Source organism: Halyomorpha halys, unplaced genomic scaffold (assembly GCF_000696795.3).
Source record: "Halyomorpha halys isolate HHAL.00 unplaced genomic scaffold, Hhal_1.1 Scaffold269.1, whole genome shotgun sequence".
In the NCBI taxonomy this organism is placed as follows: domain Eukaryota; kingdom Metazoa; phylum Arthropoda; class Insecta; order Hemiptera; family Pentatomidae; genus Halyomorpha; species Halyomorpha halys.
The window spans coordinates 562,162-624,742 of NW_027112099.1; the positions used below are offsets into that span (position 1 = coordinate 562,162).

Consider the following 62,581-nt stretch of genomic DNA (forward strand, 5'->3'; position numbering starts at 1 on the left):
GTTGTGTCAGACAGAAGGATGTTAATTTTGTCAACGTACTCAGATTTGTTCATAACCATAGTCGAGTTACCTTTGTCAGCTTTAGTGATTACAAGTTGGTCGTTAGATTTGATAAAGGAGCGGGTGTAAGAAAGGGCTTTGAAAAATAAGGGAGAAAGAATGGAAGAACGGGGTGGAGGGTGTTGGAGGTGATTGGAAATAATGTTACAAGTGCGCATACGAGAAAGCTCCCTGTCTTCTTCAGAAATACTAAAAAGATCGTCTCGATAAATAAATTCTAAATCGGTAATGAGAGCAGGTATAAGGTGAGAAATATTTGAAGGAGGTGTAGTGAAATTAGGGCCTAAACTTAAAATATTTACGACATTGGGGGAAATAGTGGTGGAAGATATATTATGGACCCATTCTTCACTACCTTTAGGGTAGATTTTATTATTTAAAGACGATTGGTAAACATTATCAAATTTGGAAATTAAAGTATGTTTTTTATGTAATTTGAATTTGACTTGTTTTATTAGATTCATAACAATCGTAAAACAGAAACATTAAAGGTGAAGTGGTAACAGGTTTTTTTTAAAAAAGCAGAAAATAAAAAGACATACAAACATCATCATTACACAAAGACAATTATCTTACATTAGAAGAAAACAATGGACATCACTAATGACCATTGAGCAATTTAGTCCGGAAAGTCAACTGTCAACATCTTCAGTTCTCGGTGGAAGATGACTTCAAGATATCTTTGCCGTGCATTCAAAAATATGGAACTAAATTCTGACATGAAAATAAATTAGAAAATTATAACACGACAAATTTCTTTGAAAATAATTAAAATTTTATTTACTTGAAAACTATTATAAAATTTTATTCTAGTTCTATTTTAAAAACGAAACATACAAGGTTATTAAGTTCAAACATATCAAGGTGATTAAATAACTTTATAAAGATTAGAACAGTTAATAATGATTGCTATTATTTTTATGTTAAAAGTTTTTTTTTTATTTAAATAAGATAATAATAAAACCGAGTGAGATTAATTTGACTATATTCAAAACTTTTTTTTTATATAAAAGTGTAAAATTATAGTTTGATTATTTTACGACGTTAATTAATTGAATACTTTTATTACACTAAGCTTATATAATTTCCCTACGCATGTTTATTCTACTTATTTATAATTATTATTAATATTATTAATAAATAAAATAAAAAATTTATTTCATTCAAATAAAATGTTGGCCGTGGGTAACTAAGTTACGGCCCGCTTGACATAAAATGTGCTAGCAAACACTTGCAATTGACAACAGTTTTACAAAGAATACTGTTCGATGTGTTTCAATAATATCATATAAATTGTCTCTGTGATGCCTCGTAAGTCCGTAGAAATAACCAATACGTTTTCATAAGATTTATATTTTTAAAACTCAACTTATCATTCTGGAAACATATCCTCACAATAATGTGATACCTATGCTGTTTTTAAATGCATTCATGCAAATATCTTGGAAAGTGAAAATGCGCTATAAAGTAGTTTATAACGATTATTGTCATAGGATCACAATTAATCAATTACATAAATTGAAACTAGTTAAGTCGTCTTATTAATTATTAGTATTGTAAATTATCTATAAGGTCATAATTGATTGAAATAAATTTAACTTTGTGTAAAATAAGTCACATTTTTCTACACTACCTCCCATACTAGAAGTAGATCAACTTATCTGGAAGAAAATATAAAATGTATCTGACCAACCAATTCACTTGGTCAGAAACTAAAACGGTAAGTTAACTCTATCATATCGCCTTTCATGGCCAGACTTACATTCTGAAGATTTGTCATTGGTCACAGATCGTACTGTTCTTAGCAAGACTGTGACCAATCTCACTAAATCGTGTTTAGGAAGAACTTTTCGATCAAAATCAGTTTCGCTTTCCTCTGAGAAAATAAAGATGAGGATATGGAAAGGAATAGTTATCTTCCGAAAGAGAGGTATATTCCCAGGTTTTAAATCGAAAATAGCATGAATCCTGTTCAAAGAAATGAAAACTTCCCACGTCTAATTCTGTGTTTATCCTCTCCCTACGATTATTTGTATGATATCTTTATCGTAGAATCGTTTTATTTTAGGTGAATAAATGTGAAGAATAGTTAACATTTAAGCTCATATCGAGCTTTAACATCCATAAGAATAATGTAAATATGTTTAAAGTATATTAGTATATTTATATTTATAAAATATTTATTAATTGGTTGTTAATAAATTTGAGTTGCCAGCAACGCAACGTTATATGTCAGGACCATGAAGGTTTAAATTTTGAATTTTAAAATTGTTAGCAGGAACTTGCTTCATAATGTTCAACGGAACAATATCTTGAACGTATTTTAAAAAATATAATAAAAGTCGATCAACTCAAATTTTTCAAGTTCTAATTTCCGAAGTAGCCTATTAATTTGGGGGCACTGGAATTGATTGTGTGATATGTAGTGATATGAAATCAAGTGTATAGGTCAAGAGAGAGAGATAAATGCTTTATTCATCCATGCTGCCCAAATACATCGGGTTGCTACATTACACACCATACTAATCAATCCGTGATCGGACATATATAAATTACATATTTTTACATGATATAATAAACAAGAAAGAAAATGTTTTTTTGTTTTTTACTTCCACAGTTTACTATTACAATCAATTCCATTCTACACACTAAATACAAATATTTCAATTTATTCCTTTTTCCTTTTCCCTTCCATTTCACAATTTTCATTTCATTTGATCAACAAATTCACTCTCCCGAATTCCCCCTCTCAGATCCTCCCCAGTGACTCGCTAAGATTGGTTAAAAGAAATACTTGATTGGATAAATAATTAAAAAAATAAATAAATAAAAATAATAGTAATAATAAAATAAACTAATGAATAAATAAGTTAAAACACACAAATCGATAGGTCCACCTACTAAAATAAATAAATAAAACAATGAATAATCTAGAGCTATAATTTCCATGCAGGTGATGATGTATGATCCCCAGGGAGTCCAAAATAATATTTTCCGCCAAGATCGCAATATCCCCAATGCTAACACCTAGGCCTTCTAAGAAGCTCCTTGTTCTATCTGGTTCCAGAGGCCTCTCACGGTGAACTCTCTCTCTCTCCGAAGGTACTGATTCAGAATTCAAAAATCATCCTGTCTCAAGCCTAAAGTTTATAGTTCTTATGATCCACCTATTCATTGATGCCCTTATCTAGTTTAGGGAGATTATTACCACTAAATAAACGATTGTTAAGTAATGGTTACACTACACTATTCAAAGGATCTATTCAGTTTCAACTTGAGCATAAAATAAAAAGGATTTTTTTATTTAAAGTTGTAGGAACCAACTGTTTTCTATTTAATATCATTATTTATTTAATAACATAAATTTGAATTTTCTTATTGAATGAAAATTTATATTCAACCTATTATCATTATACAACTTTTCCGATAGATTTAAGAATTTCGGAATTGTTTTAATTTCTATTTAAGAAACTATTTTTAGTAAAACATTTTTTTATTTTACTTAATAATAACGTAATACATAATATGAAATAAATCGGCTACTCTATAATTTGATCACTATATTGTGGAGAATTATTAACTGACTAAAAATAAAATCCTGGAATATGCGGTAATTATCTGAAGTTTATTCAAATTTTAATTACGTCACTTAGGAAATGAACACTATTTAAATGTTATTAAATCTCAGTATCATGACTAAATTACTTTAAGTCATTAAAATCGTTTCTAAATACTACCGTTTGCCCTTTAATGTTAAAAGTAATATTCAAGCAAGTTATGATGACCTAATCTTGTAGATTAGAATTTTAATAGACTACCATATCTTGAGAACAACACATTTACATTAATTAAGAGATGATATACAGTGACTAAAACCTTTTATGAGACGCTCCTTAATACAAAAGAAACAACCAACTATTTCATAATGACGTAATGTACATAGGCAATGTTTGTAGACTTAAAAAAAAGTTTAAAGTTGAACTTTGTTATTTATAAAGTATTCATTAATATAAATTAATCAAAGTAGTTCATTGATCCTATAAAATATGCTTGCTGATTCAAAGCACAATGAATTAAAAGCTTTGCGCAGCTAGTTACAACCAACAGTTTGAATTAACAGTGTTATATCATTCCGAAAACTCACAGCCATTAGAGCGTCCAATATAACTAATCGATTTCTATTTTTAAATGGTCTGCTTTTGATCAGGAACAATTGGCATGGTAATGATGAGGCAGCTTTATTACGATTAATATTAACTTTGTGCGTTCTCAATCCGAAAGTGTCAATCGTTGTTTAAAAAACATTTTATGTAATAAGAAAAGGACATGTTAGTTCAAAGGTAAAGTCATGAGATAAATCATTCTTATCCCTCAGCATAGTGTTTGGGTCAAAGGAAATCATTTGTCCCATCTTATGTGATGCTCCTTTGTGTATCCTCTTTAGCAAGGTTCCAAAAATTCCCATTAGCAATATAAACAGCTGTTGCTAATTTCATCACAAATAGTAGTTCGAAGAAATTACTAAATGTATTTCCAATGAATTGACATAGCTGAAAGTAACCGGAACCTGGTTTTCTCGGACTTGTTCACTACATATGTGATTTTGATATTAATATTGTAGTAATATAAATTTTATTTAAATTAAGGAAGCTTTGACCGAATTTATACAGTATAGTAGTGTATGCACTTTGAAGCAAATGGATCGTTCTATCTTTTTCTCTCATTTTTTCAAATATCCCTTACAATTATCAATTATGCATTATAGCTTACATGATCCTTTTCAATTGTAGTATGTCATTTACATGTTATTTAACGAAAAGTTCAATATCAGTGCATCCAATACCATATAGTTCAGAAATGTATATATATATATATATATATGATAAATGGTATAATGCTTTAATGTATGCATACAGAGCAGTCAAGAAACAATAACGTACAAAATGCTAAATTTATTTAAGAAAATATTATCTTGTCACTTGATATTTTCAAATTTAGTATGTTCAAAGTAACCCTTGAACATTATTACACAATGGAATATTATTTGAATTAATTATGCAATAAATAATATTAATAATACAATAGTAAATAACAACAGTTAAATATTTGGTGTACTTTGTCAGTTTCCATCCAATTTTGTTGAAAGCATAATATAAAAATTAATTGCTGTCATATTACTCCCAAAGAAGGTTCTATTTTTCCATACAATTAACTATGTTTCAAATGAGCATATAGCATGTTAAGGGGTATATAGTCCTCAAGTTACTAAACAAACTAAGAGAATCTCCTCACATTCCACAAAACAAAACTTTAATAAATGTGGGTATAATGTTGAATATGTCATAGCTATAAACAGCACTTATGTGTCATGGAATGAAGTGGACCTAATTAAATAAATCAGAAATAAGGCTTGGAATTTTTTCTTTCCTACTTTTCAAAAATAAACAAATCGATTCATATGCAATATTTTTGAAAAACAAAATTATTGAATAAATTTGATATCCATCTTTAGCACCACAAGAAACTCTTGAATGGAATTTTCCCAAAAATCGAAAATAAAAACATTTCAAAAAATGTAATGATTACACAAGCCTTTGAATTTTTTAAAATAAAAAAAAATACAATGATTTGAACACTAATCAACTAATTTAAATGATACTTAGGAGTGGTTTAGATCTCTATAAAATCCACCAAATATCATAAAATGGAAGTAATTAGGTAATTAAAACCGGAGACATAAAACGTTGGAAAAGATTTTCTTTATTTCTTCCTTACAAGGGTATTAAGTCTGAGTGATGTTAATATAGCTGAAAGTGCAGCACTCAGATTTCTAAAGGTTGTACATAAGATTTGGATAAAATACATAGAAGTTATGATCGATTATATGAACAATGGATATAGTGATAGAAAAAAAAATTTACAAATAAATCACGTTCAAAAATTTTTAATTTATTTGATGAATGATTGTTAAGAGTTTCCTATGAAGCTAAAAAAGAATATAAATTGCTTTTTCCTTAAAAAAAATATTTTGTTGAAGCCTTATTAGATATTTTAAAAATATTTTTTGAATGTTAAATCATTATTTGGATTTAGAAATATTTTTTACTATTTTTAAAAAAGAAACAAATGGGTTGGTATGTAACATCCTAAAAAATATGTACTTTCTGAGCTATGCACCATTAAATTTTAATTTTGTTCATAATTGTTTTTGTACTGGATAAATTTGATTTAAATAGCCAAGAACCTTCCCAAAAATAATTTTTTTTTCTTTTAATTATTTATTTAATGTAATTTACAACTGTACAAAATAATACAATAGGTAAATATGTAGTATATTTCATATACACTTGAAAATCTTGGGAAGGAACCACCCATTTGTGGTACTTCAAACATTAATTTAAATTAGAAGGTCCCGTGGCCACCTTCTTTTCAGACGCCTCGGAGGATTATCAGGGATTGTTAAGGATGAAAGATTAAGAATTAATGGGTTAGGATGGTTAAGGAGTTTGGAATAAAAAGACGCATATCTGTTTTGGGTCAAATCTGCAACGAATGGGATGTTAAGGTCATCAAAAATAAATTAAAATAAAAAAAAAAAAAGAGTAAATTGGTTAAGAACTTTCAGAGATCTTAGATAAGTTACAAACGAACATTTTTATTTAATATAAATTATAATTTTCTTTACCTAAACTGTTTATTTACTTTGATGTCATTTAACTTATATGCATATATAAGTTTACTCATTTTATCTTTTTTATTATCCATTTTGTTTTATATTTAACTACATTAATTTTATTATTTATTTACGTTTCGTTTTTATTTATTATGAGCATATGCTATGCTATACCATATGGTATGCATGTTATTATTATTATTGTATGGGCGACAGACCATGGAGGTCTAAGTCCTCGGAAATATATCGCGTCTTTCTTGACGTGTTTTTTTTTGTAGGGTGAGTTCGTCACTCCAACCCCTAATTTTTGTGAGTGCCACCCATTGGCTAACGGGCCTCACAAATACTCGGGGGGAGGCTGTGAGTGGATTTTGTATAATTTTATGCTTATAAAAATTCCGGATGGGGCCGGGCTCAAACTCGCAACCTCGGTTGGTAGAAAGGTGCGTTCTCACGTTACATGGTATATATATAGTATAGCCATAATACTCTTTGTTCATGAGTAAGGCAGGGTGTATTATATCCATAAAAGGTTTGATTTTAAAATTATGACATATAGTTTTATATAAGTTAAGTAAGTAAGTAAGCCCTGAAATTTTAAATTACTTAATTTCGTTGGAGCATATTAATAGGTTCCTTATACGATGTACAACGACCCGTGTTAGCTACATGTAAAGATATATAAGAATGAACCAGCTACCCTAACTGTTGGAGGCAATATAATTCATTTAAACCAATTCCGAAAAGCACTGACCGTGTTGAATGAGGGACCTATTCACAAACTGACACGTTACGAAATGCAAAAGCTATTCATGAGTTGCCCCTTGGTTTTTCACACTCATTCTGTCATCCTTCGACCGTATCAGTGAAATTTTACAGTTATCGCGGGCATATCGATTATCAAGGACGAGAAATGGATTCCTTTAAGGGACATTACTTATCGAACCGTTAAGCCGAGAGGTCCGATATCTGTTTACTTACACAAAGTAGGCACTATAGAAAAGACTAGTTCCGGTTGTCTGTTTGTCTTGCTGCGTAGAGAAATTCTAGTTTAGCAATATCCTTTACACGGCTAACGTTCAACAATGAACGTATTTAAATAAATTTATAGGAAAAATAAAGAGGAAATATGCTATATTTATCAAGTAATTCTGCCTATCTTTATTGAGTTGCTACATCAAGAAAATAAATCAAATTAAACAAAGAAATCAAAGAACAAGAAAGAATTTTTTTGTTTTCTTTCCCCTTTCTTTATTTTACTCTTACCCCTTATTTTCTCCACTTTCATCCATTTTCCTTACCCGCGTTATAAGTTGTGTTCACTATATTATTATTGGTGTTTTCAGAATTATTTTTTTCTATTCATTTCTTGGTATAATTTACTTATATTTTGCCTCTTTATCATCTATTATTGTTACATATATTTTCTTCCTCTCAATATTCATTTTCTTTTCATATTTCAATTTTTAAATTAATAATAACTAATACGTTCATACTTCTTTGCATTATATAACTTCATTTTTATTTCATTTCCTTAATTTATACATTTTATTTCCCGCTTCTCTCATCACTTCATTTTATTAATTCTATTTTGTGAAATTATTCATTTTATGTGTAAAATTATTCTGTTTATACTTTCATTTTTATTTTTTTATTTTTCTATACTTACTGTGGTTGTTATCTTGTTCTGTTTTTAGCCCTGAAGAAGGCTAGAAACTCTAGCCGAAACTTTGGCACATTAAAAATAGGTTAATCCAACTTATTTGTGTTTATCATTGACCCCACCCCAACCATCTTCTCTTCGTTCATCATCCACGGTAAACTATCTCTCATAATTATAAACAAAGAAATATTACATAAAACATTAATAAATATACTTACTTCTAACTATAAATCTTATTTTATCCTATTCCCTAGTACAAGCTATTTATCTCTGAATGCAAAATATATCTAGAAATTACGCTAAAGTATTTACTTATGGATCTCTAAAATCGATTAATGCAACCCTTTGTCAGGAACACTCTTATTTAATAAAAAAAAATCAAGTCGATAAAAAAAAAAAGTAAATGAAAAAGATGTAATTTATTTTTATTACAAGAATTAAAATAGTTTTATTCTTTTTTCCTTGACTGTTATTCTTATTTCCCATATTTTCCGTCTTTTTATGTTTACTGTATTTTTATATTTCTTTTTTATCTATTAAATATTATTTCCGTATTCATTAATTGTCTAATACCTTTATGTAATTCTTGGTTATTTATGAAAGCTGTAAATCTTAATTTAGTTGTTTGTATCTTGTTTCAGCCCTGAGAGAGCCTTGTAGCTTGGGGCCAAACGTTTGCTCTCATTAAATATCTAACTACTATTGAAGTTTTTTTTAACCGCACCCGGACTATATGCCTTTTATATGTTAAACACGGCCAATCAACAACCTCCAAATAATTAAAGTTTATTTCAATCAAATCTCATTCAAAAATACTTTGGACCACAGAAGCTATTTCCAGCTTGTGATGGAACGGCACTGGAGGTTTGTTTCTATGATTTGACAAACTGCCCGATGTATCATGAGAACCGAATCTGATTCATGCCGAAACCTAGCAATATTGGCCAAAATCAGTTGAATTAATTCCTGTCTGTACCCTCAGGATTGGATCGTAAACTTCTTTTTAAATATAAAAACATTTTTCTTAGAGATTGGATACCTATCGTCACAACAGAATGTATAATTTTTTTTTCTTTATATTATTAAATTTGAAGTGACGTTTTTGTTTTATTGTGACGAATGTAGATAACCCAGCTTGGGTATATTGTTTATTATTAGTTTATATCAATCTTTTACTCACCATATTTTTATGAAATACTACAATTGATTATTTATTTTATGTATTTTACAGGCTACTCTATTTCTACGCAGGTTGCCCCAAATAAATAAATTGTTATTGTTATCTCATTCAAAGAATATGCAGTTTTAAGTAACCAATGTTCTTCTCCTTTTTATAGTTATTGGTTGAAATAAAGAGACAATAAAATCAACTTATGAACTACAGTTATCACATAATACATGCTACGTTAAAGTAGACAGGTCGACAGAGTGACAGATACGGCACCTAATTTGTAACTTGATTTTTAAAACTTAAAATTCAAGTTACAAATATATATGAATTTTCCACTTTCTGCATGGTTACAAAGCTTTCCTACCTTTGATAGCGAGGAAGCAAAAATTTGGACCTTAGAAATTGTTTTTCACAACAATAAAAATATATATGAGATAAAGAAATTAAAAGGAAGGACTTTCCGTAAAACTACTTAATAAAAATATTGGACCATAAATAAAACAGATGGCCTAAGAGAACATTCATTACTACGACAATAGGGATATTCATGATCTTTAGTTTAACATGTTAAATGGAGAAATATCTCTTTCTTTCACCATGTTAAAACGATATAACATATAACATGGTTGAGAGTCTGTTAAAGGGAAAATACGCCACGCAACAGACCAGCTGAGGTCGTTAACGTTTTGTTTGTTGTCGTGTTAGGTTTCTTGCTCGTGGTTTGTGTATTAATATTGTTTTGGATGTTTTTAAATTTAAAAAAAACAATGGGTGACAATTATAATAATATTATGACAGTTGACAATTAGCTAATCTTGATTCTCTTCCTCACAAGTCAGAAGATCAACAAGGCACTCAGTAACCAAACTTTCACACAACTTCCACTTTAAGGATGTTATAAGAAATTACTTTAATCAAAACTTAGAAGTAAACAATAACATGAAGTTTTGGAAAGAAAAGTTATAAAACAAGTTCAAAAAATCCGGTAGGAGTTCTTATAAATTTAAGACTTAACATAACTTTAAACGGGGCTGCTCACAATCCTATATTTATAACTTTTAAGATGGTAAAACATTTTACATTTAACAGAACATTATGAATACCCGTAATATATATTAATTGTGCTCTGTACTATTCTTTGATTTGCGAAGGAAAAACTCCATAAAGATTCTGAACTTGCAAATATAATTGGTTTCACCTTCTGAAAAAAAAAATATACTAAGCTATTTTCTTCTGCGCAGTATTTTAGTTCAATTATATTATTTAAAAAAATCTACGGAGTATAAAATTAGTAAGTGTTTCATTGAATGACTTTTTATGTTCTGATTATGAGTAATTAGACAGATGAGATAAGCTGTTTCCGTGGCAATTAATGTAGTATGATATATATGGAAATTACATGCTTGCCAAAAATGATTGTGCCAATCAGCAATAGGTATGTACTACAACAAAGAGCAACGGTGATTTTGTGGTATAGGGTCTCAGAGTAATTTGTAAATAACTTAAGTATTTTAACGAGAAACATATCAGATTTGTTGAATTGATCTCAGTGTTTTTAATAAACGCTGTTCATATCACATATAACATGTTATATATATATATATATATATATATCAGCAATATATATATATATATATAAGTGGATTCATCCCGTAAAGGTAAATTAATTATTTGGAAAAGATAGACTTGCATTAGTTGAAAAATATACTTTTTCCTATTGCCATTTAACAATCTGATACTGGTAAATATCTGTCACGACATTTTGTTCTTGGCTGAAAGGTACCTGAACTTTACTAAGTATATTTATGTATGGTCCGTGAAATGCCTACACAGTTCTGAGATCACGAACAGCTAGCCATAGATCATTCAGAATGTCAGAGCACACACTTTGGACCTATTACTAATGTAATCTTTGTTAAAATTATGGATTATTAATACTGTAGTATTTATTGAAAATCATACCTTTGTGGTTGTTTCTAGGTAATCTCATGAAAATTTTACTAAAGAATATTCAATTAAAAAACAAAAAAAAAAAAGCAAGAGAAAAATTCTGAACGTCGTTCGTTTATTTGTCAATTTACTTAATAATACGACTAAATAATTATGATTTTAAAAAGCCTGAATTTTATATTTAATATAATTTATTTATGAATATGTAAATAAAATGAATGACAAAGAAATAGGTATACATTTAGGAATTGTTTAATAGATGACGATGAAACCCCCTAACGTTGATATAAAAATTGCGTAGAAACTATATTTGCCCAAAAGAAAATAGATGCTTGTAAGTCCAGTTCTATTATATTTGTACTTTTACTTGCAATGTTTTGAAGAAGTTCTGAAAATTTGTTATTTAGTTTTTTCCTTTTTTTTTTTTTCCTGATTATGAATTCAAGTGAAGTATTTTTTATTAACTTTCTTTTCTTACAATTAAGGAGAGCACAACATAAACTAGACAGAAAATGTTATTCCTTTCATGCTCTTTACCTTGGTTGTTTGGACCAATATCTATAAAAACCCAAAGAGTTTTACATGACCCTCTATAAAATGCAGAATAGGCTGACGCTAATAAAAATAGGCGTTATAAAAAATTAATTGATACATGTTTCCAATCCTACAAGTATAGTATGCAGTATAAATATAAGTAAAAAAAAAATGTGAGCAACCATCATTCGTTGAAATGGTATGGATTGATCTATTAGAATTAAAGTAAATATGGGGGGGACCTATGAACTAGAAGAAGAAAGTAACACTGTATAATCGGGTTACACTGGGGCAGGATAGTAAATAGAAGGTTGAGGAAGGTTTCAATGTTTGATTGTTGAGTACTGCAGTATTTTTTTGATATGAAGTTGCAAATTTATTAATTCAACTAGCAGAGGTGAAATGGGATATTGACCGTTTGAAATTTTGAAATGAAGTGGTTTTGATTATTCTATGTCTTCTCATAACAGACTTTCTTCCAAAGGTAGTTACTTAAATGATTTGTAAACTAACAACAAAATTTTCGCTTATCAAATTTATCCAAATGTAAATGCTTATTAACTAATATGATACCTAATCAATTTTGTGTATATTCATTAATTATATGTTGATGTTTATTTCATTATTAACTAATAGCCTGTAAACGTATATTTTCTCCTTTTACATCTATCTTTTGGTTACTTAGTATTGTTTTGATATTTCCAATGGAATATATATATATGAACAGGGATAGTTTTATGAATAAAATTCAAAACATAAATCACATTTTTTAATAACTTATAGAATTGTGTTATTCACAATTTATTCTTCCTAATTGTTGTTTCTGACTAGACTATTTTTCTAAAGTAAATATCATATTATAATTATGAATTAAAGGTAATTCGATTAAGAAATTATTTATGATTAAAATATATGTTCTTATAATATCATGAGAACAACTTTTCCAGGTCTAAACCCATTTTCGTGTAATACATTCTAAAAATAAATAGTACACTCTAATAAATCAATAATATAAACATTATTTTGAATTTTATCTCTGATATAAATTATTTTTATTGTCAACACTATATTTTAATAATTCAACAATTTGTTCCTATCATTGTTAACATTTGTGTTCTATATCTTATGAGAATGAGCAAAAATATTAATTTAAATTATTTAAAAACATTTTACATGCTTTTAAGATTCATATGTATTATAATGAACATGAAATAACGAAAGGACACCGAATAAAGGACATAAATTATAATTATTACCAATTGAAATGGTGAATAAGATTAATCCAGCACGTTAAAAATTCAGATATAAAGATTTATTATTTCGAGTTTACAACTATAATAAATCAATTAAAAAAAAAAGAAAAAACATAAATGAAAGAGACAATTGAGGATAAAAATATACAAAAGTTTGTTTATCAAATAGATTCTAAAGATAGTTGCTATATTCTTGTGATGTCACAAAATTAAATTATTAGAATAAAGCAGCATAAAATTCCAAACATGTACCTTCATTACTTAAGTATTATCAGCACAAATTAGCAATATCACAGTATTATTAGCAATTATAAATTCGGTTATAATTAAAACTGTAAGTATTCCAAAATATTATAGAACAAGAAAAACTTTTACATATACATGCATTACTAAAAAAAAAATACATAACTATTTATTTTATAAGATGCACAAAAAATATTTATCAACATTGCTAAGTATCGAAACTGAAGTGAAAGAATATAGTGGAAGGTTACATTGCTCTGCTTGTTGTTATAGATTGTCCTAAGGTGGTGAAGCATATTGTTTACATTCTAACTTTATGATCTGTTGTATTTTAAATCTGATCATTGAACTATTGTTTTGTGTTGTATGTAAAGATTATATTTTGTTACAATTCAAGCATTTGACTTGAACTTTTGCGCGGTTTATTTAATAACTTTTGGAGGTATCTATAAATTGTCTAAATTTATAGGATTCCTGACAAATATTGTGCTCACATAACAAATAAAATATAAATTGTAATATTAAAATTGCAGACAAATAAACATTAAGACAATAAAAAAAAAAATCATAATCAAAACAGAAATATATATCATAACGATTTAAACTAATAGAAATAGACACACAATAGGAAATTCCTTCAACAATTGAACTATGGATAAGGACTAGGTTTAGAAATGTTTCAAAATATAAGTAATCGATGGTGTGATATGTAAATGCAGAATATATGCTACAAATACAGACACCCTAAAATACTTAAATGAAATAATTACTTAGAGAATAAGAATGACATAATGGCATATATCAATGTTACCAGTTGCTGTAGGATTTTTAAACCATGTTTGGCTTAGTTGATGTTACACACTTACTTTAAAAACAGTTAAAATGTTTTTAGGAAATTTCTATTATAATTTTAACTCTTTCACATAAAATAGCATATATATAACTTCTTATATTATTCTGAATAAAATATTAAATCGTTGAAATATTTGACAATTCAAACAATTTTTACCAAGTATAAAATAAATCTTAGTGAATAGTGATAATGTATTAATATATTATGGTATATTACTTGAAAATGTGCATAAAGTTGAAAAAAAAAAATTGTTCTTATGATAGCACAAAAATAAATATTTTAGTTTAACAGAGTTTATCAATCAATTTTCCTGCAGTGAAAAAATATTGTGTTATTCGTAGTGCAATTATTAAACCAAATAAGTTTAGTAATATTTTCTCTAGTAATAAAAAAATCATATATAGTGTAATATTTCAGATTTATTTAAAGCTCTTTTGCATTTTGAATGTGACCTTCGGAATAATTTGTGAAACAAAAAAATGCAGAGATCATTTAAGGATCAAGAAACCACTAAAACTACATCATTTCTGTTCAATGAAATGTTTGCTATACATAGTTATGAATCAGACTTGGGAGTTTCAAGCAAAGTATGCTTGTATGTATATATCTGTTTGATGAATATCCGCTTACTGTGTATAACAAAGTTTTATGTAATCTTTTAAACACAAATTATCTATGACACTAAGCTAACAATATAAGTCAGGTTTTTAATGTTCTTTTACCAACTTTTTATGATTTGACAATTCTGATATATTAAAAATAATTTAAGGAATTGAGTTTAGAGAAACACTTGACAATTTAAACTTTTAGAACTACAGTAAGCTAGCAATGTTTTCTCCAATTACAATTATCTCTTGGAATCAAAAAAGACTCGCTTGAACACTTAATCGCAGTTTTGATTATTCAAAAATTAATGATATTAATCTTGTTATTGTTCAGTATAGTTTAACCATACTAAACAATAATAAAATTAATAATCAATAATAAAAAGGATAGCAATAATTATTTATATTGATACTTTTTATTTAACAACAGTGTTACATAACAATTTAACTTTTTAGTTTATTTGTTACATCTTAACATTATTTTACTAATATTGACCTATTTTTAAGATAAATATATAAATTACAACTTTGGTACTAGAGTATTTTTAACTGTACTCTAGCCTGTACAAACAGCTCTCAGAAGATGTTTTGAAATTTTTAATCCACCCTAATCCACACATAGAAATGGTTCAAGTTGTCAAATTAAAAATGAGCTTATAATGGTTGATAATTTCACAATAATACTGAAGTGAAAATTTTGTTTTGACATTTTGCTGGAGTGGATTGTGGATTGCAAGAAAACTCATCTTTGCTAAGATTTTACTCGATCACTTTTATCCTGATTGGTCACCTATGACGTGACGTATTCATTCCTATGTTAAACCCTAAAATTCTGTTAAATATGAATAGTACTGATATGATGTCCACTGGTGTACAATACATTGTATTTACCTGACATATATCTTTAAAATGGCTGATATGCATTTTTATCTATCTGCGAGAGATCCAAAAGGAGAGTATTGTGTTAAGGGTTGTTTCATAGTATGCTCATTTTCTGGTTTGTAACAATTTTTTTAGTGAACAACCCAAGTTGATTGTTTCAAATTATTTAGTGAGATCCCATAAATGTTTTGAATCAATTTGGGCCCATAATACTGCAAAATTATACAATATTAAATGAGATAAGTATTTCTGTCTGTAACTTTGTTACCATTTTTTGAGTGAACTGCTTGAAGTTGGTTGTCTCAAATTACTCGATACTATTTTTTACATGTTTTGAAACTATAAAATTAAAACTATCCCTAAATTAAACCCTCCTTCAATGACAGCTCCTTTGATTGCTGCCACTGGCTGTCGTAAGAAACAACTGAATTATATGTTGGAAAGTGTAGGTTGAGGTTACATAACTCATGTTGGTATAATGTACTTAGTGACTCATATAAAATTTATTTCATTAACATATTGGCTTTCTTCACAGTTATGCTAAGTGCATTTCCACTTGCTTTACTAACAATATAAGGAAGATACTCTCTTTTAGGAAGATTACAATGTTTCTATTAATTTTCCTAAAACAAAGAACCTTTAATTGTATTTTTCGTAAAGATAGTGGAAATGTACTTAGCAACACTGTGAAGTAAGCCACCCATTTTAGGTTGCTAATTATGGACTATTGTGTGATAAGCCCTGTTTCATTGTTATTATTTTCAATCTTGAAAATGGCTCTGATATAAATTGGACATTAATGTTTGAGGAACCTGTTTATTTTTAAAGAGGGAATTCTTAAGGTTTAGACATTGTACATATATATTTATTGATAAACCAACAATTTATAAATGCACACAATTAGTTTGTGATATCTAGCATCAGGGTGTTAAATGTTTAAGTTAGGTGACAAGAAATTCACTATTACAGTAAATTTAATGGTCTCTTTACATTCAGTCAAGATACTTTAGTTTAATTACTATTACTAGCGGATTAAGGGGCAGAATTTTTTTCACAAGAAAATTTGTATTCAGCCATTGTTGCTAAAATGCAATGTTGAATTTAGAATTTTCCAAAGAATTAACTTTCACATACTGTTACATATAATTTCCTTGAAGTGTTAAAAAATGCATCAGAAATTCCAGAGTTTCATTAGAATAAAAAGTACAGTAATGAAATTCCAAAAAAAAAAAACACTAATAATAAATGGGACACTGTGTGTAGAGAATGAGGTAGTAAGTGGAACCTATAGACTAATTAAATGATCTGGTGGATGGAAGTGAAAAATCTGACAACACAGATTCAACCATGTATGTTGAAAAGACAGGTATTTCAATCTCTGTTTTTGTGTACATTTCTGTGCATTGCGTTTTCACAACTCTGGTTATTAATTGGTTAAAATAAAAATAATATATTATATGGTAAAGCTTATAGGCTCCCTTCACAAGAAAAAAAAGACAGAATAACCTCTTGTTCCAAGATATGGAATGTTATTTAGGCAAATCAAAACATAATGCTATGGAGATGCTTTATTTTTCTTTAGTATGTATTTTAGAAAATTATATTTTAAATCTATGGAAATTTAAAACCTTTGTAAAGTATGTTCTTGACTGATTACCCTTTTTATCTATTTGTCTCTGAGGAAATGAATTTCAAACATGAAGAGCATTGATGAACTATGGTATCAATGTATGAGCATCATAAATTAAAAGTTATACAAAGAAAATTAAACATTTCAGATCCGTGGAAATATTTCGGTGATTAAATCAATAACTGTACTAAAAAAAATAGCTTAAAACCAATGGTGATTTATTAATATTATAATAAAAGGGGGGCGAAACGTCGGAAAATAAATAGTTGTAAACTATTTTTGTTTCTCTTTTGACCGCAACCCTGACCATCCTCTTACATATAAAAAGTTAATGTTAAAAATGACTGATTTGGGTTTCCTTATGGTTAGCGATTCACACCCTTACATTTTTGAAGATGTATTTCGAACAATCCAGATCAAGGCCTTAGGTCTTCTAAATACTTGTAAATTAACATATTGCTTATATTTATCGTGTTTTATCAAGAAAATGCATTATTTCCGTTTGTTTACATTAAATCTAATCTTGTCACAGTCAACGATAAGAGTTTGGAGTATGAATAAATATTTTTTCCGGTCACTTTGGTTACAACGGTTAGTAGAATCTAGTATCGCTGTATTATTACTTTGCAGTAAGTAGTTACTTAAATAATTTGGATCTGTATTGCTGGATATAACATAATAAAAGACATGTCTCATTCTGTTCTGTCGATAATACTTTTTGAACCTTACTGCTTGATTTCTCGAGTAAAAACTACTTCTCAAACGATTCCTTCCTTTTATTTAATATTATTATATATTGTTATTGGGAATAATAATTAATATTAGCCAGTTTATATTATATTTTAACAAATGATTTGTCGTGGTATTTATTACTTTCCTTTTAATATTTCAACTGTGTACGGTAAAACTTCATGTTATTGTTTACTTCTAAGTTGTTATTACAACATGTTGTATAATAAGTGAAAAGTAGAAGTGTAAAAGTTTGGCTACTGATTGTATTTTTTAAAAAGTCCAAAACATAAAACAAAAGAAAAAAAACACAAACTACGAGCAAGTAACCTAACACGACAACAATTAAAACGGGTGACAAGCTCAGCTGGTCTGTTTCGTGACGTCACTCTCCATTTAACAGACCTAGTAACAGACTCAGCCATGTTACATGTATCGTTTTAATATGGTAAAAGATGGAAATATTTCTCCATTTAGCATACGTTTTTTCATTTAACACACTTTAACATGTTAAATTAAATATCATGAAGACCCCTACTGTAGGTAATGTGTTCTGTTATACTGTATTTCAAGGACCCCTAGTTTTTGTAGATTGGTCAAAATCATTACGACAAAGAAACTTTCTGTGGTGGTGTAAAACCAATAACACCAATATAGCTAGAACTTTGCCTAAATAATTACGACGTGAATGAAGTGATAATTACTAAATTTTAACTAAACAATAAAACCATAATACTTAACTTTGAAATGAAATTTAAATAAAAAGAATATTGGTTTTGGCAATTTAATGAAGTCAAATAAAATAAGAAATATAATTCGTTTATAATTAATTAGTTTAAAGAAATATAATTCAAAATGATTTATCATGATATTTAATAAGTATTTTAACTACTCATGTTTATATAATTTGGAAAAGTAGGATAGAGTTTTAAATGTAAGTTTAGGGCATATTTCACTAATTAATAGAATTATACATTCTATTCTGAGGACGAAATAATATCAATTCCAATCATTTTAAAGATTAATTAAATAATGGTGGGACAATTTTTAGAACAATATTAAATTTAAGTAATTAAAAACAATATTAAGTTTTTTAAATTATTCGTTTTATACTTTATATTTTTATTAGATCTTTGATATCAAAGTTTTGATTGATAAACTATAAAAGGCTACCACGTTGTAAAATATTACAAATTATTCATATTTGATCAATGATATAGAACTCATTTTATGTATTTATTTTTTTAACTTTATGATTTGGCTACTTTCAGGTCCTTTATTATGACAGGAATGATAGATACCGGAGCCGTGGTGGCTATAAAAGGCGAAGACCAGTGGACCTTGCATCGTGCAGCTGAGAATGGGCAAACTGCAATGCTGAACGCTCTTCTCGTTGCTGGGGCGGCCGTGGACATGAAAGATGAGACCCACAGGACTGCCTTACACTTAGCAGCGATGAGAGGAAACATTGCAATAGTAACAGCGTTGCTCGATGCCGGGGCAGCAGTGCATATCGAAGATAAGGCCCAGAGGACTGCCTTACACCATGCGGCTGAGAGGGGTCACACTGCAGTTGCAATATCTCTGATTCATTCCGGGGCGAAGATTGACTCCAAAGACGTTAGACAGAGGACTGCTTTAATTTGTGCAGCTGAGGGAGGACACAATGAAGTCGTAAAAGTACTACTAGTAGCAGGGGCGGCCGTGGACATGAAAGATGAGAGCCAAAGGACTGCTTTGCACTTTGCATCTCTGAGAGGAAACATTGCAATGGTAAGAGCGTTACTCGGTGTCGGGGCGGCGGTGAATATTGAAGATGAGGCCCAGAGGACTGCCTTACAGCGTGCAGCTGAACGGGGACACAGTGGAGTTGTGTCAACGCTGCTTCGTGCCGGAGCGACGGTAGACTCCAAAGATATAAGGCAAATTACTGCCTTACATCGTGCAGCTAGGGGAGGACACACTGAAGTCATAGCAGCACTACTAGTTGCAGGGGCGACCGTGGATCTGAAAGATGAAGGCCAGAGGACTGCCTTACACTGTGCAGTGGTGAAAGGACATTGTCCAATCGCAACAGCGTTGCTTGATGCTGGAGGAGCGGTGGATGTGAAAGGTCCGGTCGGGAAGACTGCACTACATTGGGCAGCAGAAAGAGGACACACTGAAGTTGTAAAAATGCTATTGGAACACGGGGCAGACCCAACATTATGTTCAGTTGGTGGCTTCACACCGTTAATGTTGGCATCACAATGGGGCCACATGGCCGTGGTGCGCTTGCTAGTTGAGCATGGCGCTCCACTTGATACTAGGGCTGATAATGGGTGGACTGCTTTACACTTTGCTAATAGGGAAAAAGTTGTGTCAGACTTTCTGAGGTCTAAAGGAGGCGTTTAACTGGCTGGTTGCTTACTGATGCAGTTTGCATGAGTAGAACTCAGCAGAACTTATTGTTATTTGTATTATGATTAATAAATAATTTGCTGAACATTTGGTAACTCCATCTGCGAACTCCATTTGGTGTTTAATTTACCATTATAAACACTTTTATAAGTTTTTTTTGTCTTAGTCACATAATTGAGTAAGACAAAAAAAATTAGCCTTTCCCCCTTTAAATATTCGAATTTTTATGTGTAAAGACAACAGTTTGTACTTTTTTACGCTACGGCAAAATAAATTCACAAATGTTAATTTCAAGTTGTATATAATTTTTGAAAATATCAATAAAACTACTATCTCTACGAAAATAAACGTCATGGACTACTTCATAGTAAATTAAACTAGCTTTAATTAGAGTGCTGGCAGTTCTTTATATTTTATTGAATATTGTTTCTAATGACTGGGTTCACTATTCATTGAAGAGGTGCTAATCCATTTTTGATACTGCAAACAGGATACCACAACCTTGAAGCTGATTAAGATGCAAATGTAGAACTTGCTGCAATGATGCAGTGAGATGAGATTTTTAGATCTCGCTCTGCAGGGGAGGCTGCAATGGTTCACACACACCTATTCAGAGTGTCGTCATTGAGCTCTTGGGATACTTGCAAGAGTGGTCACGCCACTAATCATCCTCCTCCCTTTGGTAACGACGCCGTTCTCGATGCGGGGCTGCTTATTCGATATATTCACAGCTGACCTGTCGAGCTGGCAGGCCGTCCCGCTCGGTAGCATGATCACCAGAAACCAGCAAAGTAAAGAATATAATCTCTATATGCAAAGTGATGCTAAAGCCCAAAGGTTTATTGTAACCACTGTAAATCAGAGAGCATTGACTCATATTTTTATTTGTATTACTGCAAGTCAAACGTATACCAGAATATGTAACATATGAGAAAAATATTTCTCAGCAAAAGTTTGAACTTTTGCAAGAATTCTTTGATTTTATATTTAAGACTGGGATAGACTTGGCAAGCCAATATAAGCTCAATCGAAAATATAGCTTTCATATTAAAATCATTGGGCAATGATATACCAGATGATATGATCATTTCAAATGTAATAACTGTTGAACGGAACTACCTTACAGACTGTTACAAAACCGTTAGCAACGGTTTAGCTCAACAACCGATAAAAATGAATTTTTACATTACACTTTAACACAGTCTCTTGAATATTTATATTTTTTATCAAATTCAGTTTTATATAATTTTTCTAACAAAAAACAGCATTAGCAGAATTTTTATTTTACGTACATTAACAAAATAATCTTTAAATTACAATATTATTTTTGTGCACAGAAAAAACTTTAAAGTTATAATTTTTTTTATTTTGTTTTATAATCACTTCACTGAGTCCTAGATTCAAACATCTCCAACTGGTCTTCTGTCCTTTTGTAGATGATTTGGATTTCTCGTCTTTCCACTGCATCCAAACTCTTCATAGTCAGATTTTTTGAAGTTATTTTAAACATTTGGATCAACACAAAGTTTAACTGTATTTGTTGAAACACTGAATCCCTTTTTCTTTCTTGGTTTCTTCTTCTTAGTACCTGTATATTTCGTACTTTTTTCTAAATTATCTGCTTCGGAATCCACTTTCTTACTTTTTCCTTCTAAATTATCTGTGTTTTGCTCTTCTCTAGACTTATCTGTACATCTTAATGAACCAACTCAAGTCTCAAATTGTTTTGGTCTCCTGTATCAGCTTGTTCTTCCAGTTCTCTTTCACCTTTAGATAAATTTTCATTATCCTCTTCTATAGGCTTTCCATTTCCTACTTTTATTTCCATTGTTGTCTAGTCTTAGGCGGTTCTCCAGCCTGATATCCACTTTACAGAACGGTCTCGACAAGGCGTATTCAGTAAGTAATTTAGGAACGGCCGTGCCAGAGGATGAGCCCTGGACACTGACGCAGGTAGAGGAGGTCAAGGTAAGAGAGTCTGAGGTTCTCCTAGTTGCCGAAATGAAGCGGATGGACTAGAACTGTCAAGATAGGAGCCAGCTTGCTAGTTGCCGAGATGAAACGGACGGACTAGTAAGCTGATAAGGCTAGGTGCAGCTCTAGTTGCCGAGATGAAGCGGACGGACAAGTAAGCTAATAAGGCTAGGTGCAGCTCTAGTTGCCGAGATGAAGCGGACGGACTAGAGCTGTGGAGAGACGGGATCAACTACACTGGTTGCCGAACGGATGAAGCGAACGGACAAGTGTAACTGCTAAGGATTAGGTTACAATCTTAGTTGCCGAGATGAAGCGGACGGTCTAAGATTGCTGGAGAGGAGAGGAGAGGAGATAGACCATCGTCTAGGGTGTGCGTACTAAAAAACAACTCTTGTGAGAATCCGATTGGTAATGAACCTTTCTATCTCAAGTAGAGTATAAGCAACAAGTGCTACGACTAGACCTGGGTAAGGCTGTGGATCAAAGATCGTAGAGGGGATTAGCCCCTTATTTATATGCCTAGTCCATGTGGCTGTGACCGGTCGGTTCGTTGATAGTTTCGTGCATTGTTTTGGTATCGTTTATTAATCATTTTATCGACTTCGTTAAGTGTTATATACAGAAATTATTAATATATAAAAATGATAATGTGTTTTTTACAAAATAAAGTAATATGTAAATTTAAGAGCTTCGGTGAGGCTCGAGGTGCTGCTCTCTGGTGAGTTGTGGCCGAACCGCCCCTCTCGCTACACCATCAATGCGTCACCACTTTCATCATCAGAACCTGAATCAAGACTCAACTCGTTTTTAAATGTTCTTTTAGTAACTTCATGTTCTTCAACATAAACTAATGGTTCAAACGGTTTGTATTCACCAAAGGGTTCTTCACTAACTCCAACTATACAGTCTTTAACAAATACAGGTTTGTGATGTTTTATTTTCTTCTCTTATTCCTTTTATGGCTGCAGGTATCTACCTACCTGCTCATCTGAGTAGCAACATTCACAAATTCTGACTATGAAAAGTCTGGATACAGTGGAAAGATGAGAAGTCCAAATCATCTACAAAAGGCCAGAAGACCAGTTGAAGATGTTTAAACCTAGGACTCAGTGAAGTGATTGTGAAACCTAAAATCAAAAAATTGTAACATAAAAGTTTTTTCTGTGCACAAAAATAATATTGTAATTTAAAAATTATTTTGTTGATATATGTAAAATGAAAATTCTATTAACCCTGTTTTTGTAAGAAAATTATATAAAACTAAATTTGATAAAAAATCAATATTTAAGAGGGTGTGTTAAAGTGAGATGTAAAAATTCATTTTTTATTGTATACATGTTGCTCTCTGGCAAACTGTGAATATATCGATTGTCAAGTTGCAACCAAGGCTTAGTTGTATGTATTTTGTTGTTTGTTCCCACTACAGTAAGAACGTTTTATGTTATTTAACTGTAACTAATAAAACAGTAAGAACATTTAAAAACATTTTATTTGTGTCCACCACCCCCAGCGTCCAATACTGAGTAATAAATAAATTATAAAACAAAAACAGTTTGAAATTAGAAACTTAAAATAAATCATATATGTAGGTATTATTTAAAACAACTTAATGGAAAATTTAACTTTTTTAAACCTACATTTCAATCAAGTCAAGTTGCAGTTTGGGAAACTTTTCAGTTAATTTATTTTACAAGAGGGCCTTGGAGCTTCTTTGTTCCAAAAATATCTCTGTGAACTTCTTATCTTTTTCAAAACATTCTAGTTTAACCATCATTTTTATCATTTCAAAAATGTATGTACAAGTATTGTCAAATTGTATGTGAACTATCAATATTGAAATAATTAATCCTATTTAAATTTTATTTGTTAAAGAAAGTATTATTTCAACTACTGCACTTGTACCCGGAAGATACATTACGAATTCGACAATTTTTAAATAAAAATAAAATGAAATGGTCCACAATTAATTACTTGATAGTATCCGAGACAGAAGTATGTGTTTATTGACAGGTAACAAATAATTAGCTATCTTCTTTGCTATACTGAAGGGATTTGACAACATAAACCATCTTCAGGAATCAATGGACAAATTTTCTTGATTATCAAACAGTTTCTGACAAATCAGCATTATTGGGTACAAATAAGATGACCTATTTCAGAAACACATACAGACTAATAGGGTATCTGTGGGTTGTGTCCTTTGTCCCATCCTTTTTTCTCTGGCTATAAATGAATTAGGACTGAATTTTTTTAAGGGAACTTAAGCATTTTTGTTGTGGAGTTACACCAAAGTGGCAATATTTTATCAATTTGGAAGTGTTCTAGATGTCAATTTAAATTACAATATACAACAAACAGGATGCAACATTGGTCATAAGCTGATAATATTCAATACATCACTGAAAAAACAAAATGCCTTCACTTTAGTATAAAACAAAATTTACAATCTATTTCTAGATATCTCCCTAATACTATACACAGATTATCATATATTTCTAGGCCTAACATTCGATAGAAGTCTAACTTGGCACCATTATGTCTCCTTACTAAAAACGACGACTAAAAAACTAAAAATATTTCGCTTGATAAACCGTACTTCCAGGGGTAACGATAGAACTAGCATACTAAAACGATACGTAAATACGTTCAAAAATGTACTTTCTTTGGTTTAGCACATTCCCCATAATTTTCTAAGCTGTCTATACAGTCCATCAGGCCGAATGTCCAAATTGGTCTGATTATCGTAGTGTATACTAATTTTTTGTAGTGAATGGGAAGTTTAGAGCGTTTGTCTAGTAAGTGTTGTAGCAATCGGAATCTACGAGCAGTTTCTTGTCGTTTCAGTCTTGTGTGTGGATTCTAAGTAAGTCTCTTGTGAAATGGAGTCCTAAGTATCGAATCTGTCCTAAGTAAAGGTGATCTAATGGGATTTGTCAGGATTTATTTTGATTCTCCAGTTTTGACACCATTCTTCAATAGATGTTATGTGTGTCTGTAGTATTTGTGATGCATTAGTTGGGTCGTTGTTTACAGACAGTATAAATGTGTCATCAGCGTATGTTGTTAGGATGGGTTGGGATGTCAGCTGTATAAACCGTATAAAGAATGGGACTTAAGATACTACCTTGAGGAATACCGGCGAACTGAGAAAAGAGAGATGGGTAGGCTAGGTTATGATTTACTTTAAAGGTTCTATCAGTGAGGTAGGAGCGGATTATAAGAAAATATGTAGGGAGTAGGAATTGACGAAGTTTATAGAGCAGACCTGGATGCCAGACTCGATCAAAAGCTTGTTCAACATCTAGGAAGACTCCCGTGCATACCGCGCTCCAATGTGGAAGATATCACATCAACCACTCGATGACTCTGTTGTATGGTAGATGAGATGAGATGAGATGTTCTAAATCCAAACTGGTGGTTTGGGAAACATTTTAATTATAAACATTTTTCAAGGGTCAGAGAAATAGATGGATTTTTTTGTATTGGAACCTCAAAACATGTATTTCTGAAAAGCAACTCAAATTCGAAACTTTTCCCGATCGCAATACATTCCATATATAGGTGGAAGTATAAAAAAAACAAAAACAGAATAATCAAACATCACGAAACTGTTCATGAAACAATCTTTCGTGATGAACATATTTTCATTTCTTCTTTTCAATTGTTTGGGAAACGTTTTTATTATAGACATTTTCCAAGGGTCAGGAAAATAGGTGAATCGGAGTGTAGCATCATAGATATAGGTTAGGAATAGAATGGCTTTACGAGGGAGCTGTTTCAGAATCTGTGATAAGATCGTGGCCAAGAGCTAGAAAGTAATTGGTGGATGATGTTTTCTGAGGGATGAAAGGCATTAGGAGGAAGGGTCATTTGGAGTGGTATTGTAATCTCTGCTTCAACATGTTCAAGATGGATTGGATTAAGGATATCAGGATGGGGGTTAAAAGTTTTGAAGAGGTGTTCACCGAACATTTGAGTTTTTTCTTCATCTGATCGTGTCCAAGTCTTATTTTCAGTGAGAAGTGAATGTTTGAAGGATTTGTATTTTAGTAGTTCTCCATAATGATTTGTCAGTGGTATTAATGTTTTCTGTTTAGTTCTGGAAATTTTGTATTCTGTGTTTTCTAATTTCTGCTTTTAGTCTGTTAGTCAATGTATTGTAATGAGTTTTGTCCGAGGGATATCTCGTTCTGTGCCACCTCGCTCTTGCCCGGCGTTTTTCTGTTAATAACGCTTGTATGTGACGAGGTAAGTTGTTTTCTCTAAAACTTTTTATGTTCCTTGGTGAAGTATTGTTAGTGATAGTAGTTCCTATCGATCTAGAAAGTATTTCGATAGCAGAGTCGATCAAATATATTTTAAAGGCTAAATTCCTCACGTTTTATCAAGAGAACAGGAATTAAAAAGAATCTCTTTTCTCAAAACGATAACAATTTATAAATCCTAAAATGACTTTCCACCCTGGACCCATCAACGTACTAAAACTATTCTAGATTCCTCCAAATAATCAAACTTTAAACCGAAACATCAGAAAATAAATCCAATTTTTACCTCCCTCTTCAAAACGTTTCAAAAGCCTTCATAATATACAAAGACGGATTTAAATCAGACCAATCATCAGCATCATTTTTCGTAACCAATTATTCAACGTACTTAATTAATTAAACTACATTAAAATTAAACTATGTGACGTATTCCTTGCTGAACTCAGTGCAGTAGCAGCACTTCACTTGTTTTTGTTTTTGTCATGGTTCCACAACAATACAATAATAATCACAGATTTGCTAAGCTCGTTTAAAAAGCCATAGATTATATGTATCCGAACACCCGAAAATTTCTAGCATTGATATGCTGACCTAACCATAACGTTTTAATTACATTATTTTTTATTTATTTATAAAACAACAATTCTAATGATTCATAGAGAAATGAAAAAAAAAAATATGATAGAATGAAAATAAATTAAGTGATTGAATAAGTTAGACTGATAAAGGAGAGGAATACCGAATGTTGATAGAATTCACCGACACGAACCGATCTGCATCTGAACCTCAAAAATAAATACATGTAGGAAGAGTAGATAAGTATTGTAACAAATACAACATTCGCTCATCTTATAAGAATGCAGCTTATATGAAGTCAATAACGCTATATACAAAATCCTCCCCCCCCCCTCCACGTTTTCACATTTGCACCCTTACCTGTATATATTTATTTTCACATAAAATGAACATATTATTTTAATAAAATGAATTTATTAGTGCATAAGACCAGTCAAATAAACATTTTTGACATACTAATCACCTTTGAATACAACCTCTTTCTCCTCAAGTGTATCAATTCCCGATTCAGACGTTCGTCATCATCGGTCGGTTTGTCCACTTTTTGCTTAAGCCTGTAATATTGAACTGGACAAGTCGTGAGATCGTCGCAATAAAGCATATTTTCAATAACGTCCACCATATAGAAAATCATCATAATTTGTCTGAAAATCCGTCTGTTTCTTTTTAGGTAAAGTTTCTTTAAATCAACATTTTTTTCACTAAAAAATTTGTAATCCAGGTCTATGAAGTCTCGTTTCATGGCGAAGTAATCACGGCTGAGTGTCTTCACCACACCGGGCTCGCCTTGTGGCATTGATATTTATTAATTTATTGTTTCTAATCGATTTCTATAGCTGGGAAAATGGACACAATGTGTATAACCGTCTGAAAAAAATTAAGAAATATGTTAGGAATTCGAAACTTTGTACGCATTTTAAGATTAAATAGATTGATTACAATCAAAATACAAAATGAAATAGTTTGTCGATTTGAAATAATATACATGCTATAATAATGTCTTGTTAATAATCTATAATAAAGCAATTAACATATACGTCGAAATATTTGTATTTCACTGCAGGTAAAATTTCCGGGTGGCGGTCAGAAAAGGTACAAAAATAGTTTACAAAGCTATATAGTGTATTTATCTGATATTTTCTACCTGTCATGAACGCCACCTGAAGCATCTTCCTACAATCACCTCATTCGCTCAACTAACTATCTTTCAATATTTATTTCATGTTCATCAACTATTATTATTGAAAACAACCTAATCATTATTACAAAAACTATTTTATTATACTTATCGAACTATTTAAGCCGGGGGGATGTTATAAACTAATAAGGGGCTCAATTAATTACATCAAAAATTGGTTAAATCTTGTACAAAATGTGGCAACACTGAGTACCTGATAAGCTCCCTGATCCAGTTAGTGTAAATATTGTAATAAAACAAGTGATCTATTTATTCTAATGGTTATCATTAATTTTCCAGTTATTAACGAGATCATTTTAGTTGGCGAAGAGGTGAACAGAAAGTTTTTTTTTTATTAATTTTCAATGCTCAGTTTCCAGTGACTGTTTTATTTTAAAATTTCAGTTTCCAGTGTTTTTTTTATGTATATAATTTTCAAATTTCAGTTTCCAGTAACTTTCTTTAAGATTTTTTTTTTAGAATTACAATTTTTGATTACAGTGAATATTGAAGAATTTAAATTACTTCTTGCTTCAATTTAAGAATCACAAAAAGCAATGATTGATGAAATAGCTTCAAAAGTTCAGCCTGCCATAGCAACAGGTATGGGTTCAGTTGATTTTTCGAGCATTCCACCATTTCAAAACTTTTTCCTAATAAAGAAAAATTTTCCTGTTACGATTTGAGAATTAATATACAATGAAAAGTGTTAAAGATAAAACCCAGATTGCACAGCTTCTATGTGTTAGTATTGGATCTGTGCATTACAATCAATTGGCAGTATTTTTGGGTCCAGAAAAACCAGACAAGAGTCTATCACACGATGAACTCAATGATACATTTAGAAAAAATGCTTATTCCAAAAAAAATGTGGTAGTAGCCCAGTACTATTTTCTAAATATTTTTCAAAGAGATAATGAAACAATTTCAGAATTTGTTTCAAAACTGCTACAAGACTTAGCGGAATGCGAACTGTCCGTAATATGTACAGCTGATAACTGCAAACAGGTTATTTCTGTTTCTGAAATTTTTCTGAGAGCTCAGTTCATTCGTGGTTTACGCTTTTGTCTACGTGAGCAAATTTTACGGTCTAATGCTACAACATTGGATGCAATTTTAGAAAAAGCTGTTGCTCTTGAAGCTGCTAAAATTGAAAGCAGAGAACTTAACCAGCGCCCAAATACCATCGTCATCGTAACTTTAATGAACAAATGAGCGACACAAATGAAATCAACAGTTTTCAAAAATTCGTTCTAGAAATAGTTCGAATCGTACAAATTCAAGAATACCTCAAAACAGAAATTATCGTCCCGACTATCGAGCTCTAGGCATAGACAACCTCTGAATTAGATGTGAGCGAAGCAATCACAGAATACAAGACTGCAGAGTGAAGAAAGAAAAATTGAAATGTAGGTCTTGTTCAAAAATTAGACATTGTGCAAAAGTATGCGTCACAACTCTAATTCGTGAATCAAGAAAGAAAACTGATTCGAGCACTACCAACACTCTTGAGGTAATGCCTGTATCTCAAGAGGCGTATGGCCCCACTTATGGTCTCAACATGATCATTTCCATCTTCAACTTGTTTGAAATGGCCAAAAGTGACAAATACATAATTGGAGTCCAACTCAATGGCAAGCCTCAAATGTTTGAAGTCGATTCTGAGGCTAAATATTCGCTTCTGTCCGAACCTGAGTTCCAACAGCTGAATTTGAATATTCCTTTTCAAGCATCATATATTGCTTTCCGATCATATTCGGGAAACATCATCCAGCCCAAAGGAAAAATTGTCGTCACGGTCGCTTATAACGGACGAGAGATTCTGGGCGAATTACACATCGTGCCAGCCGGACACGACGCGTTACTAGGACGTCAATGGATTCGGAGTCTAGGTATCGAACTTCAACAACGGGTCAATTGAAGAAATAATTTCTAATTATTCGCCAATCTTTGAAGAAAACAGTTGGTTGCATTCCAGGATTCCAAGTATCAAGAATCTTCAACTCATGGAAGGAGTGAAGCCAGTTTATACCAAGGAACGCAGCATTCCGTATGCCTTAAGAGACCGAGTTGACAAGGAATTAGATGCTCTGATGGCAGACGGGATCATTTCACCAGTCCCAACGACAGATTGGGGCTCTCCTTTGGTCGTAATACCCAAACAAGATGGTGACGTACGTCTTTGTGTCGATTACAAATGTGGAGAAAATGAACGGTTGGTTCAGGCGAATCATCCCATTCGGCGCATCGATGATATTCTGAAGTCTCCGAAATTCCAGATATTTTTGCAAACTTGATCTTATTTGCAAGATCTTATTATCCACTTATTTATACAAAGCTTATTTGCACCTAAAAGTCTACGATGATAGCAGTATGATACAGACAATTTGTACACTTTTCGTATGCATCGCCTTAGTTTTGGAATAAAAACAGCCATATCAGAATTCAACCGAATATTGTCCCAAATTCTAAAAGGGCTTCAAAATACAGAATCGTATTTCGATGATATAATTGTACACAGTGGATCCAGGGAGGAGTGCATTCGAAATCTTCAATTGTGTATCCAGCGACTTTCTCAATATGACCCTCATTTGAACAAGAATAAATGCTTGTTCTTAGAGGAAAAAATAGTATATTTAGGAGATATTGTTGAATACAATAAACTGATCAAATCTCCTATTAAGGCTGCAGCAATCCAAGATATGCCACGCCCGTCAAACATTGATGCCGTCAGATGTTTCATGGGTTTAGTGACGTATTACTCGAGATTTGTGCCAGATTTTTCTATGATTTCGTATCCTCTCCAGTGTTTGTTGAGAAAAGATAAACGTTGGTTATGGACGCCAAACTGAGGGGAGGCGTTCTTGAAACTCAAAGCTGAACTTTGTGGCGATCGTGTTCTTATTCCATTTGACCCAGCATTGCCACTTGTTTTGACAACTTGCCGCTGTCCTTAGCCACATAATAGAAGGAACGGAAAGGCCGATAGGCTACGCATCGAGGTCACTTACAGTTTCGAGACCAACTATAGTCAGCTTGATCGAGAAGCGCTTGCTATAATTTTCGGTGTAGTTCATTTCTATTATAATCTATACGGAAAACATTTTGAACATGTCACGGATAACGAGCCATTGTCCAGGATCTTCCACCAGCGGAAACCCCTCCCACAAATGACATCTGCACGGTTACTACGATATGCATCATTCCTTTCAGGGTTTGATTATGTTGTCAAATGTAAGAAAGGGAAAGATAATCAAAACGTTGATTGTCTTTCTCGAACTTCAATCATACAATCCAGACCATCATCAGACGCGCTCATTGGTGTTGAAGTTAACCAAATATGTGCAGACACACTTTTCCATATTTCAAGTAATGCAATAACAGCGGCTATTATCAAAGAGAAAATAGCCACAGATTATTCAGAGGTAGTGAAAATCATGACATCTCAGGCATAACGCTACAGATTCCGAGTACACTTTAGTGGATACATTATTTTCCGGCAAGATAGAGTGTATATTCCAAGCTGTTTACGTTCCAGTGTTCCATTAGAGCTTCACCAGACGCATCTTGGAATAACCAAAATGAAGCAGCTCGCACGCCGATATGTCTATTGGCCGAATATTGACAAAGATATCGAGCGTTAGGTCAAAGGTTGGGAAAGTTGTGCTTGGACTCGCGCAAATCTTCCGAAAGTTCCGGTACATCCTTGGGATCTTCCACAGAAGAATTGGGAATGGAATCTTTCAAAAGATCATTGCACCGGAACATCCTGCTACAAATGGTCTAGCTGAACGTAACATTCAAACTTAAAAAAACAGACTAAAGTCGGCTGCAAATGAGACTTGTCCAATTGAAGAAAAGATACAGAAAATTCTTTTCCGATACAGAGCAACACCTCTAGCTTGGAAAATCTCCAGCCGAAATGTATCTTCATCGCCAGATGGGAATCCGTTAGATGCCATTTTCTCATACATACCACAGACTTCAAAGATTCTTCAAATTCCTGCAGGTCTTTTAAAGTGGGAGAGAGAACCCAAGTTCGATTGTATATAAACAATAGAAAAGTATGGCAATTTGGAGAAATACAAAGAAAATTGGGCATTCGTCATTACCAAGTTTTGCTGGATTCAGGAAGATCTATTAAAAGACACATCAATCAGCTGATAGCTACACTAGTTCTAAAACCTAAAAAGCAAATAACACTTGGTCCATGCCAGTCATTTGACATTCCAAGGAGTCTAGCTCCAAGATTCAAGAGTATTCCAAGAATTCCAGCTCGAGAGTCTAAGAGTCCAGATGCAATAATCCCGTCAGAACCTGATCCAGACGTGGAAGCTAGTGATTTACCTGAACCAGAACAACATCTTAAGATGTCACCCTCAACGAGTACGTCGGCCACCTACTCGCTACAAGGATTTTGTGATGAAATGAAGGATAAGGAGCAGAAGTCAGTGATTGGGTGAAGTGGGTAGAATGTAAGATGTCCAAAAATTCAATGTAGTCTTAAAATAAGTGGGGGAGAAACTGTGGCAACACTGAGTACCTTATAACCTCCCTAATCCAGTTAGTGTAAATATTTTAATAAAACAAGTGATGTATTTATTCTAATGGTTATCTTTAATTTTCCAGTCATTAATGAGATCATTTTACAAAAATACTCCTAATTATATTTGCGGACCAACGTATTCTAATTCATAGTGGGGAGTCAAAGTTTTTCATTTTGTGGGACCGACACTCAATGAAACAAGTCAACGTCCAAGGCCGTATTCGAACCGGCGCCACCCGCAGATCTCAGATTGATAGAGCTACGGACGGCCCTCAGTTTATTATTCCTATGTTCCTTAACTTATTGCTAAAGAACTATAAGTTTTAATTCATTGTTCTTACCTTATAATAATAAAATGAAAAGTTCTAGCTCTGTCCCAAAGTATAGCCTATTGTTCATTCAAGTGCACTGTCACTAAGTAAACGAGCAGTATACTACTGGATAGTCATTGATTAAGTGATATTGATACAAATCAGTCCAGCTGGTAATAAACAGAAATATGTATAATATATTTGTTGTTTATTAATTTCACTTACCTATGTATAGAATATACGTAGCAGAAGCTTTGCGATGTTGCAAAATTGCAAATTCGAGTTTTTGACCTAAATACAAATTTTCAGGTCCTGAGTCAAAATAATCATGTTTCGCAAAATTATCTGTGGTGAATTTATGATCAGCCTAACTAAAAAAAAGATATATTTGTACAAACCTGAAATCGAATATTTGAGGCGGGTATATGCCTAGGATATGACAGTTATTTTTTCGACAAGATCGCCGGTTGTTGGCGATATTGGCCACTATGTGCTATCGATTTTAAAATTTATTTTTTGGTTTTTCCCAAAAACGACTTTGATTAAAATCAGTATATCAATGTACAATTTAATGTTCTTTAATATCAGAAAAGTCTTGTTGAAATAGTTTTTCATGGTATATATAATATATCAAATGTTTAGAAAACTCTTCTATCTAAAGTACCTCTAAAATACCTACCCTTGTGTAATTTTTTTTTAAATATCAATTTTTCGTTTGTAGGAAGTGGTGGTCAATAAAGATTTCAAAATAGTAATAGAAATCTATTGTGTTGTAAAATAAGTTCGTAGCGTTTTTTACTGGTGATTTCAATAAAAACTTCAGATTCTTGAAAATATTTTTAATCAATTATATATGACCCATTTTGATCTATTACATGTTGCCATCTTTCAGGTAATTTTTTAATTCCATCCTCCCAGAACTACTCAGATTTTTGCGCAATAAACTAGTGTACGTTTTGCAGTCCTCGAGTGAATCAAAGTGTTTCCCGTTAAGAGAGTTTTGAAGAGCGCGAAATAAGTGAAAATCTGTTAGAACAAGGTCTGGTGAGTAGGGTGGGTGGGGGATCACAACCCAGCCAAACTCCAATAATTTCTGCCGGATCTGCAAATACACGTGAGGACGGGCGTTATCGTGATGGAAAACTATGCCTTTGCGATTAGCCAATGCTGGACGCTTTTGCTCAACCGCTGCCTTTAATTATTCAATGGGACACAGTGTACTGTAGAACTAATGGTCTGGTTGGGCGGGAGGAGCTCAAAAAAAGGACATGTTTCCAATCCCACCAAATGTACAGTGTATCATAATCTTTTTTTGGATGTAATTCTGCTATTGGAGTCGTTAATGGCGGGTCACTTCGTTTTCCACAGAACTTTTTGGTGCTTCTTATCATTAATGATTTCCTCCAGTTCCTCTATTTCGTGTGGCCCTCCCCCGGTAGAGATTTCGTCTCTTGATATCCGATTTTCCTCTTCGTTTGCCTCTATATTGGAAGGCTCTCCCTCTCCTGGCGTCGATTCCCGAAGGAATTGCCTGACGTCCCCTGTCATTTCGACTTGTTCCTCCTCAACCGCGTTAATGATAATTGCACGAGAGAGCCAGTCCGCCACTAAGTTTTCCTTACCTGGTTTATAGACGATGTCCATATTGAATTGACTGAGCAGTTCTTTCCAGCGGGTAACGCGCACTGCAGACTCTTTCAGTTTTCGTACCTACGGAAGAGGCCGGTGATCGGTATGGACTTTAAATCGCCTCCCAAACACATATGGTCTGAAGTGCTCCACCACCCAAACGATTCCTAATAGTTCCCGTTCGAGGGCACGGTACCGTGATTCGGGCGTCCGTTAACCTCCTGCTGCCGTACGGAACGGGGCGCTCTCCTCCTTCGTTTTTATGTGACAATACCGCCCCCCATGCGTATTCACTAGCGTCAGTTGTTATTGTGAACTTCTTGCTAATGTCCAGGAACGCGAGTACCGGTTCTTGTTGTAGCCTCATGATGTTCTTCCTAATATTGCTTTCCATAGCCGGTGTCATCACTTATCTAGTGCCCTTCTTTAACAAATTATTGAGGGAGACCAAGTGTTCTGTCATTTCTGGTACAAATCTTCTGTAGTAATTGAGAGCCCCTAGTAAACGCCTAATTCCTTTCGTCCCTAGGTACTGCTATATTGTGGAGGGCCTCTACCTTGTGCGCGTCTGGTTGAACCCCTATACTTGAAATCGTGTGTCCCAGAAAGCTAATTTGTTCCTGCCCTAACACCGACTTCTCCTTTGATAGTTTGAGCCAAATTTCCTAATTCTCTGATGAATCCGGTTCTCAAATGGGCTTCATGATCGCGCTCGTTTTTGCTAAAAACAATCAGGTCATCCATGTACACCTGGCACATGGCTTCATCTACTTCTTGGAGGAACTCGTCCATTAAACGTTGAAAAGTGATTGGGATATTCTTCAGTCCGAAAGGTATCCTAGTAAACTCATAGTGGCCTCGCTTGAATGAAAATGCCGTTTTTGCCTGGTCCTTCGGATGCATTTTAATGTGGTATACCCAGCTTTAAGGTCAAGAGTGCTAAATATGGTAGACTCTCCCAATCTGTCCAACTTGTCCTCTAAACGTGGAATGGGATATCTTACGTCGACTGTGTTTTCGTTCAATTTACGGTAATCAATGACTACTCAGTATTTTTCTTTGTGATCTCCCGGTGCCACCTTTTTCTTGACCGTCCACAAGGGACTATTATAGCGTGACGTACTGTTGATAATTATTCCCTGTTTTTTTTTAACTCTGCCAACTCTTCTCTAATATGTTCTCGTAACGCCTGAGGATACCGCCATTCTTTCACATACGTTATTCTCTCTTGTTTTAAGGGTATCTCATGCACACCTCCCCTTCTTTAAAAAAAAATGTGATCCCGTTTCTCCAGTTCTCCTCGCGGCTTATCGCCCCTACCCTCATGCCGTTATCCCTGTCTAAACGCGGGCACTCAAACTCTTTTTCTCCTATATTAATAACCCCTCGCCCATCTTTATTTTTATTCCACGCTCCCATCTTTCTCAATAGATCACACCCTACAATCGTTTCGTAATCACTTGGCATTTTCCCCACTACATGAAGTGTGAGCTTATCGCCAACAACCCCCAGATGACCCAACCCCATCCTTGCCTCTCCCATAACGCTACAGGTCCCACCCAAGGTGACTAATTTACAACCACATACCTGAACCTGAGGTGTCTTCTTTCCGTCACTCAATGTTCTCAACGCCGCCCGACATAGGATGGTGTTTGAGCTCCCAATGTCCTCAAGACATCTCACTCCTCCCACGATGATAATAGGCAGACTACCTTGCTTCCCTCTGATGTTGTAGCTAACTAATGTGCGGTGGCCTGTCCGCTGATACTCCCTTCAGATGTTGTCCTAACTTCTTCTCCTCTCCAGGGCTCGCCTCCATACCTGCCCGGGATTTCTACGTGAGTCCTCTCGTATTCTTTGCATTTCTTCTGCCTGCGTATCTGACGCGTCGGAAGTTCCTGGTGACTCCGTTCTCGATCCTCCAGATCTTAGAACCCTACTTCTCCTTACTCTTGGGCATTCACTTCCATGGGTTCACCGAGGTTCACTTCCCTTCTCATATATATATATATATATAGAGAGGGATTGTTTCGCGATATGCCCCACTTTACCGCATTCAATGCATCTGGTGCACGGGCACAGCGCCACCAGGTGTCCGATCTTGCCGCAACCGTGGCATTTTCGGTCCTTTCTTCTCCCGTTGCTTCTGTGTTTCACCTGGTTCGTCCTATTCTCAGGATTCCTTGTCCTGTCTCTCCCGCTATCCCTATTTTCCCGCTTTCTCATGGGATTATGAGTATACCTCGGCCTATTATAATCCTTTCACGTCCAACCCGACTCTTCCATTTCCATTCGGGCTTCCTCCTCTCGAGCACTTGAGTCCATCAGTTCCTGAGCATATTAGACAAAGGAGCGCTCCCACGGCAAACCCTCTTTTTTACCCAGTTCTTTCGCTAACTGAATCTTCAGTATTCCCGATAGGAACTGCATCCGGCCTTCGACTTGATCTGCCTCCATCATTTCGCTTAGCTTGTCAGCTATACGATTATACTTCGCTAACTGCTCAAGCATACTGACCACTCGACTGCTTAGGTTTCTTCATTTCCCTAAACATCATGAAAATGTCTTCCTTTTGGGCCCATCGTCCTTCTCCGAAAGCTTTTTTCAACCTAGCTTTGACTACGACACAGGGTGTCTCCTCATCTGCCTGGATCTGATTAAGGATATTGCGTTTCACCCTACAGACGACCGCTTCGGCGTCATCACTATCAAATAGGTTTTCGTTCGTCTTCGCTATGATTCGGGCTATTAATCTATCCCCATTTTGGGATGCATATGCATTTTTATATAAAAAACAGAAAATTCAAGATTATGATGCCAGCATAAAACCATCAAATATATGTGATATACATTAAATTGACAATAATCTCAATTATTTTTTTTGTAGAATTATGAACATTCTGGATTTCCTAAATCAGATCGTCCGTCATTACCCACGCAAACATAAACAGTCCAAATTATATTGTTGTCTAGGTTAAATTACAAATTTTACATAGAAGTTAGATAAAATTGGAAGAAATAACTTTGAATATACTTATACAGCAATCACGGCGTCGGATCACTTTTTACTATCCAGTACTAGTTCGTTACTCGACTCTGGACTGCGCCGAAGAAAATATCTTCTATTGTGCCTTAAGGAAGGCGTCCGGGATTACCAGTGATTCTCCCACTGTATACTTTAATACAAATTCCTTTTGCGTTAAACGTCTCTGACATTTTCTCTCATGATCACTTACTATCCCTTTTCCCTTTTTCTTTTTCATGTAAACTCGACGATATATAAAAATGTAGATATTGGTTAAAGTGAAACTGAAAACTTTCATAAACGATGAGTAGGCAATATATATCAATTCAATAAGAGGGATGTCGCGAAAACTTTAATCGATAGAGAATGCCTTGAAAGAACGTTTTTTGCATTCTTTAAATGTGTAAATGGAAGGCTCACAAGTGTAGGATATGACTCAGCTGCAACTGAATGAGTTGTTTTATACCATCCGGCCGTCAGTGGCAAATTTACGTAAGTACTTTGTTACAATCCCGAATTTGTTTAACCTTCTTCATAGGTAATTCGCCAATTTTCGTAATTATAACATGTTAGGTAAGAAGCGAAGGAGGAGGGAGGTAGGTTATATATCAAGGGAATCTGTTTGGGGTATGCTAACAGTCAAACATGGAAGTCAGTTGTGTTTTGTTGGCAGCGATCTCTTTGGTATGGGCTGTGGACGGTTTCGGGATCGGGCCGTTGGGTATGAATTTGTTCTATCAGATTTTAGAGAAAATAAATTCACAATATTTATGTATTATCTATTAATTATGGAAAATCAGGAATCATAATGTATGGCCAAATATCGATGTTTACCACACAATTATATATAATAGTTAGCAGTATCACTGGAATTCCAGTACAGCAAATATTCACATATCTAGCTTATTTATTTATTTTTAAAAATATGGCTTGCTTGTTTACTCATCGTTGCTTATCTCGCGATACCTCATAAGTTCAAACATTTGTAAACACATTAACGCATCATTTTAGTGCCATCCTGTACCAATTATCTATTTGTAGGATATATATATATTTAAGTCTCGAGAATTTATTCGAGATTTCTGTAAAATGATGTGTCAGTTTTTAATTTCCTAAATGCCATTAAGAGTTTTTGGCGGTTACGTTGTATCATAGCATAAAATAAAATATATATATATTAAAATTTCATTCTGTTCTAATCTTTGTCAGGCACATACTTTTAAAAATCCCTGATTTTCTTTTTAGTTTTTCATTGAGATATTAGGAATACATTGTCGTTATTTGAAAGTTTTGAATAATGTAGGGTGGCGGAAGAAATGAAAGAAAGAACTAAGGTACCATTAGAAAATTAAGATTTTTTCTGGTAGGGGAAGAGGGGAAGGATAATCGACGCGTATAATACTCATTGGTTTTTGGTAAACTTCGAACCGAGTTATTATATTTTAAAATTTCTTACATAGAATAACAATAACTGAGAACATATTCAGCTCTCAATACCATTCCATAAGTCAGATTGAATACGGAAAAACATTTTAAATTAATTAATAATTACAATTTTAAATTATAGGAAACACATTTCAAAGGAATTTCTTCAAAATAATAAGGTTATTTATCTTCAAACATTTAACTGAAATCGTATATTCTGGAAGTAGAGTAAAATAATTCTTAACAATTAAGATTAGCATAAGAATATAACCGTATTTGGGTTTATATATCTTTGATGCGTGGCTATATGAGCTTTAGTCACTTTTTGAGCATTTTTAGATTATGTCGTTTTATAGCACGAAATCAGAGCTACCGTTTGGTAATAAGGTCTTTATGCTTCAGATAAACTTACTTTTTATATTGTTTTATAAAAATAGCAATTACAAAAATATCAATAATAAGATTTTACATAATGTTTTGAACTTTGTTTTTGCTCTCCTGAAAGATTCATATTTTCGACTTAAGCCCTCATGACTGCGCATTAAAGATGCTATGCCTTTCCTTAAAAATATGGAATCATATTTATTTTCTAGAACTTTTAAATCGGAATTCATTAATTACTAAAGTTAAACTGTTTGAGGTACGTTTCAGAAGCGTGAATATCATTTTATTGTTACTTTATTTTTACAGGTCACTTCTCCGAAGAACACATCACACAGTTCTTTTCGCACCCTCAGGTGACTGGTACAAGACATGTGAGGGAAGTAGCTGTATCTGATAATAATAATGAAGGTCATAAACGAAAACGTCCCCACAGAGATGGGCTTTTACCGTATAAGGTTATTTAATTTTCATTTGATGTTGGTGAAAGTATTCCTTTATTAATATAAGCCTTTTGCAAGTGTTAATTTTCTTACAGCACTGTTGCGGTGGTGAGAACAACACTGAACATTCGAATCACAAGGAAATCAAAGACATATACCTAAAATGTTTGGACAGTGAACTTGAGTTGAAGAACGAGTGGTCACTCCATGGTAAGTAATATTAATAGGTTAACTAAAATGTATTTTATTAACAAATAAAATTAAATAAAAACACCAAGCAGATTTGAATCATAGAAATCAACCATCACTTTTGAAGTATCACCATTCATGAGCATTAATTTAAACAATTGTTTTAATGTTTTTTGATATGAATCATTTTAATTTGAAAAGGAACAACAAAATATTTTAGAATATATGTAAAGTAGAATTTATGATTTGACAAATAAAAATAGTGTTTCTGTTTTCAGATTCATGTAATACCCTTGATATAATATAAGTTTTTTTTTGTTTTCATTGAAAAAAGTAGTACCACAATAAATAAAAACCCAATAATCTCAAAAACTTACCTTATGATGCACATTTAGGTGAATTACATTAGTTAAAAAGTAAATTAATTCTATTTATTTTTTGATCAATAAAATTATGAAGTATGTATAGTAATTGAAAGTATTACGATCGTACAAATTTCGAATTCGATATTATGACGGAAATACACCATGCCTCACGGTCGTAGGAAAGATTTCGCCAAGGGGGAAGCAGAGCTCAGCCCGGTTCACACTCAACACACATATGTAGTCAATTTTGGAACGTTGGGTAAATGAAAGTCGTGTAATTCCAAGAGGTGCAACCACCATTTTATATATAATTCATAAAATTCAATCATTACTTTATAATTTTTTTTACCTGAAATCACAATATATTATTGTAAATGAAACTTGAAAATCGAACATAAATTTAATTATTGTACATAAATACATACAATCCACACAATAAATAAAAAAATATAAGAGGTTTGCTATGAGAGCATCAGCCTTCTGAGATTGCTTGCAAAAATATTAATCACCTGTGCTCATTAAACCTTACCTTTTTACCAGAGAATCGACTTAAATATCGACTTTTATCGATATTTATAGAATCGATTTTTCGCATTGTTTTTTCTGGATTGTCTCGATTCAAATGATTTTTTCAATATCAAATTAAGTGGTTTTTAAAATCAGCGGGGTCGATTTCTCATTGAAATGATCTGAGAGGGTTTAAATGATGATCCCCTCCCCCCATTTAAAGTATCTTAATTTTTTTTAATATGACAAAAATAAACAGTTCTCATTGTTAGCAATAATAAACAATGAATAAATATAAAATATCAAAGAAATTTATGCATAGCTAAAAGAGAAAATAAAAGCATTGGATTCAAATGGGAAACTCCTAGACCACCCAATCTTTCCCGATTGCATTAATTTTTATCCATTACCGACTTTTATTAAACTGTATTTTTGGGAAGAATGATTTATATTCCTTATTCCAATCCAGAGGAGCCCTGAAATACGAATTTTAGCAAAAAAAAAATAATTAATTAATTTTAGCAACTGAAAAATAGAAAATGTTTGTTCCTAGTTATCTGTTTCTCTTTTCTTTTTTTCGATTATCACAATCATGATTTTTTTTTTTTTTAAATAAAAACTATAACTTCAACAACGCCCACCAATCCACAAAAACGTGAGGAGATGACTGAGATGTGAGGTGCGCATTACACATTTTCATTTTTTACCGGCAACACACATCTATCATTACTCTTTAGCAAAATATTTGACTTCCGTAGTTATGATCTGTACTTATTCTTAGATTACATTCGCAATATAGTTATTAACTGAATAATCTATTTACAAAATTAATTCAGCATAAATCTCATTCCTCTCTATTCGTTACTTTTCTTCCCCTCTCTCTTCCCATTATCATCTGTATTTACCTCTGTGTCAATTTATATTTTATCTTAATGAATGATAAATAATTTTAACAAAAACAATAATTAGTTATTACGTTTATAATTGAGAAGAGTTTATACTGTGATTTTGCAGGAAATCCAACAAAAGACCCTTTCACCTGTGAGCGTATGAAAAAGTTCAAAAATCATTTCTATGTAAGTAATTTTTTTTTTCAAATACTCCAAAATATTGATACATTGAAAATATAAAAGTAAATTAAATAGTTCATATTATTATACGATAATTTTTAAGTCTCTGTCATTTTACAGTGCATCGCAGATTGTATGATGAAAAACTACGGAGCGGTGAGTACTTAATCAGGGATGGCCTAGGAAACCTCGTATCTCAAAAAATAAATAAATAGCTTTTATACGTGATTAGATGAATTAGTTCGTTTATAATTATACTTTTTTTTCTTTGTTTTTAGCTTGGAGATGACGGATCAGTCGATATCGATAGATGGACTGAATTTACTATAAATGATCTGGCTTTTCCATGGCTGAAGGATCTCGCTACCATCGCTGTTGAGAAATGTATTGCTAATGAAGGTAATCATGTAATAAATAACTAATTATTTAGTATCATTCATATATAAATTTATTTAATTATACATTTTGCAAATTATTGTCCTTGGTAGCCGCATACGACAGCTAGATGTCAAGACTTAGCTTTGTTAATTAAGAAAAATGATACAATAAAAAAGTCATAACTCTATTGAGCGAAACAATTCAATTTCAAATGAAAAAAAAACATCACCTCCTTCTGGTTTCATTGGATACTAGACTACTCGTAATATTATTATTTTTTTTAATTGCGAGTCTGTGGAGTACCGCAGGGGTTTGTTCTATCTCTAATACTTTTCTCAGTATATACAGCTGAAACTGTTGGAGCCAAGGCTACTGTAGCAGCTTGTGCCGACGATGTAGGCATCTCTTATATTTCAATGAATGCAGAGACAGCTCTATGACAGATAGAGAAGGGTTGTACGACGGAAATAACCAACAAACTGGAAGGGCTGAATATTACAGTCAGTCCCAAGAAGACCATCTGTATCATTTTCTCCTTCCAGAAGAACAAGTGTCTTCTCCCTAAGGAGGGTATGAGAATAGACCAGCAGGCAGCATAGTATAACTGGGTGTCACTCTTGACAGACACCTGACGCTAGCTCGCCACTGCAATAAGATGATTAAGCCGTTAAGGACCAAGTCTTACAGGCTTAATCACCTGCTAATTTTTCCTAATCTTCTGCCTCAAATTAATGATCTACAATCTAGTTGGCATCACGCTTACCCCTCACCTTGTAGGACTAGGGCTTTAAATTCAGTGTTCCGCCGATTTGTTTAGAGTCTTCTTTCAGAGCATTTAGTGTCCCATCTCGAATCGCACTAGGCAGCACGGACCAGTCCATATTTAATGGCGGCACTTACTTACTATGTCATATGGTCATCGGGTTATGTGGTATTTAGTACACATGATCACACCACAGGTCACCTGTCCACCTCTGCTGTTGTCTCCACCCATGGTCGTTCCGCAGTCCACCATCTGTAGGGCTGCGCTGGGATATGAATGATTAAAATCGAATGAAAGTATTTCACAAAATACTAAAAATGAGAACCATATTTCATTAATATAAGTATAAAAAATATATAAAGTGGAATTACCTACCAAAAACGACAATAACCATATTCTATCAAATATAATATAACAGCCCTTATTATTATATTAAATAAATTTCTATGGTTTACCTGGTTTTAATAAGTAAAGCAGATATTTAAATTTTAATACTCAGACGATGAAGGCAGATATATATGAGTTGAAAATGTTTTAAATCATTTGAAATATTGTAGGATCGGCAAAAAAACTCCACTTTTAAGTTTCTAAACATTCCAAAAATATTTGTTTAGAATTTGATGAAATCAATTTTATTTTAATTCTACCATAGTGTTTCACATTTTACTCATCTAATCAACCTCTCTGGGCAAGTGGTGCCCAAACCACGACACGCTACTACGTGGAAGGGTGCTAGTAGTGATTGTATGGTGAGGGGGGAATGGGCGAAGACTAAGCTAAAAATTTTTCTGAACTCAGAGGTTTTACACTATAAAATTCTTGAAGGTTTGATTTAACGTATGTGTGAGCAATTCTTTTCCTATATCAGGAAGACAAGGAATAAATATTGTTCTTCGCTCCAGGGATCCCATCTTAATAATTTTTATTTTTATTTTATATTTATAATCTCATTTTTAACCATAATTGCGAATTCGACCAAAACAAAAAAAAAAAAAGAAAAAGCCTCATTAAGGATTGTGCATCATTACGTGAATTATTTTATGGTTCGTCTATTATTTACTTATTTTGATTTATTTATTGAAGTATTATTCCCTATTTGTTTGCTGAACTTTTACATTTTTCTGAATATTTTTACTCCCGTGAATTTTTTTATAGAAAGTAAATAAAAATGCAATAATTTAAATTTTCTGAAAGGCTGAAATAATTATTAGGTTAGTGGAAAATTAACGACTAATTACTAGAAGGCACATAGTCACTCGAAAAAATACATGTTTATAGCACAAAATATAATTATTTCAGTATAAATGTGTGTTTTCAAAATTTACAAAAGGAGAGAAAATATTTTTAAATAATAAGTGCCTAAATTACATAGAAATAATTATTGTGAGAATGAAAGGTTATAGAGGAAGAGAACTTGTGATACCCATCCATATGTAGAACCCTTAGTTGTGGTATGCAAATAAAAATGTTGGGCGCCAAAGCTCTGGACAGTATATACTAAGCGATTCATCTTTGAAAATGTGATCATATTTACGTCTCTCCAAAAAATTAGTGGTCAAGTTTCGATTATGCAGAGGATTTATTTTTTTCCAATAATTATTTAGCTTAATTTAACTTTGGATATTTTACAAATAACTCATTTATAAGTGTAGTAATGTTTGTTTTTTATATATTTGTAGATTACAGTTGGTTGAAGAACAGAGGTGAATTGGAGTGTAATCCACGTGCCGTAGACGTTAACCATTGTGTGTGGAGCCAAATCATGATGGTAAAAATTATTTTTTTTTTTTTTTTTAATATTTAATAAAGCATTTAAAATCAAATGAATCTCGAATATTCATTCGACTCACGGCTGCAGTGAAATAGAAAATAATTAAAATAATAATCTGCCACAACGGGATTCTAACCCGGGTCCTTAGAGTTAGTAGTACAATGCCTTAATACTCAGCTAGTCGTTCCCTTTAATTTATAAATATGGATATTATATCTAAAGGAACAAGAAAAGTAAAATAAGTGAGCAAATGGAAAAAAACAGGCCGAGTATTACACGGTCCAGAACATTATATTAAATTCGGCATGATTCATTCATTAAAATATTAGATTTTCAATGTCAATTTAGAAAACTATAAAAGGAGTAAAATTCTCTTTTGAGAACGATGTAGACATGGAAATTTTACTCCAAATCGAAAAGAAATGGAATGTTGTCTTATTTCCACTGGGCCTTTAATGTTATTATAATGTTTATTACCAACTAAACCGTAGAAATAGCAAACAAAAAAATAAAATATCTGAGTCTGACAGACCAATTTTCACAACACAGAGATTAGTTATTAACCTTTCAGTGTGACATGTGAGAATTTGACTTTCAGATATTTTGAAATACCCACTAGAATTAGAACGTTATAATATTTTTAATTATGAGAGATAGTTGACCGTGGATGATGAACGAGGAGATGGTTGGGGGTGCGGTCAATGATTAACACAAATAAGTTGGATTAACCTATTTTTAATGTGCCAACGTTTCGGCTAGAGTTTCTAGCCTTCTTCAGGGCTAAAAACAGAACAAGATAACAACAACAGTAAGTATAGAAAAATAAAAAAAGAAAAAAGAAAGTATAAACAGAATAATTTTACGAAGTATGAACATATTAGTTATTATTAATAATAATAACTAATATGTTTTGGGCCGCCCATAGCTCACTGGTTAAGACACAGTCTTACTAATATGATGTCTATTGGCGGTGCCGGTTCGAATCCGGCCTGGGATGTTGACTTTTTTCATTGCGTGGCGGTCCCACAAAATGAATAACTTTTTGACCCCCAACCATGGCTAGGCAGTATAGGACTCCAATAGGGAGTCTTGGCCGGGGAAAAAAAAACTAATATGTTCATATACTTCTCTTTGCATTATATAACTTCATTTTTATTTCATTTTCTTAATTATGTTATTTTACCCACTTTTTCAATTACCTATGTATACATTTTATTTCCCGCTTTTCTCATCACTTCATTTTATTAATTCTATTTTGTAAAATTATTCATTTTATGTGTAAAATTATTCTGTTTATACTTTTTTTTTTAATTTTTATATACTTACTGTGGTTGTTATCTTGTTCTGTTTTAGCCCTGAAGAAGGCTAGAAACTCTAGCCGAAACGTTGGCACATTAAAAATAGGTTAATCCAACTTATTTATGGTATTTATGGGAAAATAACCGTTTCCAAATAATTAATAATATCCTCTTTAGTATAAACATAATTAATGAGCTTTTGATCTTTCTGCATTAATAATTGCCTCTAAAGTAAGCAAACTAGTAATTTGCTACACAGTTTTTAAATAACAGTATAGTATCAGTATAAAATAAGTATCAGATATAGAAATTAAAAGTTGATTATTCAAAAATCATTAGGTAGGCATTGTCGATCGTGGAAGAATCTTAGAGATCATAGTTGAAATATCGTTGTTCTTCTTCTCCTGTTAAAGTTTTTCGAAATAGAGCAGAATGTCAGATTACATGATAAACAGCAAACAATTACTTCTGTTTTATTATTTACTACACTTTGAACCATCATTTTAAACACTAAGCTTGAAAAACTGTGGAAATGAATGTAGATGAAATATGCTAATGTAATTCTCATACTAACCTGAATGTGTGGATATTAACTTTTCAAAGTGTTCAAGATCATTTTAATTAAACACAATAATATCATGTATCTATACTATACTTAAAGAAATTGTTGTTGTAACTGTTATTTTATTTTGTATTTTCTTACTTGGCTATTTTACTCGCTGTTAGATACCTAATAATCTTTAATTACTTTTAATTTATGAGAGTTTTTTTTTTTTAGACTTGTCCTGATGAACATTTTGTGAAAAGTAAGTATATTTATAATATTTTAAAATTAAAGTACAAAATCAAGATACCAGATAAATACAAAAATTAAGACGTTTTATAACTAATTTGTCGTAAGTCGTTGTGCAGTAAAGCTGTAAGAGGGTAGAGTATTTGCCGATCCATTAGTGCATTACGAAAACAGCAAGATAAACATACAACAATAAATTAATTTCTTTAGTAGGATCTTGATAAGCAATAAAAAAATAGATTAATTACGGAAAATTCCATTTTTTCTAATTCAGAAAACATCGACAGAGAGTTGCAATAATGCCTAATAGCACAACCCATTGCATGAAATAAAGGAGAAGGTCATTTTTGAATAGTGAGATCTGATTTTAATTTTCTATGTCTTTATAGTTGTGTTCTTAGTCAGTAATGTTTTAAACAGTGAATATCAGTTAGACATTATACTATATATCATATAGTATATTAGTATATCATATAGTATATTTTATAGTATATTATACTATATATCAGTTAGGGGTTGAAAAATATCTAAAAATATTGTCAGGAAAATTGTGTTCATCCTGAGGACTGTTAATATTTAAATTTTGTCAATCTTCCAAGATTATAAGGGGTTTTATTTATATTAATTTATGGCACTGAAAATTTACTAGCTTCATCGTGCTAAATTCAAAGAACTACCTGTTCGAATTAATCTTTTTATTTTATTGCAATATATGGACATTATTACCTTTTATAGACAAAGACATTATGTATTATATCGTCACACTATGATTCAAACATACCGAGCTATAAAGATAAACGTCAATCAATCTTAAAAACCTTAGGCACTTTAGAATAATATCCTATAGTATAATATATACCAAATAATATCCAAAGGTGGGATTAAAAATATAGCTACGCGAAAGTAGAGTAAGTTTTCTTATTAGTTTAAAATACATTTTATTCGTGGAAAAATGATATCAGTACATATAAACCATTAAACTGATGGCATTCTCTGTCAAGTGAGTTTTTTTGAACTTATTTTTTATACAGGTATATAAAATAGGCACCTATAATCCAAAAAGTTAAGTGTAATCGCTGCGAATAGCTATTTAGATTATAAATTAGTTCCTGTAAGAAACACCTTTGATCTTCAAGGGCTTATTAATTATAACTTATTACTTCATGCAGGTTCCTACTGTGTACGAGTCAAGGAGGCCTTTGAAGATGTCGATGGCTAACCAGAACAATGATTGTGTCTTGAAACCACGACGATAATCTCAAAATACTATACATTTGATTAGTTCTATTGTCATAACATAAATACTACCTTCTAAAATAAAATTTTAAATAATGTACATACTATTTGTATTATTCTACCACTTAACATAAATCTACGATTTATGTCGTATAGGATTCTTCAGTGTACTGCTTATTCTTTACTGAGAGGTAAACCTGATCAAGCATTGAAATTCTCATACAAGATTGGTACGAAAAGAAACTGCTCAAGTTTCTATATTCAACATTTGCTTAACACTATGTAATATTCTTATATTGTAAGATTAATTAATATTATTTTTACTCAGATATACACACCACGCAAAAAATATGTTTATTTAAATACAGTTTGACGTAATTTCTTAATATCTAATTACAAACTAAAAAAAAACCAAAACAATATTAAATAATTTAGACCCTATTATTTCTTAATCTAACTATATTTACGCTTTTCTAATATATACTTATTCCTAACTTATGTTTTAAACAATCCTAACACTATCCTCACCACGTTTGGCGATGACACATGTGTACTCACTGTTAATAATAACCCATTAATTGTATCCCAAAATATCCAATCCCATATCACAGCCCTCGAAGATTGGTGTCGTAATTGGAGGATTAAGATAAATTCCAATAAATCCCATCAAATCACCTTAACCCTTCGTCGTAAACCTACTGACTGCCCTACAGTTTCATTTAATGGTGTTACTCTTACCCCTGTCGAACAGATCCGCTACCTTGGACTACGTTTGGATAAGCGATTAACCTGGAATCCTCACACTAGACTGAAAAGAGATGAAACTGCACGTCGATTTCGACTATCACAGCACTTACTAGACAACGGTCTAAACTTCCAACACATTACAAAAGACTGATCTACATGACTGTAATAAGGCCAATCTGGACATATGGAGTTGAGCTTTGGGGCTCCACTAAACCTTCGAATTCCTCTCGTATTCAATCCTTACAATCCAAAATCCTTCGTAAAATCCTCAATGCTCCTGTCTTTGTCACAAATAAAATAATACATAAAGACCTTAATGTTCCCTATGTAACCGATCTAGCCTGAACCAGATATCACTCCTTCCATTATAAACTCTCTAACCACTCAAACCCCCTAGTTTCTAATATTGCATCCTCTTCCATTCCTGACAATCCTCCGAGGCGCCCGAAAAGAAGATGGCCACGAGACCAGTTAATCTAAAATGTCATTAGAGTGCTACCAATGGGTAGTTTCTCTACACGCCTGTAACACTCCAATTGAACTTAGATCAGATTTACTAAATGTATTTAAATGTACAGTTGTAAATAGCAATAAATAAATATTAAGAAAAAAAAAAGTTTTACCCTAAAATTAAAATAAAAATACACGAAATAGTTTATACTTGGCAAACGTGAGCATTGATGAGTACGTACTTGCGAGATAGAAAGAGAGAGCACTTCCAAATTCTCAATATTGTATCTAACTCAGCACACAGACACCAAAAATATTGCTTATACAATGTTTTTCAATAGAAAGTTTTTCGCTTTAGGCTAGATAAATTTTGTAAAAATGTCCATTTTTGTATTTCCTTATTATATAAATATTTCTTTATCAACGTTGTTTTGGGGCTCTTCTCTCCTTCAGAATGAACAATCTTATCAGTAGTGACATAATCCTTTTGCTTTTTTTTAACCAAATTAGAGTTCTTTGTCTTAATTAAAATGTTTCATAATGTCTACAACACTCAAGCAAATGCATGTTTTCTTCATGTTATTGCAGCCATGTTAGACCAGCCTGGCCGATTTGGCAATAAAGAAATTACAAAAAAATTAGTGTACACTACTCTGGTATTTTATTTTTACTATCGCACAGAATCTTTCAGTATATTAAAACTTTTTGAGAGATATGAACAACTGATTTAATGCTATCTTCATTGGCGGTGACAGTCAGATTAGGCCATAAAGAAGATTTTTATGCTAAAAAATCGTTTTGTTAATTTTCACAGTTGTAAACTTTTTAGAAAGAACTCTTCATACTTTATTAAAATTTTGAAACACAATTAAATTTGTAGATGTAGCCTTTTTGCCCAAGTTTGTGTTACGAATCTACAGGAATACAGTTGCTAGACCAGGACCCTTTTTCATAATAAAGTACAAACGAATACTATTAGTTTTGTCGATTTAACTTTAAAATTACACTGACTTGCACAATAGTAACTTGTACTTCAGTACTTTTTGACTCCTGTAATATCACTAATAGTCCTCCCTATTATGACAAAAATAAGTATTAGTGTAATTAACACGTTGTTTCTATACTTGTATTTTGAACTAATACTATTAGCTTTCATTATGAAACAGGGCCCTGGTGACATCATTCATACCCACCATTTACTCAAATACATCTTGGTTAAGGTCAAACAGAAAGGAATACTTCTCATTTTCCCCTATTTTTATTCAATAATTTACAATTAGATATAAAAGACACAGGGCCTGATAAACTATCACCACTTCACATTGAACAGTCGTAACGTGTTCAAAAACCAAACTGTCACCTTCACAAAACCAAGCCACCTCGTTTTAAACATATCGCCAGTGTTTTTTATTTCACCATGACAACCGTAACAATAACAAGCATTTTTTTTAATAATATATGTACACACGATAAAAAATCTACTTCTCATACCCGTGGCCTCATTTAGACCGAAGTCAGTGGCATTTCCAACCTTGTGTTATGCTATTTACGCATCCTTCAAATGAATCCAATAAGCTCTCACGCAGTTGTGCCAAAAGAATTGATTGTAAGTCATTTTAGCTGCGAGCCAAAGAATAACAGAGACTTAATCTAACATGACTTGCAAGATTTCGGAACTTTCGAGGGCCTAAGGCTAGGATTTGTAGGATACACGGCAGGGCCCATTTCAAGTGCTATTCTGCTAGTGGACTAGTGAGCCTTTGAATCAAACCATGCGGCGTGAGAATTCTGATCACCGGAAGGTGGAGATTTAATTGGCGTTTACGTTTTGGTTTCGATTTTTTTTTAATATTTATACTTTTAACTGTCAAAAATAAAATAAAGAAGCGATATATTAGTCCTTCTCTTCATCTCTCCCTCTACTATGCCTTAGAATCTACAAACTCATATACATAAACAACATATTTATTTCCAAACACAATACATAAAATTTGCTTTAATCTGTAGGTTAAAACATTAGGAAGTTCTATATTCTGCGAATTGAAGTGTGAGTAGGTTGAGTGTTAAGAAGGTTTCTATACTTATCACAGCTTTAGGTTGAAGCATCATAAGAAATGTTTGAATATAGTTTTTCGCTACCGTAGGGTTTTATCTGCTCGATGGGGCAGGCATTGGGTTCATGGCAATAAAATGCATTGTTGTGGGACCTCATTGAGCTATACATCTGCATCAAGTACCTCATAATACGCTGGTTCCTTCTTTTAAATATCTTCTTAAGATTTAATTTTTCCCTGGTCAGAGCCTTTTGATAGTCTATATCGTAATAGTCCCGGCGCATTCGTAAATAATCTCGTGTTAGAACTGTCATTATATCATCCATAACTAAAACATAAACCATTAAATATTATATTGATAACCAGAAGGGTACCTATCGACTAATTCTAATAAGAAGCAATACAATTAATTGTTTAAGAACTACTCAAGAAAACTTTATTTTTATTCATTTTTTTTTACCCCCTTCCTGGTCGTTTCTGACTTACGGGGGGAGGGGGGAGGAAGAGGTTATCTAGAGATTACTAACATATTCTAAACACGTTGGGGAACAAGTTTTCATTTTGTGGGGCAGCCTCAAAAATAAAAGTCAAACCCTAAGGGCGGCACCAGTGAGGCAGCCCTTTATTCCCTCAGCTACAAACGGCCTGATATACGCAGGTTATCGTATAGGTTACCTCTATTTTTTAACATGAGTGGGAAGGTGAAGTTCTCATTCTATGGGGCCACCAGTAGCGAGGATGCTAATGTGACGCATTAACTCGCTCGCCTACAAAAGTCGTAACAAAGCCTCGATGCGAGATAGTTTTAGACTGTGTAGACTCGTGGTACGGTTACTGCAAACTTCGCTTTTAATTAAAACATATGTTTTTCTTGAAGTTGGGCATAGATCAATACGAGACGATAGTTTTCACTTGTATAAAACACACACTCACAAATATGTAAATAACTATATTACAAAAAAGTTTTTTTATATAAATGAATTATAAGTTTAGACTATGCAAATAAAATGAAAAAAGTTAACTATTTAATATAGGAAAATAATGTCAAGCCTAAGTGATTGGTTATACACGCCTGACTATATGATGTCGGCTGCAACAATATTTTTTCTATTAAATTTATAGTTTCTAAATAGAAATTGTACGACACACATTTAGTTTAAATTGTATTTATGAGATAGTTTGCTACGGTTTTATGGATAAGGAGTACTGGTATGCACTGAAGGAAAGTTGGACAGCCCATAGAATTAATATAAGGCCTTTCCGTTATCAGGTGTACATAGAACAATGACGAGTCATATTTTGTACATTGAGAAGATTAATAAAATCGTCAACACAAGTTAATGTGTTTTTAAGTTATGAATGAAAACACAGCATTCACTATAGGCTGGAGACAACGGACTATGATGGATCTGATAGAATAAAAGTATGAGCCAAATTTGTCGATAAACGAAAGCACATAAGCTAGACACAATAATAGATTGAGAAAGCCAAAAATGATCAGCTACTGTTAAGAATAAAAATCGAAATAGCTTTTGATTTCTTTTGGTACCAGTTACCGATTTATGTCACATGTCAGACCCTTATTCTTTAAGATCTATACTTGTACCTACAGTTGATTAAAACCAACTTGTGCACTTTCTCTAGTTTTTTAAAACAACTCTTTATTGATGTAAGTTTGACTTTGATTGTGAAACATTAATCCAGTTAGTAGATGCTTCATGTAGCCTTCGTTTTGTGCTACCGTTACTAAAGTTTCCTGATAAGGTAAAGTTCTCGAAGCTAATTACAAAAATATAACTCTCATAAGCTAAGTAAAAACTGAAAAAACTTGAATCAATATAAGGAACTTGCTTCCTAGAGAAAAAATTGATAGAAAAAGAATACTACATATTTTATTAAATAAATTGGTGAAATAGAGTGTTGCTATGGAGGTAAATGTGGTAGGCCTCTCGCCACACATACAACTCTAATGAAGACTGTTTCTCACTAAGCAATAATGAGCCAGTAACGTTAAAGTACTTAACATAAACATCTCGAATCCCTTTGTGCTAACAAAAAGAAATGTTTATTATAAACACAAGATGTAAAACTATGTAACATCAAAAACTACAATTCCTTTAAATTAGAAATTATTAATGATGATTACCTTTATGCAAGAGATGTAAAATAAGGCAGGATTTCAAAAACTTCGGACTCTTATGCGGTTGAAATAAATTATTTCTAATACCTAATATATAATATGTAACATATTATAGAACTCTAAAACTATGGATCTAGGAAAGTACAACGACTCATTTGAAAGAGAGTGAAGTTGTCTGCTATACAAAACTAAAATAATCTAAATCAGAACGCTAATCCAGGTGTATTTTGACAATATAAACCATCTCCATAATAAAAGTAGGTTTTACGTGACTGTAAAGGTGCTTATACACACTCGCCAAGCCGTGGCGAACTCACACATGTGCATGGGTTGCTTGGCTTGGCTGGTACGAGTTCATCCAAGTTTGTTGCCGATCCATCGACAGTCGGTTTTTAAACACAGATCAGAGGGGGTTCGTGACAGCGCTCGTGTAGCATCTGCACATTGTTCTTTGTTCAGTTGTAACTGAGAGCTGTTAAGAGGCTGAAGGTGTTTGTTATTACTTATTATAATAAGTTTTATATTTAATCTCCTTTCACTTTCTTTTCTATTTTTTAATAAAAATAATATTGCCAACTGCAATGGCTGAAAGCACTTGTACGTCCGCCATGTTTGCCTCTCTGGAAAACACTAGCATGTGAATGGTTCCCTCGGACGTTTCCTTTGTTTACCAAGCATTTGTACAATTCTTCGATTCGCGGCGTGTGGCCAACATCTAAATCCACCATAAGATTACATTCAAGGATTTATTGATCAGTGTATTTCAGAAAGGACAATGTCCTTAAAGTTGGGACTAATAAAGATGTTCTCCCACATGCTACAGATGTGAAATAAAGGAGGGTTTAAACAAATTCAGGCTCCAAGTGGGATTTTATTTTTTTGTATTATGGCTATTAAAGTATCTATTGTCTTTTGATTTGTTCTGTTACTTGACGACTGGTTGCTCTTAAGGATGCTACAGATCCGAGCTCTTCAGCTCTGGATGTTCAACAAATCGCTTCGTTTAGTTGTATCAATATAATGAGAATCACAAGCAAACATTTTAGTTTAGGAAGATAGAGGGAATTGTTTGTAACTATGCCAAGTAATGTTGCCAAAACATCGTACGTCGTATGTGAATAATAAATTTTAAATAAATATAATAATTGATATAAAAATTTCAATTGGGTTAATTTAATATGTACACAGTGTAATCTCGATAATCCTTATTGCTGCAGAGGGGTGTTTGAATTACTGAAAAGTTCTGATTACAGAAAGAATTAGTGTTGTTAAAGAATTCAAAAAATTATACGTACATAACTATTTTTCTTTTTACATTTATTGGAAATTTGACAAGTTGAAGTTTTAAAAAATTATTTTTTTTTGTTTCCATACCAGGGGGTCTATGGTATCTAGTGCTCGAGTCAAATATATCGCATTTATTTTCAGTCGGTTCCCATCAGGAACCAATAAAAATACATAAACATATAAATAAATTCAATGTAATGCGTGTCCGGGAGCCCCCTGTTGGGCTTAGAACACCCGAGGCCCCCGTACTTTGTATGGATTTGTTAAAAACATGTTAAAAAAAATAAATGAGTTCACAAAAAAAATTATATTATACATATTTCTTTTATTGATTAAATTATTTTTACAAAATCAATGATTTATACAATGGATATTATGTATTCCTAATTCCAACAAAATATTATGAACACTTTCATAGGAATTAGATTAGCCGATATCGAAACTGTAAACATTTCCACTATCGATTTTCATATAAATTACGATGATTTTCCTATGGATTGAGATGTTAAAAATATCCTTTAAGCATGCGCACTTGTATTTGAAGACAAAAATGTTATTGCACGCTGAATTTTATCAAAAACAAGTTGTTGTTTTTTTTTGCGCAAGTATGGATTACTGGGTGTTCGGATTACCGAGATTACATGTATATGCCAAAATTTAGCAATAGCGAAGCATCGTCGATTCAATTAGTACTAAATATCCATTGTGCTTATCTTGATTAAGTAAAAATATTTCTGAACTAACTGCAGACCTTTAATATTCTAAGGGGAAAAATAGCCTTTGTATTTCTGTGGGGGAAGCTATAGCTATAATCAAAATCTCTTAAAGAATATTCCTGAAAGTTAGTTTAAAAGTAAATTTCTTCTTCAAATATATAAATTAGAATGATAGAAGTCACATAATAACATCTTTCATGAGAAGATAATGATGTAAGAATATAATGAATACAATCTCATTCAACGGACAGGCCTGATATATGGAAGAAGAAAATCAAGAACACTACTAAGCTCTACCATTTCAAATCAGGTGACATGATATAACCAAATTTTCAATTTTTTCTGGGTTGGTTAAAATCATGTTGGTGAATAAAACAAAATAGTTAATGTTTTTAAAGATAGAGAACTTACTTGCAATATTAGTGTCGCTATAATTTTTCCTTAATTCTGAAAATAACTACATCATCGGAAAAGGAGACAATATTCTAAGAACCTAACACTACATATAGTATTGATGTCATGTGATCCCTCAGTACCATGTGATAACCTAAATATATATATAGTTCTGTAGTAAAAATCCATCATCTTATTATGGCCCTATTTTTTTAATGGTAATTATTACAAAAAATATTCAGATTTCGCTTGAACATAGTTGACATTTTTGGACAAATTTAATGGTTTAAAAGTATTATTTCTCACATCAATACATTTCCTATTGAACTATTTTTATTACTTACTATTCTACGGCTTGACCAAGATTGATTAGAGGACTTATAAATTATCTCAATCAAAATGTCAATACGATTAAGATTAAATGTTTTATTATTGTGCAGATTTTTCTCGATTTTTCTTTATATTTATTTTAATCTTGCTTTTCACAACTGTATTTTGGAACAATCGGTATTATAGCCTCGATGTTTGATATTTGACCAATATCGGTTACTTGATCGTAAAAAATTTGCTAATCTACTCTGAATTAAACAGTTGTATATAATAATTCCCTATAAATTTACATACTACCAAATCACGGTGGCAGAGGAAGATATTCTCGTGATGGCTTTGATCACACCTTCTGAACACTACGAATTCAGCCTTTTTTGTATGATAACACCTCAAAGACCTTTCAATGATTCTGGACCAAGTACTTTTTTTTTTTAAGGTTTAGATGTCACCTGGTGTTTCCTGGGCGATATAATCATAGGCTTCTGAGATGAAGAAGAGTATAAAATACATATATGGAGGAAATTATGCGACGACTTTATGGCCACGGCCTAACTTTAAACCTGATGAAGTTAAAGCTTTGCTCGTCTGATAAATGAATTTCCATCAAGCATTACCTGGAGGGAAAACATTTCGAGATATGAACCGACTACAAACCACTGGAAAATACTTTCCAATAGAATGTCGAGAAAGCTTCATTAACAAGTTCAGCAACTTCATTAGCAAGTTCATCGCAGACATCCCTCACGTGCGCTGGAGAAGATAACACCGTCACCGACGTACTTAAGAAGACTGAAGACATCTGTAGTAAAGAAGAAGGGTCAAGCGATTCCGTATCCATCAACTTCCTGGTATAGTTACGTCGATCCTTTGTGAGATCTATACCATTTAAGTTTGGTTCTATGTTTCAGCACGGTTTTATGTCTCTGACTCCTTGCAAGAAGGAAGAAGGAATGTCAAGATGCCACCTCGGAAAACGAACTTCAAGACAGCTATTCACATAACGATTTTTTTGGTTAAGTATATGAAAAAGCTTTACTCCTGCCAGCAATCATTTTAGTAATTTTTATTTTTCCAATGTATTTATTTGAAAATCATTCTTTCTTATTATTAATTTTCTATTTTATTATTTTATAGTAGATTTTTCTATACCTTATAATGCAAATCCATTAGAAACCTCTCAGGAGCTGATTGATAATTTTTTTTTTCTGTTATTTTTGATATTATTGTTCACTGCTTAGTGATATTATTTTAGACTTTTCTTCTGCTTTATCATTGGTTTATGATGTTGGTCATTAAGGCTTTATGGTGTAAAACCCAATGGCCATCAACACCCATGTTTCACATTTCATTTTCCTAGATATTTGGATTTATACCTTTGATATTTCAATTCTTTTTATTATTATAATTTTTTTTTATTACTAAGGCTGTAAATGGTCTCTTATGGGCTCAATATGGATTTCAGAAAGAGGGATTCATGGTAAATGCTATTCCATTAACAATTGAAACTGCCCCAACAGAATTGCAGGTGTAAGGTGGAGCAATTATCCTAGGTGTCAAAACACTTTTAACACTGCATATTGTATAAATTAATTGATTTTTAATATAATTTTATTTTTATTTTATTTTAATATAATTGATTTTTATATAAAAAATCAATTTAAAAATAATAACAATAATAGTAAAGCACGGAATAAATAAAGTTATACACAATTTTAGCAAGAACAACATAGTTTGTAATAAGGAAAAAAATGTTTAGTAGGACATTAATTTAAAATAATTAACAATGAAAAGGGGAGAAAAAAGTAAACAACAAAAATTATATAAATAAAGAAGAATAAAATTGTTAATTTTATGTATAATACAAATTAAAATACATCCCAAGATTAACAAACAATATGAAAAAGCATTTGAAAATATGATCCAAAAGATGTGAAATGTAGATTAGATAATGATAATAAATGGAAAAAATACATTACAAAATTGAAAAATAAAATGGATACCAGTGAAAAAAAAGAAGATAAAAGTGATTCCAAAGAATGCACAAAAAAATATTGTATTGGTGAGACCTAACAAAACCTAAGCAATAGGATAAAAAAACATGAAATGAAGGTTAGAAATCCCAAAAAAATATTAAAGCTCACAGCACTAGCTTAACAGATCATAAAAAAATTTGATTTCAATGAAGTAGGCATTTTAAATATAGTGTTTGACAGTAAAATTGGTAAAAAACATAGAATCTATAAACATAGTAGTGATATTTTTCAACTATAGTAAAATAAAACTGGAAATGTTGACTAATGCCAGTAAACAGAAAAAAGGACTATGGTAAAAAGCAATATGAGAAAATAATGTTAAACATTGTGGAAAATAGAATAAATATTATTTAATTATTAATAAATAATAGTTCATATTAAACTCTTCAACTTGCATTGGATAATTTTTATAAATTGTTACAGAACTAAGTGATTTTTATAATGTTTGAGTGAACTGTTTTTTATTGGAACAAATATGAATAGTAACCATGGTCATGTTTTTTTTTATTTATTTATTTTATACTAGATCGACCTGGTGGGCCTTACATGGTTTATATAACCATTACATTATAATTATGGTCATGATGAACTATAATACTTAACTAATTTTAAATAAAACTAATTTCATCTGTAAAGTAAAAATCTGCTAAGAAGAATAAAAAATGAAGATAACCCAATGGATAAGGAGTGCAAATGGAATACTAAAACAAGTATTAAATGATTTTTTTAAATTTTTAATAAATTGAAATTTTAGTATTTTTTTGTTTATATTTATATTTTTCTTATTTATTTTTTAAGTTGTTTTATTTATATAAGAAATAGCAGTTCTTATGAAACAAAATGTGTTATTCATTATGCTCTTAATATTCCTGGATCCGTCCGATGCGATGTGCTCCAGAACTCTGTAGAATTGGAACCACAATCGGAGAGCTGTCATCACTGCTACTGATGACTTGTCCTGCACCTGGTGCGCCATTGCCACCTTGCTAAAGATATCAATCAGGGATATCCATTTATGTCCTTTCCACATAAAAGTATTGATCTGCAGATCATTGAGTGGTGCATTTGGGGTATGTGTTTCTTCTTGTCTCCATTTTGGTGGGTTTCTGTCATATTTCGTGCTTAGACAAACCTCACTATTTCCTACTACTTCAGTGATTGTCTTCTTCATTTCCCATCAAAAGGACCTTCTCTTTAACACTTGCAGTGTCTCCGAGATACCACAGTGATTTGTTTTGCCCTGATGATATGCTACAGTAGCCTCTCTCTGGTGTTATCCTCCCAAAGGGTTTCCACCACCAGCTTGCATCGGGCAATGTCCTGTCCATTCCTAAGTGCTCATCACACCAGCCACTTGATCTTCTCCCAAATCGTTTCATTCCCAATGTACAGGTGACACTTTTCTCCAGGCTTCAACATTTTACAGATCTGGTCGTTCTTCATGCTTGGCAGTGACCAAATTGTCATGATATTGCTCCTCCCATACTTGCTGCTCTCAACTTTGAGTAATCCAGTGGTCCTTGTCTTCCATACAATCTGCCGCCTCGTGTCGTTTATTATGTCCTCCAGTTCCTTCATATCTACTGGTCTTCCTTCCTCCGAGCCCTTGTTAGATGAAGATTCCTCCCTATCATCTTCCTCGTGGGGTTAACTCCTTCTCTGGAAATCATGTGGCCCTAAAAATATATTTGTTCCTGCCCCAACTATGATTTCTCCGCCACTAATTAGAGCCTAAATTGCCTAATTCTCTGGAATACAATGTGTAAATGTTGCACATGTTCATCTTCGTTCTTACTAAACACTAGGAGATCATCCATGTAAATCTGGCATACTGATTCGTCTATTCCCCTCAAAAACTCGTCCATCAGGCGCTGGAGGGTTTTGGGAGCATTTTTGAGGCTAAACAGCATCCTTGTAAATTCATAGTGGCATCTCTCGTATGTGAACACCGTCTTTTGTTGATCCTTAGGGTGCATTTTGATTTGATGATATCCGGCCTTCAAGTCAAATGTGCTGAATACCGTCGCCCCACTCAGTCTGTCCAAAATATCTTCAAATCTGGGGATCGGATACTTTTCGTCTATGGTATTTTCATTCAGCTTCGTGTAATCCATCACCACTCTGTACTTTTCAGTAGTTTCACCTGGCACACTCTTCTTTTTAACCAGCCACAATGGACTATTGTATGGGGATGTACTATCAATAATTATTCTCTGGTATTTTAAACTTTTGAGCTCTTCCCAGATGATGAGATGTAGTGCCTGCGGGTATCTCCTCTCTTTCCCATATGTAACCTTATCTTCTTCTAGTATGATCTCATGTACTGTCTTAACGGTTGCCCCAAGCATGTCTCCTTCTTTAAAACAATATGTTCATATTCTCTTTTAAGTCTCTGTCCCCAGTCCTCAGCCTGATTGGTTGCTCTGACCTGTGCACTCTCAGTTTTTCTTTGTCTATGACATTTGTACATTTGCCCCCCAACCTAATTTTGTAAGACTTTTATTATAAAATTCTTATGAGAACTTCAAAATCAAAATTTATATAGCAAAATTCCTTCAAAACTACTCATATACAAAGCCATACTGAGACCATCACTACTACACTTCTTATACCTAATAGCCCTGAAGTGACTCCGACTGACAGAAGATTGAACAGCAGGCACTTCAATTGAGAGACGTAAAATGACTCACATGCATCACAAACTTAAACTGGAAACAGTAAGATATATTATACACACAAAGACACATTGAGTCTTTTGAAAACCTCACTGCTTCCTTCAATCTCTTATTTCCGACACTCAACCCACACTCCTACCTGCGAGGTGGTAGGGTAAGAAGGGCCTTATCAATCCTGTAAATATCACTCTCCCTTAATTTCATTCTTCCCCTTTACCACTTCCCCCCCTACTACATTTCTCTATCATAATTATTTAGTTATTTTATTTTTTCTTTAATTATTTGTTCTCATTTATTAATTATCTCGCAAAGGCCCCTCACCCTTTCACCTCACACTCTAGATTAAAGTAGATTTTTTCATAGAACGGTCATCTCAAACTTCAGTTAAGTATTTCACTAGGAAACCTTAAGTATTATTATAGCTTTAGCTCCCCTCTGTGCCGGATTTCATAACAAATTCTTTGACGGGCTGAAATCCTGTAGCAATCCACTATTCAGAGAAATTGCCACTCCACCAAGACCACTTTGCCACTACCCAGCAAAGCACTGCCCCTTGATCGACCTGCTCGCTGAAGCTCGGAGGGCTCTGAAGCCTGAATTCAATAGAATAAAGTAAATAAAGTAGTAGTCCCTCCCCTGTTATATAAATAATAAATGGAAAAAAACAAAAAACAAATGCCTTCATCAAAACCCTGGGTAGGAACAAAAAAATAACTCCAAATAAATTTGTAAATATAATATATTTCTTATATTAAATATTGTGAGGGTGTTTGATAAATAAAATAAATAGGAGGGTGGAGAAAAATAAATCTAGGTTAATCTTAGATCCAATCTTTTTCTAAGGTGTAGTCCTAGCACGGGTAAATAACTTTCTGCTCGAGATAGTTCGGTGTGAAAATTGTAACCTGCCCTCAGTTCTATAGGGTGTTTTTTTAAGCCCGATAGAACTTGAAATTGTAAAAAATAACACAAAAAATTAAATTGT

General features: G+C 32.5%; 2 protein-coding genes and 2 long non-coding RNA genes across 7 annotated transcripts; 2 read left to right on the forward strand and 2 right to left on the reverse strand.

Moving 5' to 3' along the window:
- Window positions 1-12,349: 12,349 nt before the first annotated feature.
- On the forward strand, window positions 12,350-48,871 carry LOC106680593 (uncharacterized). 3 transcript variants are annotated; one of them, XM_014420413.2, is made up of 9 exons: window positions 12,350-12,535; window positions 40,268-40,416; window positions 40,497-40,611; window positions 42,477-42,538; window positions 42,653-42,688; window positions 42,811-42,931; window positions 45,353-45,441; window positions 47,521-47,548; window positions 48,705-48,871. In XM_014420413.2, the coding sequence occupies exons 1-9, from the start codon at window positions 12,505-12,507 to the stop codon at window positions 48,752-48,754; spliced, it is 681 nt and encodes a 226-aa protein (XP_014275899.1). In that variant the 5' UTR covers window positions 12,350-12,504; the 3' UTR covers window positions 48,755-48,871. The 3 variants fall into 3 exon arrangements, with proteins under 3 accessions (XP_014275899.1, XP_066906216.1, XP_014275898.1); XM_067050115.1 differs by lacking the exon at window positions 12,350-12,535 and adding an exon at window positions 29,184-29,244; XM_014420412.3 differs by lacking the exon at window positions 12,350-12,535 and adding an exon at window positions 38,617-38,873.
- LOC136795003 (ankyrin repeat domain-containing protein 50-like) lies at window positions 18,056-20,733 on the forward strand. 2 transcript variants are annotated; one of them, XM_067050114.1, is made up of 2 exons: window positions 18,056-18,108; window positions 19,518-20,733. In XM_067050114.1, exons 1-2 carry the CDS (start codon window positions 18,071-18,073, stop codon window positions 20,638-20,640), a joined length of 1,161 nt encoding a protein of 386 aa, XP_066906215.1. In that variant the 5' UTR covers window positions 18,056-18,070; the 3' UTR covers window positions 20,641-20,733. The 2 variants fall into 2 exon arrangements, with proteins under 2 accessions (XP_066906215.1, XP_014275897.1); XM_014420411.3 differs by having other exon boundaries at window positions 18,091-18,146.
- LOC106680595 (uncharacterized) lies at window positions 27,859-33,674 on the reverse strand. Its single transcript, XR_001343122.2, has 2 exons — window positions 33,529-33,674; window positions 27,859-28,331 (listed from the first exon to the last, which is right to left on the reverse strand). It is a non-coding gene; the product is annotated as an uncharacterized lncRNA (long non-coding RNA).
- Window positions 48,872-51,917: 3,046 nt separating the features above from the next.
- LOC106680580 (uncharacterized) lies at window positions 51,918-56,704 on the reverse strand. The gene is made up of 2 exons (XR_001343121.3): window positions 56,577-56,704; window positions 51,918-52,350 (listed from the first exon to the last, which is right to left on the reverse strand). It is a non-coding gene; the product is annotated as an uncharacterized lncRNA (long non-coding RNA).
- Between the last annotated feature and the right edge of the window lie 5,877 nt (window positions 56,705-62,581).

What these genes read in the sequence shown, in the direction of transcription:
- LOC106680593 (XM_014420412.3), top strand. Translation starts at nt 38,798, where the DNA reads ATGGAAGTCAGTTGTGTTTTGTTGGCAGCGATCTCTTTGGTATGGGCT. An exon ending in ATGGGCTTTTACCGTATAAG is followed by an intron (nt 40,417 to 40,496) that starts GTTATTTAATTT and finishes ATTTTCTTACAG; the next exon opens with CACTGTTGCGGTGGTGAGAA. An exon ending in TGTGGAGCCAAATCATGATG is followed by an intron (nt 45,442 to 47,520) that starts GTAAAAATTATT and finishes TTTTTTTTTTAG; the next exon opens with ACTTGTCCTGATGAACATTT.
- LOC136795003 (XM_067050114.1), top strand. Translation starts at nt 18,071, where the DNA reads ATGAATAAATATTTTTTCCGGTCACTTTGGTTACAACG. An exon ending in CGGTCACTTTGGTTACAACG is followed by an intron (nt 18,109 to 19,517) that starts GTTAGTAGAATC and finishes GGCTACTTTCAG; the next exon opens with GTCCTTTATTATGACAGGAA.